This window comes from Lactuca sativa, chromosome 7 (genome assembly GCF_002870075.4).
Source record: "Lactuca sativa cultivar Salinas chromosome 7, Lsat_Salinas_v11, whole genome shotgun sequence".
In the NCBI taxonomy this organism is placed as follows: Eukaryota; Viridiplantae; Streptophyta; class Magnoliopsida; order Asterales; family Asteraceae; genus Lactuca; species Lactuca sativa.
This window is the reverse complement of record NC_056629.2, coordinates 59,364,025-59,436,113: the sequence shown is the minus strand read 5'-3', so window position 1 is coordinate 59,436,113 and position 72,089 is coordinate 59,364,025. Positions and strand designations below refer to the sequence as shown.

Below are 72,089 nucleotides of genomic sequence, written 5' to 3'. Positions count from 1 at the left end.
CTTGGATCTAAGTTTTCTCTAATTATACATGCAATTTCATATTATCCAAAGCATATACCCTAGCTAGCATGCAACTGGAGATATACAACATAAAAACTAGGTAGGTGGATACTTCTTTTATGTAGCTTGTAGAACTTGGTCTTTCAAGAGCTTAGTAGCTCAAGTGTGATGCCTCAATTTTTTCACAAAACACCAAGAACAAATGGAATGAGAAAGAGTTTAGAGGCACCAAAATTGGCTAGCTTCTTCTTGAAATACTAGTGTGTCGATTTTGGAGCTAAGGGGTTACAATTATAGTGTAGAATTCCAAGGGTTACTTGTAAACCCTAATTCATACACTTAGGCTTTTGACCCTATAACACTTCATGGACTCTCATATAAACTTTCCATTACTAATCAATTATGGATCATTAGCTCAAACTATATGTATCGTTGATTTACATAATCATCCCCTGTTAATTTAATCAGTCTCTTTTGGTCACTAAATTAATTCCAAATTAATTCTTGATCAATACCAATTAAATAATATGATTTCTCAATTAATATATGATTCTTATAATATATTAATAAATCACAAATAACCTCTTTCTCAAATATCCTTCCTATCAAATTGCTCCAGTGAATGCAACCTAAAATGGACCATGCTACTATCGGGTCGAGTACATACCAATTATAGGTATGAGCTTAGACACCTAATCCAATAGTCTCCCACTTGGATAAGTCTAATAACTATAACTGCAAGTACGACTTCAAAAAACCGACTAGCAATCGTAGCTCTCAAAAGCCGTTCTCAACTCTAATCAATAACGCGTCCTTTGGATAAGGGATCATATATTCCTGCATTCTACAAGATATCGTATGAACTGAGACATGAATTATAATCATTGTCTCTTTTCATGTGTTGTTTCCCGATTTCCAATTTATGATGACTAACTAATTGAACAAATAAAATCAGTCCAGGCTTGGCCAAGCGCTTTGGGTGTCATCACTAAGTCATCGAGGGGCCCACAGATATTGCTTTTATCCCTCTTAGGGTAAAAGTAACGGATAAACTTCGACTCATATGCTTTCTCAATTTACTCATCAAATCACACACAACAATACGTTTTATAACACCAAGTTACTGGTGCGTTTACGCATCATCAATGTGCAACCGACTCGTAAACTACAACTCATATGTCTCTACTTCAAGAATATAAGATATTATCGTCTCATAATCACTCGTGATAAAATCCATGAAGTGATTCATATGAGCATGGGTTTAATCCAATACTCAAATCTTATTACAGGAGTACTCATGAACACTGCAGCAAACTTGTGCTATGTCTAAGCACTTAGACAATCTACAGTCGGATTCATGACAATCTTACCTCACTACTTACTTCCAAAGTATGATTGACTGTGGATGTTTGAATAACCTGGTTATTCAGGAAGTAAAATATGTGAAGTGAAACACAAGAATAATCAAATCCAATATGGTCTCAAAACTTTTGAATATAAATAAAAACACTTATTATTTAATCACCATATTGATTACACATTATTCAATGTATAATGTTTCGACTAATCAACTTAATACTTGGATTAAAACAATAGTTAGCCAGATCCCTCTCCTTTCACTCAGAACCTCAACAAAAGAATTAAGGTGATAGAGTCTTACAGGAGACGCTAGGCTTCAGAATATCCCATGCTCCAAGCATGTACATTATGTTTACCTATGGTCCTTACTTTGTGAAATAGATCAATTGTAAACATTTCCAATGACATTCATTTCACAATTCCAAATCCTTATCGTAAGTGTAAGAATACAAAATTCTCGCCACTATTAGAATGTGTTAGATTCTAAACTATCATGCAATGATACTTTTGCAATGTTAATGCACCAAAGTAACAGAGACTTGGACAATGATATTACAAATTACTCCACTTGAGATTGTTATAGGACAATTCCACATATATGAAGTCTCATATTCAAAGTACATTCATTTAAACATCCTTCTTGTATGAAAGTCTCTAACTTACACATAGATTCTTAATATCCAACTCCCATTATGGAAACATTTACATATTTGCCATGTGACAATCCTATCTATTCATAATCATGTCAATATGGTCCATCCATTACTATACTTCAAACTGTCCATAAGTAACCAATCTTTGGCGAACCTTGGATTGTCCTTAACAGTTGTTTAACAACTTTGGTCATATACAGTTCTGGTCCATTTTCCTTCTTAATTCCTAAGACATTTGGAAAATTCAGAACACACAAATATTATAGCATATGCAATCGATCCTATACCTGAAGCATATGGGACACGATTCATAATGTCTTACATAAAGACATGATACTTTACTAGCTCTCACTATAACATTTCCATATATAGAATTTCCTTATGTTGAATCATTTCATCATAGCATTCATATATGTTCATGACTAAATTCTATTAAAATCTCAATCAAAGCTTTTAGATTTGAAATGAAGTATGAGTTCTTCTCCCTTAATTATAGCAAAACAACCTTTTCAAACTGTGCAACTTTGCAAACTTCTGTTTTCCATAATTAGCATTGCTAACTCGCAATACTTAACGTAATAATTGTGCTCCCACTAGCATAATAATTACATTCTTACAAGCATAACACTTATGCTCCCACTAGCTTTGACATGTACCCAGAAATCAGCTGGACTTCTAGAAATCAATACTTATTGACTTTCTTTCCAAAGTTTAAATTTATGATACTTGGTGCTTCGAAAAGTCTTTTATTTAGACTTCACAAGCTTGTACACCGTTCAATAGAAAGCTCACATGTGTGTCTAAACAATTTTAGAACTTACAACAGTAAGTCCCGAATGTTCAAACTTTTTGCCATTTCTCACAATTTGAAGTATGAAGAGGGATGTCATAATCATAATCGAATTTGAGAATGCAATTAACACAACTGTAATCTCTTTAAAATCTACTTAGTGAAATCATTTCCTTACAATCATTTTCATGAAGCGAAGAGAAACATTTACCACTTGGATTTAATGGTGTATGTGTTCCTATCCATGTGAATTTGTCAAAACCATAATCACAAGACAAGGTTTGTGACAAATCCAAACTCATATGGATTGAACTAGTTCAATCTTAATTTCATGACATCTAGTAGCACAAGGGTCCTACCATTGCTTCCATGTTGTTGAGCAGCTCACCTATACAAATCAATGTACTTTCCATTTATCAAGGTGCTTTGCCTTATGCATTCAAATGAGAACTCATAGAACTCACATGCATAGTCAAACTAACTAGAATAGACACAGAAACAAGAATATGTCAATACGATAGGTTATAAACCTTAAGTCGTGTGCTAGTGATAAACAATAGGTTTATTCTTGATTAGTTCTTGAACCTATTCAATACCATTAAGACTCCCACTAACCTCTTGACATATAAGATTCTTCGTCAAAGAACATTTCTCGACAATCAAATATTCAAGAGTTAGTGTAAGTTCCTATCAAGAAAAACACTTCACATAATTGGTCTTAGTTGTTCTTTGTCTTATCCAATACATCATAATTACCAATTTCAAATGTGCAAGAGTAAGACACCTTTCACATTTCATGATGTGTTATAAACCTACTTAAGATTATGTCACTAAAGGTACAATCTTGGAGTATGATTCTAAGACTCGATTTTGGAACGAAGTATGACTCACCTTTTTGATTTAACCATTTCAACAATTCTTGATTCCTCTTCTTAGTCATGCAATTACACTAAGGTGTCCTTAGAGGATCAATTGAGATATGGTCCCATAATCATTAGGATGATCATAAAACATGATACTAAAGTTCTTTCCTTTCCTTTCAGATTGGAAAAACTTTTATCTTTCTGCCTAATTGATTCTTCTTATCTGTTCTGCTATACATAGAAACTTTTCAAGGTATTAGAATTACACTTAAACTAGTAAGCATAACCATATCTACTGAACTTTCGATAAATCATGACGAATACACTTTATTGTCCTTTGGGGTGGAACTGACCAGTACACATCAATGTGTATTAGATCCTTTCATCTTTCACTTGACTTACATACATATGTAAAACAGGAATTAGTCTTAATTTCCCAAGTACCAAGATTTTCATACATCATATGATTCTAGGTTTCTATCAAATTGAAACTTGGGCGATGAGAATCTTTCCTTACTTAGAAAATTACAACATTACCATAATTGATATAACTAAGAATCAAACCATTTTCAATATTGCTATTAATAGAAACATATAAACAACAATTTTCATAAATGCCATTTCAAGAAAATATAAAATAAAATCAAATTTTTTTATTTATAAAAGTGCAGAAAAAATTTGTCCTTACAATGCAAATACAAATGAAAACTATATTGCTATCTATTCCTAAGCAATCTATCATAACTCCTAAGCAGCAGCTCAAAAAATCTGATCATTGAACCATGCGATCGAAATCCATCTCTTCGCGATCAGAATCAACTTACTCTCCTTTCAAGCTTCCTTTCTCTTCTTTAATCCTACAAAACATCAAAATGTAATCTTATCACATCATATATTAAGAATCTATAAATAGGAACTTAATAGAGTTAGATAGTGAACTTACCTGAAGTAGAACCATACAATTTGATTTTACCGTCTCTTAGATGTCTCAGGTAGTCAGGGCAGCTTCGCAACCAATGCCCCTTCTCTTGGCAAAAGAAACAAACAAACTCTCTCGGAATGGTACATGGGACAATCACAGACTTAGCCTTTCTCTTTACCATCTGGTCAAACGGTTTGACCTTGGCCAATCCCTTTCCATTGGGAAGAGAAAGCTTTGCTGGACTTCCAATGTTGCCATTGTCAATTCCCATGGAAGTTTGGGAAGTAGATCTTCCAATCAAGTTTGCTTTACCGGTGCGCCAAATCATTGTTGATTCAGCAACAATAAGCAAATAAGTAAGATCGATAAGGGTCACGTCGTGGTCTGTCACATAGTAGTCTTTAACAAACTCACTATATGACTTAGGAAGTAAATGAAGAACCAAGTCAATAGCCAGCTTCCTTGGTAACACGACACCCAACATTCACAGCATGTCAATATACAGCTTTATGTCCAAGACGTGAACACGTACAGACTTTCCATCTTCATGTTTGCTTGCCAATAGGACTTGAGTGATCTCAAACTTTTCAAGTCGACAAACATGTGGGTCAAGGGAGAATAATTGGAGGAGGTGGAGGAAGTGAAGAATGATTTCCATTTTCATGATCGAAGCATGGAACATCATCTTTATGAGGGAAGCTATTTTCAAAAGATTCGGGAAGACCATAGTTGTCAGAATTAGACATCTACAAGGGAGAAATTCAAGCTAATTGATTTAAGTCCTAAATATAACACCCAAATGAAATATTAAGGCTAGGACCCAACACAATATTTTACAATTCGGAAGAGGGACGCAGTACACCAATTGCAAAAATTTTGAAGGTAGGTAAATGACGATTTACCAATTTCCACCATGAAAAACAAAAGTGAACATTAGGTTTTAAATGAATTGAAATTCCTAGATTCTTTGAGATTCATTGAACTTTTCAATGACATGTTTAATCTCGGTTATGCCCTTCAAGTTTGTGATTGGGATACCGAGGATCACAAACAAGGTGTGAATAACCATGCAAATTAGTTTGGTACTCTCGAAGACATTTATCACCTAATCAATGTGTCGGGGTACACACACTCTATTGATCTATGATAATCTTCAAGCTACCCATTGTCATCCTATATTACTCTAAGATTAGTGTGTCGGTTAACCACACACGTTCCACTAACGACCAATAAGGTGCAATGTGCAATTTCATGGATTAACACCAAATTCACATTTTTCCTAAGTAACTAAAATTTGGGAATTTATAAAACATTTAGTTACTTATATTTCATTATACTTATTAATGAAAGTTTGTGTCCTATCTTACCCGTTTGACTAACAACCCTCCACTAGTCAAGGGTGCGGTGGGTAGAGTGGATACCCAATGACAGTCATTTTACAAGTCGCTTCCTTAAACACCCCTTATAGACCAGCTTCTTGAATAAGGTCTACTAACGGTAAGACTGACTTTTAACTTATACATATATAATATATTAGACTTTTAATTTTATATAGTACAAGGGTGTATTTTATACATTTAAAATACTAGGTGGTTTAATCTATTAATAAATTATACTTTTAATTTAATTAAAATTTAAACCATTACATTATGGATTTATTAATTCTAATTTTTAATTAAACACTTAATTAATTTAATAAAACCATAAAGATGTAATTTGAACTATTCAAAATATCAAGATTCTAAATTTAAGATAATTTATGAGTTTATGTGTCATGGTAATTGTTTTGCTAATTTAACTCTTTGTTAGTTAGTCTTATTTTTAATAAAATTCAACTGCTCAAAAAAAACATTCAAATTCTATGAATGGCTAAAATAAAGAAATTAAAATAACTATGCAATTTATCTTTATAATAATTATATAATTTCGTTATAAAATAATTTATAAGTTTTGAAGACATCTTGAAGATGTATTTTATTCAAATATAGAAACGTAAAAGAAATTATTAATTATTATTTGACTTAGATAGTATTTGCTGTTGAACATTTTTATATTCATTACACCTTTCCAATTATATTTATTCTAGGGGGTAATGACTTATGAGATTTTAAACTCAATTAGTGATGGAAAAGTGGAGAGGCTTATGATTGACATTTGACTTCTATAATTCTATATATATAAGTATGTTTGTGTTTGTCTATGTATGCACGAAAAATATATTCCGTATGGATTATTTAATTATAACGTTTCTGATAAATTATTACATTTCGAGATATCAAATATTAGCTCCAATATTTAATTTTTGCATGAAACATACACAAAAGCAATCTAAATTAAAATAATACATTATTCAATTAATAATAAACATTCTTGGTCAAGCTCTTAATCTTCCTTTTTTTTTTTTTCATTAAAATAGAACGTATTCTTTATAAAACTATTTTTTTCCCACTTGGAGGCTGGAGCACCATAATGCATTTTCTTGGTTTTCCGATTGATTCAATTATTTTCACTAATTTAAATTCAATTAGTATTATTCATATCACCGATACACCAGCAATTTCATCATCAATTTGTAATTTTTTTATTACATTTCTATATTTGAATTCAGTTAGTTTTAATGGATTTAAAGTTCAGTTAGTTTTAATGGATTTAAAGTTCAATAGCATTGTAATCAAATAATCGACCTACATATTTTCTGTAACATAAAAACATTGACAAGCATTCGGCAATCTGTTTATTTTCAGTTGTAAAATTTAAAGGCTAAAAAACATAGGGTTTCGTAATATGAATATAAAAATATTTTTTTTAAAGAGAAATTTACAATGACATTACAAAAATAGCCAAAAAAAATCGAAATTACAAAAATAGCCAACGATTTCGCAGATGGAGATGCCCCATCTGCGAAATGAGCTTCTCATCTGCGAAAGTACAAGCACCTAAAGCACAACTGTGCTTTAGGTGCTTGTACTTTCGCAGATGAGAAGCTCCATCTACGAAATGAAGCCTCATCTGCGAAATACCCTCGTTTTTTACTATATAAACGTTTTTTTTCTCCATTTTCACCCTTCTCTACACAAAAACTCTCTCTATTTTTGGGCTTCTCTCGGAATTTTGGCTTAGTTTTTGAAGAAAATGGAGGATTATATCAACAATCCCGTAAATATGGTTAGATTTTAACTTTTTTAATGTTTAAAGTTATTTTTTATTTTATCATTTGTTGTATTATTTAGTGTTAAAAAAGGGTAATTTTGTTGTGTTTGATAGTTTTAATATTTCTTTAGTATACTTGAAGTTTAAATGCTATTTTGTTAGTGTTTGTTTGAATGTACAAGTAGAGACTGCGTAGATAATGTTTACAATTTGTTATTTTAGTTGTTTGTTTAGTTGTTGTATAACCTGAAAACTTGTATATTCTTATCGTATAATTGTTTATATAAAGTGAAAAATAGTTAAATTATAGTATGTGCAAAATAGTCGTTTGTATATATATTTGTTGTATAAGTATAACATTTGTATAAGTTGAAAATTTGTCGTATATATATTGTTAGAAATTGTTTGTGTTTGTCGTATAAGTTGAAAATTTGTATAAAGTTGTTGTCGTATAACTTGCGAAATTGTTAATTTGGTTGTCGTTTTATTTGAAAATTTGTTTGTTTATATGATTATAAAATGTTAGTTTTAATTAGAAAGATAAAAATTGTTTATATATTTGTCGTTTAAGTTGAAAATTTGTTTAATAAAATGTTTTTATAATTATGTATGATATTGTTTTTTATCGTAAATATATTTGTTGTATAACTTGGAAAATTGTTTATATATGTGTATGTTATTGTTTTTTATCGGAAATATATATATTAGTAATTAAGAAATTGTATTTGCATTACTAATTGTTTATGTACTTATTGCAGTTCGTAATCATATATTTTAAAAAGAAAATATTTTTTAGTTCTCTAATTTGTTTTTGTGTTTTTTTTTGCAACATTATTTAAGTTTTATCAATACAAAAACCTTTGCGAACTTAAAAGGCTCGGGTGGTAACATATGGGAAGTATTTGAAGTTTTAGATGATGTCAGACGTGCCATTTTCAGAGATACTGTCTTTGGTTATTTTATTGTTGTCCCTCGTTTACAAGGGGACGCATTATTGTTTCATAAAATGTTCCTTCATCAGATCCGGCCGGACCCTGTTTTATCTCCAGATGGAATAAAACGATTATATTTTCGAGTAGGCAATACGAAAATGGTTTATAGGCCGGAAGAGTTTTGTTTGATTACCGGCTTCAATTTTGGGGAGTATCCAAAAAACATTGGGAGAAAAGGGTCGGAAAAATTATTAAGCAGTAAAAAAAGGTGTTTATTGCGTGAACGACTATTTCCGGACCATACTAATAGTTCGGTGAAAATCGGCGACCTAAAACGTTTAATTTTAAATCGAATATTCCTAGCACTTGACGACGTTGATGCAGTTAGAGTATGTTTGATATACATTTTGTGTGAAGGTTTTTTGGGTAAAGAAGTTAATGATCGGGTGCCACAAGATTGGTTTTTTTTTGCTGAGAAATTGGATCTCTGGAACAGGTATATTTTGTTTACGTTAAAAGTTCTATTTTATTAAAGTTATAATTTATATAATAATCATTTTTGTTTTTTTGTTTTGTTAGCTTCGCTTGGGGTAGCTATCTCTGGGATTTTACTTATGTTGACCTTGAGGATACATGGAACAAAATACATAATTATTTATCACTTTCTGAGCGTGGTCAAACTTTAAAGTACTTCGTCTCAGGATTTACGGCTCCAATAAGGGTATAAAAATTTTCTTATATTTAAATTGTTTTATTGTTATGTTTTTTATTTTAATTTTAACTTTTATTACTGTAATTGTAAAAAATTATAGATATGGATATATGAGATGATTCCGGCTGTTCGTGCATATGGATTTGCATCGAGAAAAAATAAAGACTTGCCTCGGATGAAACGATGGAGTGGAACAAAAAAATTGAAATGGGTTGACGTGAACAAGATTTGGTCAAAGATGCAGGTTTAAAAATATTTCGTTTATTATTAATAAACTTGATTATTATACTTTTATATGCATTTTTAATATGTTTAATTTTTTAGGAGGGGCAACCACCAAGACAAAACATGTTACCGGGTGATGGTGAGATGACATCTTGTTATTATATGTCATTTCAAGAGTATGTATATGGTGAAGGGAAAGCAGTTCCATCCCCAGTACGGGACCATTTTAGGAGACAAGACGAATCTTCGTCTAGTATGTCGTCCAGTGGTCGCTCTCATGGTAGAGGTCGGGGCAGTGGGAAACACAACCTAGACGAGGTGTTGAAACGGCTACATGCACTGGAGCAGCATGTGTTTATGAACCGACAACCTACAGAGGTTTTTGTTGAAGAAGTGAATACTGAACAATTTTGGAACGACATTAGTTTTGATGATCCGATAGTGTCACAAAGAAATTATGATGAACAGGTTAGTTACACGCTACATTATTTTTTAAATTTTATTAACATATATGAATACCCGTGTTCATATTTTATATTTGAAAATATAGGTTGTGCAAGATGAAATGATGAATAAAAACAATACAACTGAAAATGTTTTTGGTGATATTCAAGACGACAAGGTTGTTATAGATATTACCTTTACGATTTTAATAATTACTTTTTAATAAAGTGTCTTTCGTTATTAAGTAAAAAGTTATATTTTTAATGTAGGTGTTGGAGGAGAGGAATGAGTATGCGGGGAACAAATTTGATGATGATGTGTTTGATGTAAATGATTATAGTGAAGTTAAAGAGGTTCTTATAGTTACATTAATATAAATATTTTGTTTAATTAGATATTATTGCTTATTAAATTATGTGTATTTCGTTATTAAGTATAAAGTTTTATTTTTAATGTAGGAGTGGGAGGAGAGGAATGACAATGCGGGGAACAAATTTGATGATGATGTGCCGGACGAAGACGAACTAATAATAACGGGAATTATAGATTATTTTGATGATGATGATGGCAAAGAAGTTACACCCGATAAACCGAGGACTCGAAAACCATCACAATATTTGTGCCCTCCTTACACCGAGGTATTCGTTTTATTTATAAACTGATGATTTTATGTTTATGTGAATTATCTGAAAGATATAGATTTAAACATTTGAATATTGTTTTTAGTTGCACACGACACCGAAGCAAAAAAGAAGAACAAAAAATAAGGTTGATATCAAATCAACAAGCCCCGTTCCTCCTCCAGTTTTTGGTGTTGCTCATGACTTCTCCATGTTGCGCCTGCAACCTTACGTAGCAGGCGGTGAGGTTGTCATCCAAAATTATATATTTCATTCATATGATGTCCAGCATCGTTTGTTTAATTTCGTGTTAGATAGAGATTTTTAGAGCTCATTGTTTGGGCATACACATGACGGATGGTTGGAGTCAGCGGTAAATTAATTGTTAATTAATTATTTTAAAAGTTAATTGTTTTTTAGTCAATAACAAAACTATCATGTGTGCAGCATATAACCATTTGGTACCGACTATTGATGGAGAGACGGTTTGAGAGCGACCGACATACAATAATGCCTCCAAATTTTTTTGTTTCTCATGCTTTGGAAGAAGGACAGGACTGGAGGGCGTTCATGGTTGGTATTGCTACGTACCCCAACTTCATGGTTGCTTGGTGGAATGTTGATACGGTAAACTTAATTGTTTATATTGAAAATAATATCGTTTTTTGTTATGTTTTTGTATTGTGATGTAAATAAACATAATTTTATTTTCTGATCCTTATACAAGTCTTATTGCCGATTCATTCATCCCCTAATCATTGGCTATTTGGGGAACTACGATTAGCGTCAATGGAAGTGCATATTTATGACAGTCTTGGTAGAGGGGCTTATGAAAAATTTAAATCTGAAGGAATCTTTTCCAAATTTGAACGTCGGGTGGCAAATTATTTGGACAAGATTAAGTATTGGGCCCGAAGGAACATCCCAAGGATTCCATTGAATATGCAATTCATTTATGAAGAAAATGTTCCCCAACAAAGTAGTCATTTGGGAGATTGCGGTGTTTTTGTTTGTATGTTTATGGAGCAATTGGTTTCAGGTCAACCAATACGTGTTCTTATTGACCCAAAGAACGCAGCTTTAGAGTTCCGTCTACGGATGGCAAAAATTATTTGGGGGTCTAGTCTTGGTCCTATGTAGTTGGATTATATAATTGTATATATAAATTAATGTTGGATTTGATTATTAGTTTATTTTTACAGTTTACTCAACGAATGACAAAAAATATAACGTTACGACAATTACAACAAATTAATGACCTACTAATTACTTATCAATACATACAACATAAGAACGACTACAACATTTGTTTTAACGTTACAAATACAACAATTTATTGACCTAACAACTTCAAAACCATAAAAACAATATTGAAAAGCTTACAACTTGTAAACAAGAACTGCCAAGAACAACACCCAACTACAAACCAACGCTATCTTTAACTTCTTATTTTCTGATTGAAAGAGCTTATTAGAGTTAGCTACTTTAGCTATTACAATAGATGATTGGTCCTTCTCTTCATCAACCCAATTGATAAACCCGCATTTTGGTCCCTGTTAAATTTAATATTGACAGTAAGAAAATAAATTTTTGTGATGTAAACACGAGGGTTTAAATTTGAATGACGTTAACAACATGATACCAAATATGGGCAAGCGTAAAACAATCTTCCTGGGTTTTTAGCTGTACCCGAAATCCTAACGATACGTTCTCCTCCGCAATTGCAGTATGCCATTAGCCTTCTTTTTCTTTTAAATCGGAGTTACTTTCTCAGTTAAATTTTTCATACTGAGTGACACCCATTTATAGAAGAAATCATATTACAGACAATTCTTTTTGACTATGAAATGAACTGGTTTGACTATTAATTCAAAAAGTTGAACTACGAAATGCAAACAAGTACATTCTGTAGTATTGTCATGTCGGTCAGTGAAATTTGACTATGAAATGAACTGGTTTGACTATGAATTCAAAAAGTTGAACTATGAAATGCAGACAAGTACATTCTGTAGTATTGTCATGTCGGTCAGTGAAATTTGACTATGAAATGAACTGGTTTGACTATGAATTCAAAAAGTTGAACTACGAAATGCAGACAAGTACATTCTGTAGTATTGTCATGTCGGTCAATAAAATTTGACTATGAAATGAACTGGTTTGACTATGAATTCAAAACGTTGAACTACGAAATGTAGACAAGTACATTCTGTAGTATTGTCATGTCGGTCAGTGAAATTTGACTATGGAATGAACTGGTTTGACTATGAATTTAAAAGGTTAAACTATGAATTTTGATCAGTAGAGATACAATATTTTCTATTTATAATTGCATTTGTTTCATATTGCATTTGTGTGATGATTGTAGAGCACTATCATCGATATTGAAAATGAGTAGTTACAGCGAAAGAACCTTTTCTCAACTACCAGTTTTCTTGCATAACCTTCAAAGAACAAATCCTAATACCTTCACAGCCATTAAGAAAACCGATACCAACCACTTTCAATTCTGTTTTGTGGCTTTAGGTTGCGTGGTATAACATACTTCTTTTATTGAGTTATATAATATTTCATGGTAATGTATCTCGATTAGTTTTTACTTATCACTAATATGTGTTCGTTTTTATGTAGATTCGTACCTTCCTTAGATGCATGATACCGCTGATATATGTGGGTTATTTACCCCTTCTTGGGAGCTTTCTAACAACAATGTACTTCGCAGTGGCTTTAGATGGAAATCATGAACCACTACTCTTAGCAATTGGTTTGGGAACCTTACAGTGTGAAGAATCATGGAGATGGTTCATGATGAGGTTAAGAGATTGTTTAGGTGAGGACATAGAGGTTGGTTTCATAAGCAACCTGTGTGATAACATAGACTTTGGTGTTCAGAGTGCCTACCCGGATTCCTATCATGGATATTGTCCTAAAGATATAGCTCGAAAGATACGTGAGTCTGTCGGACATAACAATACGGAAGTCGAATCGTTGTTTTGGAAGTCATGCAATGCATATAGCGTTGATGATTTTTACTTGTGTTTGGAAAGGTTGCAAAGTACATGTAGGAAACCACCTTTCTGCACCTTGCTTATGAGTCCAATTTACTGGCTTGACGATATACCGATTTCAAAATGGACAAGAGCATTTTTCCCAAAAATACGTTACAATGTTAAATCGATTGACGTCCCTGAAATTTTGCAAATTATATCCTCACGTGAGTTTCCTATAACAACGATAATTGAGTTAACCACCACGTCGATACAATCAAAGTATGCTGAACGGGCTGAAGTGGCGGGTAAGGGAGATTGTTATATTTAGTTTTTTTTTATTGTGCTACTATTTTTATTAAAATATCAAATTTTACAGGGAGGTTGTCTGGTGGGTTGACCCCTTATGTTGAGAGTAAGGTTCAAAAATGTCTCAACAAGTCTTATAATTGTAATGCAAGACGTTTGTATGGGGATACATTTGAAGTCGATGACAATTTTGCAACCAGAAACGTACAACTTGAACGAAGGGTATGTAGTTGTGGTAAATGGCAAAAAAGCGGTATACCATGTGGCCACGCTATAGCATGTCTAAGAACCCGTACATCTGAGTCCATTCACAAAATGGTTGATTACAAGTTCACTAATTATGTGTATCGACTTGCATATGGATCTAAGTTGGTGAATACTATACCATCACATGTGCATTGGGAAATACCAAATAAAACGGTGGTCCTATTACCTCCCTCAATGCAGTAGTTATTCATGTAGCACCTTTATGTTTTATGTAGTATTATGTATTAGTTTTTTATGTACCCCGTTTTTATTTTAGTGTTGTGTTACGTATTAGTTATCCATGTACCCAGTTTATATTTTATGTCATATTATGTATTAGTTAATTATGTACCCCATTTATATTTTATGGCGTTCTATGCATTGGCTATTGAGGAAACAACATACATTAAAAGAAATGGACGTTTATTAAATAGTAACGACTACACACATACAACAACAAGCAACTTAAATAACGAAAAACAATTAACTTAACCAACATGCATATTAAAAATAAGGGACATTCTTCAAAAGATTCCATGCATCTGAGTGGGTAAACTCGCTACCATCATATTCAAAACGGTATAGTTCCAAAGCCACCTGCCGTAGAATGTCTTCATCCGTATTTGCATGTTCGTTATCTAACTCGTTATAAATACGTTGAAATTGTTTCACCTTTATTTTCATATCCAGAAACTTCGCTTTGACATCTCTTCTTCTTCGATATTGAGTACGGCTCATTAAATGGTGAAACAAATGACATACACGAGACCAAAATGATCCAGCACGAACTTGTGGAGGACCCGGTGGAAAATCCTCCTCTACAGTTATAATCCAAGCTTGAACCAAAGCGACCTCCTCTGCGTTCCTCCATATATGTGGTGAGTCTATAATTGCAAGGAGGGAAGTAATACAATACAATTACAACGGATATTGAAATCTATTTATAGCGACTCCTTACTTTCCTGGTGCAATGGCTTGTCAATTCAAGCAGCAATGTATTGTGTTATCATTCGACCGGGGATGAATTGTCAACTCGAACAGTGATCTGTTGTGTTATAAGTATAGTACACCGCATTTGTCAGTTAATTTTGACTATGAATTGCAGACATATTAGAAGATTGGACTGCGATTTTGTGTAGAAACTACTATAAATTGACCTTAAGTTACATGCAATACTTTATTAAATAAACCAATACAGCTGTTCAAATATTGTTTTTTATATTCTACTCTCTTTGTTTCAATCAAAATGAGTTCTATATCATGGAGCAATGAAGAGTTCTTGGTTCTTACACATGCTTATATTCATGTGTACGAGACAAGCAAGTTGAACGATCCAATGTTTTGGAGCCGTTTAACCAATATTTTCAATGCTGAAAACCGAATGGCTACAAGAAACGATCGTGACGAACTAGACATCTTAGCAAGATGGTATGAAATGAAAACCGAAGTTCTATTATTCAACGATCTTTATACCAAAATCGACGACACCCGTTTAAATGCTACTGAGGAGGTCATCTTGGAAGCTGCTATGGAGGAATACAAGTCATTAAGTAACGGGTTGGAATTCCAGTTTGAAGCCCCTTGGAATATTTTGAAATATATTCCGTTTGTTTAAAATCTATTTTAGTTTATTATGTGAGTACTAGGTTATTTTCATGTATTTCTTATGTATTTCGTATGTATTTCATTTGTTTAAAATATATTTTAGTTTATTATGTGAGCAACTCGTATGATTAACTTGAGTTAATAAATGGCCATTGCATTAGTTTTCACAATAAATTAGAATACATTAGTAACAAGGATTCCATGAATCATTAAAAACATTACAACAATTACATGAAAAACAACGACATAATACGAACAAAGCATTAACGTAAAACACAAGTCCATGGGTTATTCTTAACAGAAATTAAAGCGGTCTACATGAAATACTGTTTTTCTTTAACAACCTTCCAAACTTCCTCATATTCAAAGTCTCTGCCGTCATGCTCACAGATGTAAAACTCAGTAATAACTTCCAAGAACTCTTCTTCGTCACGATAACGAACATTGTTACGTTTCGCATAATTACATGCTCGATTGAACCATGTCACTTCTTCCTTTACATCCATCCACTTAGTAACAACATCTGATTTTTCTCTTTTTTGTCCTTCTCCCATCTCATGGTTAAACAAAGATGTTATGCGACTCCATTCATCACCAATTACGCAATGCGGGGGAGCAAGTAACGATACACCATCCTTAACACTTAGTCAGCATCGTGTTAGAACTAACACCTCGTTTGTCGTCCATGGCCTTTCAGAATTGGAACCAGGTACTTCATTCGAAGAACTTGCTGCATTCGACGACATTTCTAATAATGGGAGTTCGTTTCGTTTAGGTGATTTGGGTGTTTGGTTTTTAGATCTTAAACATCTATTTATATAAATAAATAGACTATGAATTAATACTTTGACTACGAAATGGTTATATTTGGACTACGATTTTCAGCTTTATGCAGTGTTTTGTCTTGTCAAACTGTCATTTATCTCTTGTCACTTAAGGGTCCCACTGCGATGTGCAGGTTACTACAGTGACTTGTCATTACTGTCTAGTCATTTCAAAGTTGGACTTCTCATTACTGTCTAGTATGTATAAATACCACTTATAGCTCCAGTTTAATACAATATCGACTTTATTATGAGTTCCTCACACAAATTTGAATTTTGCTCATGCAACGAAGTAGATTGTTACTACTGTGATTCGGTAGACCCTTTTTTTACACCCTCTTCAGCCGGGCCATATATGTCACATGAAAATTTTGAAGAATTAAAGAAGGCTGAAGCACAACAAGAAGAGGACAAAGAGTCATCCCGACTTCTCACTCAACTTGCTAATGATATTGAATCAGAATGCAAACAAGCTCAAGAATGGATTGACCTCAATAAAAACAAAATCAAAGAGCATAAAGATTGGATAAAAAAGAGTAAGAAGGCAATCAAAACAACTGAAAAACGGCTTGCTGAGAAGGATGAACAGTTGATACACATTATGGTAAAAAAGGATCGTTTCGAAGACAAAATGAGAATTAGGGATGACTATATAACAATGGAGAAAGAGAAGTACCCGTTGCAGTTCCCCGAGTTTAAAAATTAGTTACAAAGTTGTTGTAATATTATCATGAAACAGATTAGGTTGCCAAAGGATCGTTTGTTGTTTTTTTTTTAAATAACATGTTGTAACTGTTAAAAAAAATCTGCAAACTATACTTTATAATATAAAGGCTTCATTCATTGTTATAATCAACAAACTTAACTAAAATATGAAAGCATAGCAATGTCTTGTAAGAGTTAATAAAAATATTACAATACATAATAAGTTAACAACTCGTCGTTACTCTTAATTTCAAGGTTGTTTTATATCAAAATCAGCGTTATAGGTTTGTGAGCAACCCGCTAAACCACCAATATTATATGTCATTTCTGCAGTAGAAATTATGTGACCTGCTCTGCTACCGGACGCCCTTCTAGTACAATTATTTCTCGTGTTTCCTAATTGACCACATGTAGAACACTCTTTTATAATTGGACCCTCGCCTTGGGATGGAATGCGGTCTGTGTTTCTTGGCCTGCCTGGCTGACGTTTATCCATTATAGGTGGCTTAACAATCATCAAATCATCGGGGATCTCCCATTCGGATGGCTTCGGCAGAGGGTTTATCGATTCCTCATATGTTTTTCTCAGTGTTTCGGTAAGGTAAGCATTTAATGCAAACCTCGAGCAGTCTTGGTACTTGTTCACTGTTAAACATCTTATGACATGACCACAAGGTATCCCATCAAGTTGCCAATGCCTACATGTACATGTCATGTTGAAAATCAACAATCACATTTTGTGCCCCCTTTTTGACCTCGCATTTCGTATTTGAGATCATGCGAACATCCCATTTGGTAAAAGTTTTCGTGTTTTCTTTTACAACTTCATCCGCCCAAGGGGTAAGTGTTGTTGCTTCCGCTAAAAAAACAGCCAAAATGAAGAAGTTAAGATCAATAACATCAAAACTAATAAAACATTAATATTACAAATTTACTTAATACCTGCAAAGTTACGTCTTTGAAACCACCATTGTTGCATTGTAGCACGAAAAAAATCGATCAACATAAGTATTGGCACCTTACGTGCATGTCTAGGTAATGCATTTATAGACTCCGCACTGTTGGACGACATAAGATTGTATCGGTTCCCTTTAAAATGTGACCTTGACCAGGTTTCTGGATTTATACTTTTTAAGTACTCCCATACTGGTTCTTTTGTCTTTTTCATAACATCCATGGCAGCATCAAAAGCATCAACTATGTACGCCCTACACGCCTCCCAAAAAATTCCTTTAACCGTCTTACTCTTGCCGAATCTAGATACTATGTTGAAATACAAATGGACACCACATATTCCATGATGAGCGTGAGGAAAAATGTTGGCAACGAATGTTGCTATAGATGGAGACCTATCAGATATAATTGTAAGCTCCTACATATTTCCTATGCAATCATGTAGTTTTTGAAAAAACCATGTCCAAGAATCGGTACACTCATTTTTGCATATACCATATGCAACCGGTAATATTTGGTTTTGTCCGTCCTTAGTAACTGCAAGTAACATGATACCTTTGAACTCGCCCTTTAGGTGAGCTCCATCTACTACTAGGGTCGGCTTACAAAAATTGACAAAAGCGCATACCTACAATACATTGTATATCTATTCAAATACACCAAAATAAATATTAAAAAATTAAATTAGGATATGATAATACTAACCGAGCAACCGAGTGCGACGTACAAAAACTCAAAGCGATCATCAGCATCTGTTTTAATATGTGTGACAGTACCCGGATTATGTTTGGCCAAGTTGTGACAATACGCCGGAAGTTTGGTAAAAGAATCCTCTTTTGTACCCCTTAACGACAACAATGCATATTGCTTCGCACGCCATGCCTGATGGTATGAGATATTGATATTCAATTGAGCATTCATATCATTAACAATTTCTTTTCCCCGATAAACTCTACTATAGTCTTCAGCCAAAACATCAGCAACATATTCACCCAAAACATATTTGTTTGCTTGTCGATGATTAGGTTGCAACAATGTTGAAGAACATGTGTGTAGATCAACAAATTTATTCACTTGGAAAAGTCCATCAGAATTTTTAATTGCTTTTGCTCTTAGGAACCAAGAACAAATTTTCGAAACACACACAACTTCATACCTTGATTTGGTGGATCTACTTGTCCTCGTCTGGAAACCTTCTCGAAGACATTTTTTACCAATACACCGCTTTAAAAGTTCTTTGTTCTTAAATATACTCTCACATTGAATCTTTTGAAGATTCATGTCTACCATCTTGTTGGGATATCTTCATTAATATCAACTGGCCATGCTGGTACAGGGGGCATAGTGTGAAAAAGGTTATCGGGAAACTTAGCTTTAACTTCATCACCCAACTCATCTCTATCGGAATTGCTTTGTAGTTCGGTTATATCTAAACATACATCACCAACATCAACATAATGCCCGTAAACATGATTTTTTTCATTTTTTTGACTTGAATTTTTTTTCTTTTTAGTTTTATCTACCATACGCCTATTCATAAGTTGAACTTCTTGTTCGGCAACATCATCACAACGACCACCCACATGATTAAGATATGTACCAACATCATTATCACCAACAGACTTGTAATTCTCGGGATCCACATAGTGAATAGGTGAATAACTAACATTAACATTTTCAGCAACACTGTGAAACTGAGGTACACTAGGAGTATTGAAAGTACCTATCGGATCGTTGCTCCCTTTATAACTGCATAAATTACCAACAAGCTGGTTTCTAATTTCACCACCCCCATTAACCTCCTCAACTTCATCAACCACCACAAACACTTTCACAGCCCTTCCTCCACTACATTTGATTACGTTTATCAACATTCTAACATCCATGTCTTCAACTATAGCTATATAATAATTTAATTATGGATAGTGGAAACGAAGACTAATTCTATATTTGTCTAACAAACCAATTTTGCTTCTTACCAAAGATACAAAATCACTATAACTAATATACTCAGAAAATATCAAAGCAAGTTCAGAAATACCTCCCTGTGGACATATGTATTCCAGATTAGTTCCATTAACTTGCCATCTCCCACCGGTTACAAGACAAACCAAATATTCAATCATTTTTTGAGCAAATTGTAGAGAGAGTTCCTAAACAAATAACAACCAAAATGATATTGTTTCTACAAAACTTTTTATATAGCAACATGATTTCGTAGTCAAACCAATTCATTTCATAGTCAAACTTTAAAAAAAAATACAAAAAATACCACAATTTCGCAGATAGAGTGAGAGTAAATCGCAGATGGACCTATTCCATCTGCGAAATTACCCCTATATATATAGCAAAAATATTAAAAAAAAAATTAAAACCACCTGCGAAAGTACAAGCACCTAAAGCACAGCTGTGCTTTAGGTGCTTGTACTTTCGCAGATGAGAAGCTCATTTCGCAGATGGGGCATCTCCATCTGCGAAATCGTTGGCTAATTTTGTAATTTCGATTTTTTTGGCTATTTGTAATGCCATTAGTGTAAATGACTATTTTTGTTATTTTCTCTTTTTTAAATACCCCTAATAATTTCACAAGAAAAAGCAAGATCTTTTTGTCTTTAATTGTGTTTGTTATTATGGGTAAAGTTTCGCTTACGTGATGATTCGTTTATCTTGCAAACAAATCAAAGTTTCAATCCACATAAATAACTTATATTATTTTTTTGGGAAGTGATTGTACACATACATAACAATATGTGCATTAAAGTATTGTATTATACAACTTTACAAAATATGAATTGTTATGTATGGATACAAATTATTGTGTATAATCACTTCCCATTTTTTTGTTTCTTATTAATGTTATCATATTATCGATATATTTGACAATATTGGCCGGAAGATATAATTTTCATTTATATAGAAATATATAGAAAAATTAAAAGTAAGCTTTTAAAAAATATAAAATTACATAAAATCAAAACGCAAAAAACTAAGTAGCGTTTGTATTATAAACTTTTTGTTTAAAATAAAATTTAAAAACTATATTATCGAACAAAACTTTTTCTTTAGTTCAATTTTTTTTTTTAAAAAGCTAAAAGTTAAAAGATCTCAAAAGCTTGGTAAGAAACATAGTTGACATATCTCTAAGACCATGCATGTTATGTTGGACCGAACTTTCAAGATCTTTTAGGACCTTGTAGCTTTTAAGTTAAAAAAAGACAAAATTGCAAAAATGGTCCCTGTGGTTGGCAATTTTATGCACTTTTGGTCCAAAATTTGATTTTTTTTATTGTTTTTGGTCCCTCACACTAACTTCCATCCATATGTGCCATTAGTTGCAATAAAGACAAGGGTATTTTCGTCTTTCCACCTATAGGGACCATTTTTGCAACCTTATAAAAATCATGAACCAAACCAAAAATAACATATATAAAATTATGGGAATCGAGAAAGGCAGAAGGTGCAGTTTCAGGCTATTTTATGCATGAGAGTTTGACCGGTTTTTGGGCAGTTACAGTGACCTTCTTTGAGCCATCTTGAAATTGAAGCTCGATCGAAAGTCTGGCCGGTTGATATGATTACAGGATCCATCATCAAATCTAATGAAATTGGACAACAAAAATCTTTTGGGATTGTTATAAACGTATCAGCGATTTCTTTTGAGATTAATCCTCTTTTCTTCCCTCTTATGAATCTGTGAGAAATTTCAACTTCATCTTCTTCGAATCTGAATAACAAGAATCTACAATATCTAATCATGGGGATAACCCCATCGAGAATGGAAGTTGACAGCTCAAGATCGCTCCTGTGGTTCCCAATTTGTTCTTCGAGAAACTCAATTTCAACCTGGCAGGCCTTAACGTCAAGGATCGCTCCCGTAAGTTTATCTGTTCTTTAACGTTATCGCTAATCAAAGAGTTTAATTTATTCATCGGGTAAACATCTAAAAGTGTGGATATTTCTTGATTAAGATCATGAAAATGATCGGAAATTGAAGGGTTTTGAAGCAACAGCCATAACTTACTTGTCTGAGTGCAATAATCAAGGAGGATTTTTGGACCTATACAGCAGAAGGTACAAATCCTTAAAGCATAGAACCATCCTTAACGGCAGATTCGACCACCACACACCTAACTCACGAACGGAATCCAAAAACACGACAAACAATTCAATTTTCCGGATCAAAGATTTGGAATTCTTCTTTTAAAATGGTTGTGTCTTGTCAGAGAATGAAGAGATGAGGTCTGATGTGATGCTGGTTAGGGTTTTTAATAAACCTATGACGTCGTTCTCTAGATCCACCGGCGCCTAGAACGCGTCTAAAAATGGCGACCTGCTCCGCCGCAAGGATGAAAAAATAGCAGCCGACACCATTTTCTGTAAACTCTACTGCTACATAACTTGGTGGGTTTTGATTGATACCGATAAAGAGATGGTTTTTGTTGATGGGTTAGCGAGTACTAAGGCTCTCCGCAGTATCACAGCTCCCTCTCACTGACTATTGAGTACTACGGCTCCCCGCAGTATCACAACACCCTTTCTCTGACTAGTTAGTACTACGGCTCCCTGTAGTATCACAACACCCTTTCTCTAACTAGCGAATATTGCGGCTTCCCGCATTATCACTACACTCTCTCGCACTAGCTCATGGATGTTACAACTCCCTATAGTCTTACTGTGCTTTCTCTTACTACCCCACGATCTCATCCTCAAGTCGACGCCACCCTACGTTCACTCACTCATGCTCCGCGGCCCAACATAGATAGGTACACACACCCATCCAGGCTAAGCATCACTACTTCGGACGACCACCGCCATGACAAAACCTCTTTTTCTCGCTGCAATTCACATTCTTAGATAATCCTATTTGATGTCACTTAGCTTAAGGGCCCCCCACCAGAACCATAGACACTTGATACACCACTCGCCATCTCATAACTCAAGACTCAAAATAATTTGAAATTTAGGACATCATACCCGGATGCCTCGGCACACCATCACAGAATCTCATGATGTCTTGCCCCCACCACTGATCTTATACTCACGACATCATACTCAGATACCGCAATGCACTCTTCAGAATCTCACAACTGATCTTCCTCTCACACATCTTATAACTTCAAAAATCCCAACCCTCAACTTGAAACACAGAGAAATCGCCGATGACTTGGAACACATTGTCGACAATTCGAAACTCCCTCCTTTGTTGCTCAAACCTCTGCAAGAATATTCATACAGACTCTGAAGCTGGTTGCCCGCTCATTTCTTACCCCTTCCAAAGAGCATAAAATAATCCATTCATCGAACCAAAATTTCACAACTGCCGAAGTATCCCTACGAACCAACCACCTCAAAAAATTCTTATCTACCACAAGGCCTCTGACCAACGGTCACCTGCCGTGCAGACACTCATCCTTCCTTGAACGTGTACAACATGCATTAACTCCCTCTTCAACTCACCTCGATCACCAATAACCCTGGTCTCATGAATCCATAGTGCATGTCTCTATCTAGCTCCCTAACCGCTCTTGAACAGATCCTTAATCCTCTCGATAGATGTAACGCCCGTAGATCCAGGCTAGTCAATTTAGAGATAATAGGGGTCGAAAACGCCTTTTTGACAAAAGATTATTTAGAATAAATAATCTTAACTAAGTTGTAGAATATGTCTCGAGGGTTTCGTACATATAAAGAACGCCGAAATCCGAGTTATAACGAAGAAGTTATGGCTCGTCGAAGTTTTACAGCAAAACCGGAACAACATCGGGAGATGTAAATAGTGAATTGACGATAGAATACTTTTTAGTCTTAGTGATCTAAACAAAATTTGTAATATACATTAAACTGAGAACGTACAAAAAAAGAACGCCCAAATCTGACTTCGTATGAGGAAGTTATGAATTTTCTAAGATTTGGCATAGCAGTGCACGACCCGAAACTCGAATTGTAGTTCGAGTGGTTTTTGGCCTACGCGACCTAAATGAGAGTTGAATATCTCATTAATAGGAACTCAACGATAAAAAGACAGACGAAAACGGAGTCCGTATGTAGAAGTTATGAATTTTACGCGGACATTTAACAGTATAATCTCCTCCTACTGTTAAATTTAACATCAGTCAAGAATTAGCCGATGGAGTCTAAATTAAAGTTGTAGATCTTGTTTTTACCTACCCGTAAAAAAAAGAACGTCGAAAACGGAGGTCGTATGCGAAAGTTACGGGGTTCAGAAGTCGGCAGGGTGCTGCTGCAAAAGGGGTGACGTGACTGAATATGGGCCAAGGCTTTCTCCCCAAGAAAAGCCATCAGGTGATGACACGTGGCATCGACTCGGCGAGTCCATCAGGAATTCAGCCTATAAATAGAGGTGTCGGTAACCATTCATTCTCACACCTTTCCTCTTCCACTTTCTCTCTCTAACCTCCCTAACCCCCCTAAAGTCTGGGTAAACCCCCTAGCACTTGAAGGAAGTCCCGAGGCTCCCGAAGCCTCGATAAAAGAGCTTTTTGGCTTGGAAACGCTGCTCCAGCGAAGCCCGGTTTTCGCGAAAACCCCTGTAAGTGAGCTATGCCTACCCCTATCTTTAGTATAGCTTATGTTTCAATATAGTAATGTTATTAGGACCTTATAATGAATATGTGGGCTATTATTATGGGTTATATAAGTATTGTTTAATGCTTATATAATAGTAATAATAGCCATACTATTAATTAGTCTCGACGAATATTAGACTAAACTCTAGTGGTAATGGTACTAGGTTTTGTCCGAGGAAAATTGTGTTGAGAGTAACGAAGTGTTGTTCGAGTGCCGGGTCACCACCTTCCTAGGTGAGTGCATAGTTACTTTCATCTTACACATAGATATGAAGTATTTTATATAAATTACGTGTTATGTGTGTATATTGTCTGAATACTGATGGATAAAACATTTTATACATGTTTTAAATGATCTAAACTGTATATGTATTGTATATCTACAAAATGTGTTGGGGTAAAACATGGGTAGATTAGAGGTGAGATAAATGATGAGCGATGGAAGATGAGATAAATGATGAGTGATGAAAGACGAGATGAATGATGAGCGAGGATATATGAGTGATAAAATATGGTGCAAAGCGATGACCTGAGTAATGAGCCAAAGTGATGAGCCAAAACGATGAGCCAAAGCGATGAGCCAAAAACGATGACCCAAGTGATGGCCCCGTCATCTAGCAGAGTATGGATGAAAACCATGGACTATTCTAGACAGTCTAGTGGAACACTAGCAGGCTCGCAACTTGTAGGTGTTGTGAATGATGTGTTCACCCTATGTACTCTAAAAACCCATTGACAGGTATTGCGAGTGGACTCTCGAAAACGATATTGTCAATAAACGAGATAAACCCTGGCGACTATGCAGACTTAGTGCCAATTCCTTTGGATACTCCTTAGGAATGAACGAACGAGGAATAGCTGAATCTTAGGGTAGATCCTTAAGAGTAAAGAACATAATGGTGATGGGTAATTGGGTTGATTGCTTGATGTTTAACATAATAATTATATTATTGTGGGTTGAAAACTCTCTGTACTCACCAGGTTTCCCAACCTGACCCACTAAGTTTATTTATATCACAGGTGTTGATATGAAGTCACATTACACTGAGAGATTAAGGAGATATAAATCACTAGTGATAATGAATGTAAGTTCTGTTTATGCTTATGTTACTGTATTGACGATGACATCCCAAATGTTTTGAAATGAATAAAAATACTTTTATCTTCGGAAATGCTTTGATAACGTATTTATCATGTTTTACAAGGAACAAATTCCACAACATTTTTATTAAAAGAGGTACTCTGATTTTTATAAAGCATAAACAAAATCGATCTTTTCTGGCCATGAAAATGGGGATATCACAATAGAATACCCGGTTCTCCCCCACTCAGGGTTCGAACCATCACCAATTGGTGCACCAATAATCTATTCCACAGACTTTTACCACCAGGAGCATCACACTTACTCTTGGAAGGTACTACGCAATGCTCGGTGGTCTCCCCGATAGAGACCCTGAAACTCCAAATACCTCAAATCTCAGATGAAATCCTTAAAGACTTCTCATCATGATTGCCTCTAATCATACAAAAGCTCATACCATCCCATTACCGGACATGTCAACTGTCCAGGAGTAACTCTGACTCTTAATCTGAAAATAATGAGCTATCATACTCCTCATCCTCGACCCCTCAACCAACGTTCCATCGCGTGGGTTGTAATAAAAGTGGAGACCTCATTACCACACTCGATACTCATCATAGACAAAAAGAGCCACTGCCCTAATATCCTCTTCTTGATTGTCCAATGCTGCAGCTAATACATGCCCTACTATAATCAAATAGGGTGTACCCTTGTCCTTGACCATCTCTGTCACACCCCGAAACCCAAGGCGGAAACATTTCCAGGGTGGACTCCACGTTGAGTATCAAATCCGATGTACATAGTAAGCAAAGTAAACAACCATTACATTAAATATAAATATTTTACATTTGTTTTAAAGTAAAAAGTATTACAAGTGTGATACATATGTATATATATGGACAAAAGTAAGACGTGTCTTCTACGCAATCTAGCTTCGCCAAAAGGAATCACCGGGTACCTGTCTAATGCGGACCTGAGAATACAAGCAGTTTGAAAATCAGCATAAAGCTGGTGAGTTCATAAGCTGTTTTGTTTTCTGAAAATGTATTTGTTTCCTTTCTGTTTCTGAAAAGTTACGCACAAAGAAAATCCCATATTTTCTTAAAAGTTGGTTACTAATCCGAAATGTAATGTAAAAGATGAACACTGAAAACATGGTTACTCTTGTGAATTGTAAGGTTTAGTTATCTGTTTTGTTACACAAATCTGGTTATGTACAAATGCTGCCCCAGGAAAATCCCATATTTTCCTGAAAGTTGGTTACCAATCTGAAATGTGAAAGATGTATACTGAAAACCTGGTTATCTTTATGAAATGTATTAGTTTTAACACGTATATAAAACTAATATGTACAAAGTAAACAAGTTACTTAATTCATTATTACTATCAAGTAAATCTTTGTTATCCAAATTGCGAGTTCCATAACCATACGATAGACTAGATATGGCAATAAGTAGTCCACATCACCTTATGACTTTTGTCACCCTTGAACCTTTCGGTTCGGCAGTAGCTAGCAGCCAGGTGTGGGGTAGTCAGCCCCGTATAGATCTATACACTCAAGTCACGCTCCCTATCTAAGAGATTCTAGTTACGGGTGCGGTCCTCTACTCGCGTATATCTGTGGAGTGTTCTTCGAGGACGTGTCTCCAATTTATAGGAATAACAAATTTACTAGTAATAATACAGAAAGATACTGTTACAAATAATGATCCTCCACTCGCGTATCTCTGTGGAGTGCTACCGAGGACAAAACAGTGTACTAAGTTTCATGTTCAAAGTTCAAATGTTATGCTTTTAACTGATAACATTTTTCACAAATAATACGGTATTGTGTTCTGCAAGTTCAAACGGTTATCTGTTATGATTATCAGTGTTAAAATCATATGTAATATGGAACATAACACATGTAAAACAAGTTTTAAGTACAAGTATTCTTTGTACTTTGCTTGTATTCTCCCCCTGAAAACAGTGAAAAACATTGAAAAATGGTAGGGGTATGAACTCACCAGGCGAGAAAACGTGACAGTTTGATTGCTAAGCGTCAGTTCGGGGGTTGATAACGCGCGAGGTTCCTATGTAATATGGAATGATACACAAATGTATCTAATTAGACTTCAAACCACTAATTAGATAAGAGTAAACACTTCTAGACGTGAAAACACTTCAATCCAAGTGTTTGGAGTGACCCGGGTAGCATCTATGGACGAGTATGGTTTCGATATGGAGTTTACTCCCCAATAGTAAACTCCTTTGGGAGTTTACAGTCCAAATGACCCATTCCCCATGATTTTATGGTCGTAAACTCATGGTGGGGTGTTCTTGGTTGCTAAATGGCCTTATAACACTTGTGGGTTGATGTTAGGCTTGGTTTCAAGGCTTTTGAATGAGATTTGAACACTCTAAGGACCATTTGAGGAGTTTATGACTGTAAACTATGAGTTTACGGCCGTAAACTCTTGTGTGAAATTATTCAATGTGTTTTGGTGGTCTTGGGTCAATTACAATGCACAAAGGAAGGTTCTAGTGTTAATTATATGGCTTAGGAAGTGTTTGGGACTTGAATTGACCTTGGAAAAGTAGTTTACGGTCTATGAAGATGTTCTTGGGAGTTTAATACCTTAAACTCATGATTTTACAACCGTAAACTCATGTTTGCCCAAGATTCATGGGTTTTAGTGGTTGAAATTTAAGCATACAAGGTTCTAGGTTCAATTCCAAGCCATACAAGGTGTTAAAGGCACTTTAACACCCATTTGAAGAGTTTATGGTCTAAGGAGATGATTTTATGGTTAAGAAGATGATTTTACGGTCTAAGAATGTTCTTGGACCGTAAACTCTAGTTTGTTCCATTTGTGCATGTTTTGGTGCATTTCTTGAAGCGTTACAAGGTTCTATGCACTCATGGAAGTTCATTGGAGGTGTTTAGGGGAAAACTAACACCCAACAAGGTGTTTAAGGTCTAAGAATGAGGGTTTACGGTCCCACCATGTTCTTGGACCGTAAACTCATGTCCATGCCTCATATGGTGCGATTTTGGGGTCCTAAGCTCATGCATGCAAGTTTCTAATCCATATCTAAGCCCTAGAAGTGTTTTGGAGGGGTTTTGAGGCTTCAAAACCCTCATAAGAGGTGTTCACGGTTTTGGGAGGGTCCCCAAACCATAAACACAAGTTCATATATGTTTTGGGTGATTCCAACATGAATTTGCATACTATACAAGTTAAACAACAAGTTTAGGTTGGATTCCTTACCAAATGATGCTTGAAATGAGGTTTTTGGGCCAATTTCGAGTTCTACAGAGAGTGTAGTGAGAGAAAGTTTTTAGAGAGAGAGTAAAAGCCTCAAAATGATGTCACTCAATCCCTTATATAGGGGTTGAGTTTGTGACCCGGAGGAGTTCTACCCGATACTGACATTAGACGCGGCTTTTGGTCGTACCCGATAAATTTTGCCGTAACTCAACTTGGATGAAACTAATAATTTTCCAAATAAATATGGGAAATATTTTAATGTTTATAACACATCCCGAAACTTATGGAACCGAATTAAAAGTCGCGATTAACTTAATTTAACTCAAAAGTTAACGGAACAGATTTGAATTCAACGGTTTTATTTAATGGGAACGGTTTTAGTGACGAAATAAATTACAGGTTGTCACAATCTCAGTCCCCACTGACAACCTACTCATGCCATATCAGTACCTCGCGGCAGAGTTACCGTCCAAATACTCTGGTGGAAGATCGCCATCAATGCTACCCCACAAGGTTTACCCCCAAGCTCAGAAATCAAAAGTCTCAATATCTCTTCTGCTTCTCATGGGATACGAAAATAGCACAACTCTGGTCACAGAAAGTGACATCTCCTCTATCGGCCGATTGCTCAACTCAGACTGTACTCCTCTATAGATCACCATCTTCTACTCATCCCTGAGTCTTGTGACTCCAAATGCCATCTCACCAAAAATCCCACGGAAACTAACTCGATTTCTCTCTCCAGGTATGCTCCATCGAAACTTATTCAACATGGTCGTCTGGCCCCATACTCTTTCGCATCTGATCTTAGTCTGACCTACCACACCGGAATAACTGATAAACTAGAAGCACTAACCATCACGAGTCTTGGTACTAAAACCATGTCATCACCTCTTGATCATGGTACTTGAACCATGACATTACCTCTCGATCTGCTACAAATCATGGTACCCGAACCATGACATCACCTCTCAAACTGCTACAAAGCATGGTGCCCGAACCATGTCATCACCTCTCAAACTGCTACTTAGATCCTCCGGAATACTCCCTGCATCGAGTATGGGTCCTCTGCTTTCAGTAGTACGGGCCCATACTACCTGCCACATCTACCCATACTTTCTACACGGACCATCCTAGAGTTCCTAAGTAGCTGCTCAACCTTCTCAATCACTAATCCCGTCGCGTGTGTTCGCTCCCCAATGAAATGCTCTACTCTGCCAGCACACTCATCTGACCATGGTCACTCCCTAGGATCTTCCTAGGATTTCACTCTTTTCCGCCATCAGCTAATGAAGACTCACCTTGGGTAAACTCGGATGATCTCAAAACCGTTGCCGTCCTGCGAAACCTGAAACACATAACACATAACACGGTAAGCACAAAGCTTAGTGAGTTCCCCAAAATACCACATACAACCATTCGCCACTCGAGGCTATACTCTGTACGACCCTCTGGTCACTGTGTCTCATCGGGACTCTTAAGTCTCGTAGCTCGTTGGGCCCTCTGGTCTGGTCTAGCTCGTTGGACACTCTGGTCCGGTCTGATTGAGCCTTTCGGCCTCATATATCTTTGGACCTTCCGGTCTGGTCTAAATAACTCATAGCATGATATCACATAGAAAAGATGCATAACTCAAGTAAGCACATAAGACCTTCCGGTCACACATAAATACCACTCTAGGTAACATCTAGTGAGAAGACTCACCTTGGGTAAACTCGGATGATCTCAAACTCGAAACAATGATCTAGCCTCCGCCTATCACATACAAAAATTACCTCTAATTAACAATGGCTCCCTAAGGCTAGACTATTCCCTTCCTATGCTCTCTCAGATGGGTAAAAGACCATTCTACCCTTCCTGACCTCTTGCACTCATCTTGACCAAACCCTAAGGTCAACAAAAGTCAACTCCAGCTTTGACCAGACTCGTCGAGTGCACTCGGGAGACTCTTCGAGTCCATTCAATTCATGGCAACCCCACCAAGCTCCAACTCAACGAGCTAACCCCTAACTCATTGGGTCACCACCTGACTCAGTTCATCGGGACAAAACCCTGGCTACTCGCCTAGTCAGCGGCTCAACTCGGCGAGTCTATTCAGACTCTTTTGCATTCAGACCATTTTAGTGCAAGATACTTTCCCAAACTTCAGATCTATGCTCACAAGGCTCATTAATCACGTAAAGGTTCGATCTTTATGTCCATGCCTCACACATCTAGCTCTATTTGATAAAATGACCTAAATAATGGTGTCTTAGGCTCAATAATATTATGTGGCTGCATAAAGTTGGGTTCTTGGGACTCTCTGGACCTCTCAAGGTCCAGATTTGATGTCTAAGCCTCAAAGGGACTTTACTTATTCCATAACTCAACTTAAAAGAGGGTAAAGAAACCCTAAATTCATGAGATCTACTATTCATACGAAAACATGTATGGATTCATACCTTAAACAGCAGCCTTAAATGAAATAGTAGAACATCTGAGCCCCTCAAGTCAACTTAGCTTGAACCCTCTCCTTCGTCCTTGCAAGAATGCACCAAAATGAAGAAAATTAGCTCCCTCTTTCTCTCTATGCTCTCTGGATCGATTAGGGTCTCACAAGGGAAAGTGTAGCCGCAAATGAAGGCTATAAGGGTCTTTAAATAGGTCACGGACTCGGACAATTAGGGTTTCTCTGCCCAACACCTACTCGGCGAGTCCCTCCTCTAACTCGTCGAGTCCACTTATTAACTCCACGCGAGCAACTCGACTCGACTCGGCGAGTTGGTCCCTCAACTCGTCGAGTCTCTCCTTCAATCTCAAGATTAACATCGAGTTAGTCCCTCAACTCGTCGAGTCTCTCCTTCAATCTCAAGATTAACATACACAATAATGTTCCTAAAAATCCGGATGTTACATTGAAGATGGGATTTATTTGGTAGTGAGAATCCGCATGAAGACTGAGAAAGAATGAGATAAATTTTGACAATAAGGTTGCAAAAACAGTACCTGTAGGTGGAAAGACGAAAATACCCTCATCTTAATTGCAACTAACGACACATATGGATGGAAGTTAGTGTGAGGGACCAAAAACAATAAAAGAATCCAATTTTGGACCAGTGGTGCACCAAGGTTTCGTTTTGGACCAAAAGTGCATAAATTTGCCAACCATAGGGACCATTTTTACAATTTGTCTTAAAAAGATCAAATTAAAGAAAAAGCTTTGTTCCTATGTTTAAAAAGCTTTTTAATTTAAACAAAAAACTCTAAATCCAAAAGCTATTTGAACTAATTTTGGAGAGCTTTTAGAAGATTTTAGCTTTTATATTTGTAACATCCCAATCTGCAGGTACAAACTTTATTGTTTATATATTCAGTTTTAGCTGGGTGACTCGACGAGTTGGAGGTCCCGACTCGTCGAGTAGAGGATGAGTTGGTCACATGAGTTTTATGACCAACTCGACGAGTTGAGAGGCCAACTCGGCGAGTTTGGGATGCTTGAGGAAACCCTAATTATATGGTTCATGCACCCTATTTAAAGGACTCTAAGCCTCTACCCCACCTCCCTCATCACTCCCCATGTCCAGAGAACAAGCCCTAATGAGCTAAACCTTATTTTGAGTGTGTGTGAGGCTTAAGGTGCTTATTTTGGTGGGATTCTTGAAGAGGCTTGAGGATTCAGAAGCTTGGATCAAGGAGGAGGCTGAGGATCTGCTATCTACTCCATTTTGGCATTCTATTTCAGGTAACAAGTCGTTACCTTGATAACTCTAGCATTAGATCCCCTTATTTAGGAGTTTATGGATTTTCTAGCTTCTTCTTGAGTCATTTATGATTGTGGGCATGATATGGAGATGAGACTTCGGATCTGGACAGTATGAGGTCCCTTGGACCAAAAGGCACAAGCTTTATCAAGCTTAGGATAACCTTCATGAGCCAATGTCCTTATTAAGCCTTGTTTGGATGAGTTTAGCCATTCTAGATTTGCATGGACATAAAGCTTGTAGCTTTACATGGTATCTCATCCACGGGAGGCTAGATCTAGAGTTTGGGGTTGTAAATCTGCCTTAAAACGTCTGAATGAGAAAAGAGTTTGAAAGGACTCGGTGAGTCGATGAGCTGACTCGACGAGCCGGTTAGGGTTTACCCGATGGTTTGGACACGTGACAGACTCGACGAGCTGATGAGACAACTCGACAAGTAAGTAGGGTTTTTCTAATATTTTGGACGCTGCATGGACTCGATGAGTTGGCTAGCAACTCGGCGAGTAGATCCGGGTTTTCGCGATTACTGAGTTCTAAGGGACTCGATGAGTTTATGAGATGTACTCGGCAAGTTGAGTCAACATGAACTGTTGACTTGGGTGTGGACTTCTGTTGAATTTTAGAGTTGGATCAGTTTTGATTGTTGACTCCTGTTGACTTTAGGGTTTTGGTCAACTGTGGATGTTGGAGGCCATGGAGGGGAGGAGATTTGACTAGCAGCTCGAGTGCGGGATATTTTGCTTTACTTTTTGAGGTAAGTCTTCTCAATATACTTACCACGAGTGGTATCTTTGTGCGACTGGAGGGTCCTATGTGCTTACTTGAGTTCTATGATATTATGCATTTTGTATGTGTGATATATATGTTATATTCTGTGTTTACTAAGATAGGACCGAAGGGTCCAAACCGAGTTGTGGGACCGGAGGGTCTCACTAGGATACTGGACTGGAGGGCCCAAACCAAGTTGTGAGACCAGATGGTCCTCACTGAGACACATGATCGGAGGATCCACACCGAGACACATGAGACCGGAGGGTCCATGCCGAGTTATAGGCATGAAAGGCATATTATTTGTGTATGTGGTATTTTGGGGAGCTCACTAAGCTTCGTGCTTACCGTGTTGTGTGATATGTGTTTCAGGTACTTTTCAGGATCGTGGACAGGCACTGGTTTGATTGTATACACGAGATAAAGAGTTATGTTTTGAGGATCCTGGATTTTAATCAAACAATTGTGGAGTTTGTAATTTTTATAATTTGATACTTGGTGTAACACCAGTCAAAATAGGTCAATAACAATCACATGTGATTATGCCAATCATGTAATGTGATTTTGTTAGTAATGTGATAAACTTACTATGTAATTCATGTTAAAGTATGAACTTTCATACATACTTTATGATACAACTCAAAGTATAGGTCCATACGATTCCAAAGTTATAAAGAACGTCTAAATCTGACTTCGCGTGAAGAAGTTATGATAAACCCTAACACTATAAATCTATATAATTAGAAAAATTTAAAATAGACTTAGAATTAGCTATTGGAGTCTAAAATAGAGTTGTAGTACTCGTAAATACCTACGTGTGGATATAAAGAACGTCCAAAACGGAGGTCGTATGCAAAAGTTACGACCTTCCGAAGTTACAGTTGTCTGAGAGCATGACATGTGTCAGAAACCCTAATCTGACTGGACTGACAATGTGATCATAACAACTCACGACATGAGGAGTCAAACCGTTACATTTTGAAGCTATAAGTCTACGGAACGATAACCCAAAAGCTCACGACGTGAGCAAGGTTTTCTCAGGACATGAGGACGCTGCAGGACACTATTGGAGGCTAGAAAACACGCGTTAAAGCTACGAGATGACTCTTGCCATAGCTCACGGCGTGAATCTATCATTCTCACGTCGTGAGGGCCAAAAATCAGCCTATAAATAGAGGCTTCAACCTCAGCCATTCCTCACACCTAATCTCTCTCTTCTCTCTCTCTCTCTCTCTCTCTCTCTCGTTTGCTGAAGCTGTTTCGCTTCCCGAGCCCGATGATCGCGAATCGCTGACTGTTTTCAGTTAGATTTTATCGAAGCACGATATTAAGGTGAGTTTCACGGCCCCACTTTCTAATATTTTCAGGGGAAAACGCATGCTAAATATTGTATATACGTTACTATTATGTCTATATGATAGTATATTAATATCAACTTAGATAGTTATATTAACCGGTATATAGTTGTTCTATATATAATATTTTGAATATATAAAACTATTATCAACTTGTTAGCATGTTCTTGTACTAATTTAGATCTTGAGTTATACATAAGATTCTATATATATGTTGTGTGCGATATAGTTCCGAAGTTATATTCGGGAGTTCTATATGTTAAAAAGTATGTTGCTATTATTGGTTTTATGTCAAGATAAAACCTGATATGTTATATGTTATTATTGTTGGTTTTATGTCAAGATAAAACTTGATATGTTATATATTATTGTTGGTTTTATGTCAAGATAAAACCTGGTTTTACTTCAAGTTATAGATGTTATACTACCTAAATGTTATGAAATTAGGAGTAATGTTTAAAAGCATAGTCTAGTAACTTAGGGTTTTAGACACGAAAATGATTTTGTTATTAGAACTATAGAACGCCGTCAAAGTTTACATGAGCTATTGTATTCATCAACTAAGATTGGAAATCTTAGTGGAAATCCTCTGACTTGTAACCGTTAAATCCCATGTGAGTGAGGAAGTTTTATATGGATCTATACGGGTTGACAACCCCACCCGTGGTTGCTAGCTCCAACCCAACGGTATTCGAGTGACAAACTTGCCTAATTTACTACCTTCCGACGTCGATGAAGCATGCGGAAACTACCACAGGGTGTGATCCTTGTACTACCGCAATGTGTGATCCTTGTATTACCGCAAGGTGTGATCCTTGTACTAACGCAAGGTGTGATCCTTGTACTACCGCAAGGTGTGATCCTTGTAACTACCACAATGTATGATCCTTGTAACTACCACAAGGTGTGATCCTTGTAATAATAATAAGAGGTATAAAACTAAGTCATATAGTCGCAGCTACAGACTCATGGTAGCACAACTTTAGAAGCATTATACTTTGTCGATATACAAGTATTAATGTTAAATATAAGTTTCTCAATGACTTATACTCTAAGTATAAGAATCTAGCAGGTATATTACTTGTATATTAAGTAGACCACTATACCTATCCTACTTACTCGTATAGAATTGAAATAGATTTATACGTAGCGGTTTTACCCGTATAGAATTGAAATAAGATTTATACGTAGCAACTTAGTTTGCATGGAATTACAAACATTTATATTTATAATATATGAGACTTATAGGTTATAGCTATATACTTATTTGGTAAGTAAACCATTATACCTAGGATATATATACTAAACGTTGGAGAGTCAAAATGATACTTTCAAAACTATACTTTTGAACTTGAAAAATGTATTATTTTTATATGGAGTCAAAACTTGTGGACTCATCAACTTTATGTTGACGTATTTTAAAATGCATGTGTTTTCAGGAAGTTGATAACTATGATACAAGAAATGACGTTACACTGTCCGGTGTTTCCGCCGACGGCCGGGGTGTGACACTTGGGATTTTGTGAAATGTGCTATGAGAATTATGGGATTTTAAAAATGAAAATTTTGTTTTGAAAATTTATGTTGTTATAATATTTTATTTTATTTTAAACATTTCAAGTTTACAACTATTTTTGTCAACACTTCTACACAAATAAAAAGGGAAATCTCCGAAAAAATCCTAATATTTCAGCCTAATTTACGAAAAAGTCTCAAACTAAAATTTGTTTATGAAAAAAATCCTAATTACCGGAAAAAAAAAATGATGATTTGACCCTTTTTTCCAAATTATCGGTTTCAATACTTACCTGATTTCATTAAAGTCCCACTATTTTACCATAATTTCATTAAAGTCTCATTATTTTACCTTAATTTCATTAAAGTCCTATTATTTTACCATAATTTGGGACTTATTTGTAAATTACGGTAAAATAATGAGACTTTATTAAAACTAGGTAAGTAATGAAATCGGTAAACCGGAAAAAATTGATCAAATTGTCATTTTTACCAGTAATTGAGACTTTTTCGTAAACAAATTTTAGTTTGGGACGACTTTTTCATAAATTAAGATAAAATATTTAGATTTTTCTAGAGATTTCCCCAAATAAAAATAAGAGCTTCCAACTTATAGTTAGTTTGCATAACATACCCTATAATTAAATTTGGTTGGAAGCTTGGCTTAAACACTTAATCTAAGCAAATTATATATGGTTAAGACACTAACCCTAAAAAGGTTAAGCCAAAAGTCCGACTTCATACATTAAACATTAAGATAACCCTTTGCATATTTATCATTTTTTTTTATCATCATAACTCCTCAAATGTTAAAATGGTGAATATTGTTAATAATTTATTAATATCGTGAAATTTGTTGTTTAAATAGGTCAAAGTAAATAAAATCCCCCATACTTTTCTTCTCTATAGTTTAACCATTAATATTTTATACTTTCTATTAAAATCATCTTATTTAGGAAAAAAAATCGAGACCATCATATCATGACTCCCTATTGCCCGATTCACTAGATTACCACGATAAGTGACATTTTTTACACCAAGTCAACCAATTTGAACATATTTTTCTAATTTTATCACAATAACAATTTTTTTTTTCATTTTTGTTAAAAGTCGACATTTTTTGTTAATGGTATTTTGTTGCGTTATTTTTCTTTATTTTTTTATTAAAATTAGAAAAACAAGAAAACACAATGTGAAGTTTTTTTTTTATCTTCTTGAAAACTGAAATTTTTTATGTAATTGACATTTGATCACTTTTTCAAATGTTTATAACTGCGCACATCAAAAACCCAATGACCTGGGCCTTCGCATCGTTCAATGAATTCTTCTGGTAGTTGTTAGCACCAAAATCTAAATTTAATTACCAAGTAAAACTAGAAAAATGTATAATTGTTAATGTGAGTACTTTATCTTTAAACCCACTTGTTTATAAGATTATAAAGTTGTTGGATTTTCAACCTACAATTCATCTTCAACAAGATATAAAAAAGAAAATAGTCAAAAGAAGAATGTGGCAATGTCTGTTTTGCAATGGATCTCATAATAAAAAAAATATGACAATGTCAAATTTTCTAAAAGTGAATATTTTATCTTAAACTCTAGAAAAATGTGATGTTAGCTGAAAACCCTTGAAACATTTAGTATCTAATAAAATGTCAAATTATTTTTATACAAAAAGTTATTATTGTAAAAAAAATCACTATTAAAAAAGAAAAATGATACAAAAGTAATAAAATATAAAAAAATAATTAAAAAATCCAACAAAATACCTGTTTTAACAATCTTTTCTAACAAAAAAAGACCGTCTTTTACAAGAAGGAAACAAAATATATAAAAAATCAAAAAAGTTATTATGATCAAATCAGAAAAAATGTGTTAAAGTAGACGACTTTATTGGGAAGAAATTTGTTGCCTTATCATTCTAGCCTAATGCACCGGTGGTCACAATGGACGTGGAATTTTTTTTCATATAAGCTGGCTTTAATGGAGAAAAATAAATAAATGTTTAAATCATTTAAAAAAAATGAAGAAGAAGAAGAAGAATTTGGTAGCTTTTAAAATGAAACAATTTTTTTATATAAAACACTATATCTACATCATTCCCATTCAGGTAAAAAAAAACTCTTCGTTGAATATAGCTTTTGGGAATATTTCAAGCTGTTACACCACTTGTTTCCCAAAATAGCAGTTTCATGGGGATGGTTTTCCCAACAGAAACAACAGCACCTGGTTTGATGAGAAGCATAACAACCACCACATTATATGGGTATATGCACATGTCTCATGTCTTTAGTCAATCAAATTAATAAACACCATTTTAATATTTTATTCCAATAAAAATTCTTCAACTATATATATATATATATATATATATATATATATATATATATATATATATATATATATATATATATATATATATATAACGTAGAGAAATAAATTCAGGAAATAAGCAAAGTATAATAATACAAATTAAATAATAAATGCAAATAACCAAGAAGACAAGTTTCTATAGAACCTTGTATCGTATCTTATTTGTTTATTATAGCATCCTACTTTCATTTCTCCATTAGAGCATTATCTTAGAAACATAAAAGATGTGAGATGAGTGGGGATCTAATGCACTGATACCGTTTAATCGTTTATACGAACATATGAGATATTGTGGCAACTATTGAGGTATTAAGCTACTTTGCCATACCATGAAACTTTGGTGAGTGTGTCGAACTATGTTGCGTTGAGAAACCACGACTTTAGAAAATCAACTAGGATTTTACAGGCAGCGCGTTGCGGCGGCAGTAATATATTTAAAAAGTAGTAGAAAGTAAGTTACTACATGTGGAATATGAATTTAGAAAGACTTAATCCGATAACCACAATAGTCTGAGGCCAAAACCATGCCAAACAGAGATAATAAAACCATATTATATATGACATTTATAAGTAAGTAATATTTTTTTAAGTTAACGAATGAAAATTCAAATAATTAAAAAAACGTATCATATGTGATCCGACTTACATGTATAAAAATAAGCATGGAAATAAAAAAAATACATTTAAATGTAGACGGACTCGAATTTATATCCCGACAGGTACATTAATTTTTTTTAATAAACGAACTAAAGTTCTAAATTTATGCTGAAATATTGACCACCTCTAATTTATACCGACACATATGAAAGGTTAGAAAAATCAGAGGGGTGATAACCGTAGGAAAATCAAATTATACATATTATGGAAATAAAACAAAAGTTTAGAAAATAAAAGGGGTGAAACTGACATTTTCTAAAGTTCAAATACAGGGGTGAATATGATATTTTAAAAGGTGAAGGGTTGAAATGTTATTTGCTAAAGTATGAAGATAATAACAATAAAAACTTAGTAGGAGGACTTAAATTGCCAAAAGCTAAAAATGATTTAGAGTGAAAATGAAAAATAAGAAAAGTTGAAAAGTGGAGCAACAAAAGAAACTTAGTAGGGGACCTTGCCAAAAATTAAAAATGATTGAAGAGTTAAAATGAAAATAGGCAAAAGTAGAAGGGAGTAAAAGCAAAAGAAGTGGCCACGACTTTGGTATTTAGAATAGATATAATTTGACTTCATGCAAGGGAAGTTGATCCACTTTAACAAACATCTTATGGAAAAGTATATAGAAAGAAATAAGGATCTCCATATGGTGTCATCGACCTGGAGAAGGTATATGATTGTGTAGCAGACGAGACCATTCGGAAAACACTTGAAGCTAGAAATGTACAAGGGCGATAGGACAAGGTTATTCGTGATATGTAATGCACATCTACAACTTGTGTCTGAATACATGTTGGCAAAACGAAGTCTTTCTCATCATAAAGTGGGTTACATCATAGATTGGCTCTTAGCCCATACATCTTTGCTCTCATTATGGACCAAGTTTCTTGTGAGATTTGAAGGGGTGTCATGTTGTATTTTTTTTCCAATGACATTTGTTGGCGATAAAGACTAGGATATCCGTGGTGTGGAGATGGAATATCCATGGTGTAATTTCAGCGAAAACTTTAGAAAGTAGAAGTATGTTGTTTATACCTGATCAGCTGATTAGGGAGCAAGTACTACACTACTTGGGTCTTTGATCCATAAGGAGGTGGATGTTGGGGACAAAGTTACCAAACAACATAAAAGCAGAACATTTAAAATGGAGGGAGGCCATAGGAGTTTTGGTGACAAGAAGGTTTCGTTAAACAAGGTTCCATTAAACTCAAGGGGAAATTTGGCAGGGCGACAGCCTAAGTCAGCAAATTAAGAAGCATGAGATGAAAATGGAAGTTGCGCAAAGGAGTATACTACAATAGACCCTAATACAAAACTAAAAGTACTTTGGGAGTGATGACGATCACCAAAATTTTGAAGGAAGATCGTGGGACCACATGAGGCGCCCTATAACTACGGTTAGGAATGTGGAGTTGCTCACGATTGATGGTGCAAAGAGAGAATGTTCAAGAAGGAAATGGGAAGATTGTGTGATGTCTGACATAAAGAAGTTGTCTCTTTCCGAGGACATCACTTCAGATAAGGATTGTATGGGGACATAAAATCAGGGTAGTGAAGTGGTATATGTCCAAATTTCTCTCTTATATGATTGTGCCTCCATATGACATTTAATTTAGCTTGCTTTTTCCCTTACTTGTTCCTCAACTCTATTTTTTCCTTTTCTCTTCAAGCCATATAGTTAGTTCCTCCTTTATAGTATGTATACATGTATAGTTAGTTCCTTTTCTCTTCAAGCTATATGCCTCCTCCTCCTCCTCCTCCTCCTCCCTATTTGTACCATTCTGGTCTAATATTATATATGTTGGAGGTCATCCATGGAAGCAAGCTCTCTCTAGCCCTTACTGAAGGTACCTGTGCATACATCTAACCAAACCCTTACCCTATTCATCAAGGATTCAGGATATTGTTGTTGTTCAAGTATAATGTCTTATAAATTGAAAGTATAATGTTGTAACAATATAAGCATCCCCAATAGGAGAGTTTTTTCATGAAAAAACTCATTATATCATTACAATAGGAGAGCTTTTTCAATTTGTTTATTAAAGTGAACCATTATTTTTTTTTCATTTTACAGCTTATATATAAACTGTCTATTTATAATTGGTTGAAAACATATGGAACCCACCACAATCATACAATCGTTGGAACAACACATGACAAGAGCTTACAAGCTCTTTGAAAAAACTCCTACTGTGGATGCTCTAAAGAGATGCAAGTAAATGCTCTAAAGAGATGCAAGTAAGATGTTATAATGCCGAAATGCCTCAGGTTGTAAGAAGCTTTTTTTTTTCTTTTCTTTTTCCTCTGAACCGCTATGGCTGTTTTGCTTTTTTTTTTTCTATTCTGAATTCAGATGACCATGTGTTGTTTTCTGATGTGGTAATGCTTGAATCAAATGTACACAAAATAATCTGATAATGTTTGAAATTTGATTTTATAATACTTGAAATCTGAGCTGATAATGTTGAGTTTTCTTGATGCAGAAGTTGCTGAAATGTTTATCGACTTGATGCTGAAATTGCTGAAATCTGTATTTGTTTTTTCTGGTATTTAAATCTGATGTGACGTTCTAATTTGCTTAAATTGCTGAAATGTTTATTGAATTGATGAATAGGGTAAGCGTGTGAGGGAATTTTTATCATTTTTATTATTCAGCACTACAATTTAGAGATTCCAACCAAACAACATTTAAAAATTCAGATCTTAAAAATTCAAACCCTCTTAAAAATTTAGATGCTGCCAAACAGTTATTAGCCTTAAATGATACATTAGAAAAAATAAATAAATAAATAAAACATTGTTCGCAATTAATTCCATAAATTATTGTCATCAATACACAAGAAATGCAACTACAATACCAATCGTTACATACAACTTCCTATTTAATTACCAATATATAATATAATCTACACATATATATGACATAGAGTTATAACAAAATATTTATCACAAAGTGACAAAATCATAAGCAGTCATTTTTTGCATCAAATGCCACTATTATTAAAGCTAAACTGCCAAATAAAAAGAGTGATATTACCAGTGTCAATTCTGAGCAGATGCAGCAGGATTGGGAAATGACTGTAAACCACCACCACCACCGCCACCTCCTCCTCCACCACCGCCGCCGCCGCCATTGGGTTGTTGGTCGGTTGCATGCTGGACGAATTCATCGGGTGACATGTGGGACCCGTGACAAGCACAAACAATACGGATTTGGGTCCCGGTGTATCTGTATGTAACACCTGATATTGTCTTCCCATTAGGTCCAGGGGCAGTTGTGGAAACCCATGGTAAATTTGGAGATGACCCACTTCCTCCAAATTTTAATTCTGCAGATATACCAGGTCGAATGGCGGGAAATTCGGGTGGAATTCCCTCTGCTACCCTTCCCTGGTCAATTCCATTTATACCCTTCATGTCACCTTCTGTATGCATGGATAACCCTTCTTCCTTCCCATGTTTATTGTCACCCTTTCCCCTCTCAAATTGCTTTGCTGCATTTACTGACGTGGCACCTACAAAAAAAATAATTCAAAATTAACCCTAATTGTTTCAGCTCAAAAGTAAAAACTAAAGAGTTTAAAAATAATTCAAAACCTTGTGTAATCTTCAATCCATCATTCTGCTTATTTGTGTTTGGTGGGCCCCTGCCAAAATACGAAACAAGGCCTTCAGATTTACCTGCCTCTACTGTAGGCACAGGGACAGAAGAGTAATTAAACATCAATGGCAAGTTTGCAGGAATCACAGGCTGCTGTGTTGAACTCATGACTGGATTTTGAATGGTGTTTGACTCTTTGACTGACAACTGATAAGGCATATTCAAGATATTTGCTGATTGCCCTGAAAATGAAACACCATGTGACACGTGTCCAACTTTGTTATAATCTTTCTCTGATGAAATTGTAAATCTCCTTTGACTTTGTAAGTCAACATTAGAATCAGATGCCCCACGAACTTCTTTACTCCCCCCCTCAGATTGTCTTTTTGAGGTTGAACCATCAGCTTCAGAGTCTGCTACATCTTCATTTTCAGCCATGGAACCTTCATCTGTAGTTATGGAGACATGTGGTTGTGTTCTTGCTTTATGTAAATTAGAAAGATAAGCTTCTCTTTCATGTCGTTTTTGATGGTTTATTTCATCAAACATGTTTTTTCGTTTGTTGTTGTTGTTGTTATTTGCATCTTGTCTCCTTTCTTCTACAGTTTCAGAAGATCTATTATCAGTTTTACCCCAGAAAGTTCCACTGTTTGAGGTATCCACATTAGGGGTATTCTTGGAAAGGTCATAAAAGAGATTTTCATCTGGTTTTGACTGATTAGTTCTCTGAGAGGCCATGGTTGACTCTTCTCTATGATTAGAACCATCTAGAAAGTTCTTGAAATCATCAATCAATTTGTTGCTGTTATCAGCTTCCTCCCCTCTTACTTCAGAAACACTGGTGGTTTTACCCTTTGCACCTGTAGATGGGCCACCACAAGGTAGGGATAAGGTGAGGTCAAGCCCATTGTCATCCTCCATTTTTAGTCAACCAAACTTCAAAGAACTCAACAGACTCTTTAAACCACCATCTTCTTACACTTGACCTAGATTATAACAAGTATTTTCATCAGAAAATATGAATTTCATTCAAATACTGCTAATTTGAAAATTGAAACCCTTTGTTCTGGATAATACAAGAAAAACATAGCAATATTGCAAATAAAGAAAGTCGCTGTAAATAAGATCTTAGAAGAAACTCAAGTATTTACTATAAATCATCTAATCATAACTGATGGAATACACACTTACAGACTACTATTTAGAGATACAATTTAATTTTTAGAACAGTTCAAAGCTACTATAATCAATCAATTTTTTCCTTATCTGTTCATTCTTTTTACATCCAATTTAAGCAAATTATCCAGTTACACACGAATATAAACCGCAATTCTAACTCGATGATATTAATTACAGAGTTTCTTAAATCGAAAACACCAGTACTTTACTATTTAGTCGATTGAAAACCTAAAAACAATTCAAAAAACGATTGAAACTACTTATGACTAAGGAAACTGATAATTCTTTCAGGAAACAGAAAGCTATAAGCTGTAACAGATCAAACGACCATCTTACTTGGAGTAATTAGTAACAAAAGAACTCACTCGATATGCGATCAAAATCAGTCAAACTTGCATCAAACTGAACAATTGATGAATCTGATTGAGTCTATAATATCAACGCTGAACTTTTCGTAACAGATTCACAAAAGCAGAATTAAAATTACCGAAATTGCTAAGAGAGAGGACATGGATCAAACCCTAGCTGAAGCTGGGTGCCAAGGGGAGAATAGTTGGTGAAGATGGCTTTCTTCCAAGTCGGCAACTTCTTTGTTCTTTAGGCACGTGTTTCTTGCACTATTGATTTATTTTTTTATTTTTTATTATGTAAAATATAATATTTTTATAATTTTTTTAAATGTATATTACCACCACCAAAAATAAACAATAAATAATAATAACGTGGACATATTACGCCCCCTGTATTATTTTGATGAGCTCGTATAAATGTCCACAAAAAGTTTTAATATATTTTCGTATTTTGGTTAATAAACCAAATTTGCTATAAAATATTATCTACATGCATTCTTTTCGATTGACTAAATCTTATTTAATACAAAAATATTTAATTAATGAATCAACATGCATGATCCATGAAGGCCTAAAACACACTCATTGTTATCAATGCTTTGTGGACAATATATTTGTATTATATAGTTTCGAATGAGGTTGGTGAAATGATAAAAGTTTTTGTATTGATTGCTTATTATAAAAATTTGTTAAAGTGTTACTATTTAAAACGAAATCGAAAATTTTTATTATTTTTTAACATATTTCTAAACTACTCTTTAAATTCACTTATGTCTATAAGACTTGAACTATCAACCTCAAATAGAGAAGCCGCTAGGTTAGAAACATTTTGATCGAAGACTAAGGTCAGTTATTTTAAATGAAGGACGAATACTTTTATACAAATGAGATTTTCAAACCATGGTCGGCATGTCCTACAACAAATTCTGAAATAATTATAAAAAATTATTACTTTTTCCTTTTTAAAAATAAATAGATAGTTTCCTCAAAAGAAGTTTTAGGAAAAAATAACAAAGAGGAAATAAGCTAGGTTACCTTTGAAAATTGTTTTCGGTTTTTAGGAAAAGTTATAAAAAAAAAAAGATTTCATTAGAAAATTTAGAAAAATATTTGATTCAAACTTTTGAATTTTCATTTTTTGTTTTAGAAATTTTAAACAAAAACGTTTTTAGTTGTGTATTTTCTATCAGTTTTTATTTTCAGCTTTTGTTATTTTAAATAAGGTTTAAAATAGAAACCACTTTTAGATGTAGTCAAACTAATAGCAAATACTGAATTATTGTTGGTTTTTATGTTTGTACTAGTTTCATGGATGTCATGATAAGAGTTTGCTTTACAAATAAAGAACACCATTTTTATAAACCAAAATCGAACCACTATCAAAACCAATGTCGAACACAAAAAGTATATGTTTCTTATAATAACAAGTGAATAACAACAATTAAACAAAACCATATAAAATACTAGAGATAAAAAAATTCATAGTTCTCAAAACCTATCGACAACATTAGTAGTTTCCTTGTTGCTTAGGATTGGGTCCAATTATACTTTCCTTATTGCTTAGGACTAGGTCCAATTATATGTGTCTCATGTCAAACTTCCCTTTAGTTCTTGCATATCGATGGGTTTTATAGGAAACAAAATTGTGTAATGCGGAAAACAATTAACAATTAATAAAGTACATGCATCCTATAAAAGATCTATGTCATACACCTTGATAGCAACATACAATGAACAACTAAACCTAGCATAACCCTAGTGTAATTAAAAATTATTAAGTATAGAGTTACATACCTTTTTATTTGTTGTAGTAAACAAATCACTTCAATCCACTTGTAGTTTAGGACTTGGAAAGCTTAACACCAAAAGGATGGTGTCTCTAATGGCTCACACCCAAACCCTAGAACTAGAAGATAAGGGGAGAGAGAGGAGAGGATATTTTCGGCCAGAGTATTCTCTAGCAAATCTTATAAACGAAAATCATAGGCCTTGGGTCCTATTCATATTTTAGGTAGCTAAGGGACAAAACAAGATTTGAATGATTAAATAATAGATTTAATCAAAATTCAAATATTTTCCTTATTTACTACTAGGAGGCTTCTGAAAACCCTATCACTAGTTTCTAATTAAATCAAATTCTTATGATGAGTTAATAAACTAGTCTCTCCTATAAGTGTTCTTGTTATTTAGAGCTTGAATTGTACTTTGTATGTTACATAATAGGTCGATGCATCATTACCAATGTTAATAACTTGTTGGATTAGTCCATATATTTCCAAAAAATGCTCTGACATGATTTGTCTTAAAACAATACCATAATGATCGAAACACTTAAAATGATAAAATTTTCACACAAAAAATCAAAAACCCTAATCATAAACACCAAACTACTATTATACGTCTAAACACCAAACTACTATTATATCCATGAAGGGGATTTTACATATTGCATTCACCAGGAAGCTTCTCGATTAGCTTATTTAGTTGGATCTACATTTTAATGAATTTATTTTTGTATAAAATGCTAGATAGTCTTCATCATACCACTTAAAATACTCACATTTTGATTTCTTATCTGAAAAATATAGAAACCGGGGTAACACCTAAATTGGTCTTTTTCATTACAAGAAATTAAAACTTAGCTTGAATATAACACTTACATCTACAAAAGGGTTGATTGATTTTCATGAGAACGTCACTTTAGAGCTTGAGCCACTTAAACGAGAGTCCATAACCATCATTGCTCTAAATAAGTTGTGGTGATTTATTGTATCAAGTCAATTTACGAAAAAACTTGTTTGGAATGTGTATTTCGAAACTCCGAATGTGCATTTGATTAACATATTATCGGTCTGAAATGTCTGAAATATATACATACTTGGGTTATATAAGGGAACGTTAGTTAAATATTGAAGTGGATATGACTTTAATTAACAACTAACTATAAAATAACTACATTTCGCACATGTTCGAAAATTATAACATATATATTGTTTTGTCATGATTAATAAAACATTATATAATTCTAATAACATCTTCAAGACGGCTTCATTTGTTATTTAGTCATTATTTCATCAATCTCCTTATTCTACCAACATCCACTTTAGTAACTTATTTCATCGTTTCTTTCAACTATACTAAGGGAGCCTATAATCATGTATTAATATCACCCACATCAAAGGAATATCACTCTTCTTTCAAATATATCACATCTTTCAAATATGTACATCAGCTTTTCTAAGTATATCTATGTTGATGTAATATCAACTCTCTTTCAAGCGTGACCCTCAACCACATTAACAGTTAAGAGTCATGTGGAGATACGTTTCGATTAATTATTCTGAAAAGTACAGATAATATAAAATGTTATATTCTAGAAGGTCTAAAACAAACATTTATTTCAAATTATATGACCATTTTTGCAAAATGTTAAAAACTAGGTATCCCTTGATTCCTAGTGATCATTTTTTGTCAATGTCTCTTTAAATTTTGTGATAACAAACATGGTTTGTAGAAATAATTAGTCTTGGGTTACTCACCATGTATTGAGTATGAAAAGGAAAAGTGTACCAAAGGTGAATGGAATGAAAAGTGTACCAAATAATCTTGGATGAAGTGTAGAGAGCCCACATGATAATCCATCTATTGTAGACGCATCCCAAATCGATAATTATTCTTTTATGGATGTTAGTCCACATGATCAACAATCAAGAGAACCAAAATCCAAACACCAAAACACCACAATATTTGTACGTATGCATTTCCTTATGTTCTCCGATAAGAGAGAAAACAAAAAGGTGAGTGAGTTGTGTGCAGGAGAGAGAGACATACGTCAAGAATGCCTAGGATAAGAGATATAAAGTATATTCTTATCCTTATCACTTAGTCACTTAATTTGAATTATTTGAATTAGTATATAAGTGTCAATCTTATCTAATTCAAATAATTACGAGTTAACCCCTCCATATCACTAGTTTCTAATTAAGTCAAATTCTTATGATGAGTTAATAAACTAGTCTCTCATAAAAGTGTTCTTGTTATTTAGAGCTTTAATTGTACTTTGTATGTAACATAATAGGCCAATGGATCATTAGCAGTGTTAATAACTCGTTTGATCAATCCACATATTTCCAATAAAAATGCTCTGACATGATTTGTCTTAACACAATACAATAATAATCAAAACACTTAAAATGATAAATTTTTCACACAAAATATCAAAAACCCTAACCATAAACACCAAACTATTATTATATGTATAAACACCAAACTACTATTATAACCATCAAGGGGATTTTACATATTGCATTCACCAGGATGCTTCCCGATTAGCTTATTCAGTTGGATCTACATTTTAGTGAATTTATTTTTGTATAAAATGCTAGATAGTCTTCATCATACCACTTAAAATACTCACATTTTGATTTCTTATCTGAAAAATATAGGAAACAACACCTAAATTGGTCTTTTTCGTTACAAGAAATTCAAACTTAGCTTGAATATAACACTTGCATCTACAAAAGGGTGGATTGATTTTCATGTGAACATCACTTTAGAGCTTGAGAAACTTGAACAAGAGTCCATAACCATCATTTCTCTAAATAAGTTGTGGTGATTGATTGTCTCAAGTCGATTTATGAAAAAAAAAACTCATCTGAAATGTGTATTTCGAAACTCCGAATGTGAATTTGATTGACATATTATCGGTTTGAAATGTCTGAAATATATAAATATTTGGGTTATATAAGGGAACATTAGTTAAATATTGAAGTGAATATTACCTTAATTAACAACTAACTATAAAATAACTACATTTCACACATGTTCGAAAATTATAACATATATATTGTTTTGTTATAATCAATCAAAACATTATATAATTCTAATAATGTAACACCCAGAATCAGAAAGACCAATAAAGGAAAGAAAACCCTAAGTCAAAGGGGTCAACTCGTCGAGTCCAAGGAGGAACTCGACGAGTCGGTGTGGGATCCGGGTATGGGGTAAGTGACCAACTCGGCAAGTCAGCCTCATGGACTCGACGAGTCCGGTCTGAAGAGGGAAACCCTAAATCCGGGACTTTGGGCACTATTTAAGCATCTTATTCTCTCCATTAGGGTTCCATATAGCCTCTCTCATCCAGAAACCGAAACCTTAAGCCCCCATTATTGCTCATTCAAGTTTCTTGCCATTTTTGGGTGATTTGAAGGAAGAAGGAAGGAAGGAACCATTAGGGATTCAGGGGTTTGCAGTAGATCCATAGTTTGAGGGCCTTTCCAGAGCAATTCAAGGTAAGGAGTCGTTACCATCCCTCTTTTGCATGTAAATCAATCTTGATTGTGAGATTTGGGACTTTTATGCCATGTTCTTAAACCATTTCGAGTTAGAGCCCAGATCTGAAGTTGCTACTTCAGATCTAACTGTATTCTGGCCTAGTGAGTCATAAAGTATCAGTCTTGGGGGTGTAGGTGAAGCATGGTTGTCTTAAAACCTAGCCTAGAGTGTTTTGAGCCTATATCTCCTTGGTTATACGTAAAGTTTGCAACTTTACGTGGGGAATGGACTTTGGAAGTATGGATCGATGATTTGGAGCCCCTGCATGGCTCGAAAAGCCACTGAATGGATTAAGAACTGAAGCAACCCGGCGAGTCACACGGTTGGACTCGGCGAGTTGGTTGAAGATGGGCAGGAACTCGACGAGTTGGAAGAACAACTCGGCGAGTCTGTTGAAGATTGCCTTGGACTCGGCGAGTCTGTTCCTGGATTCGAAGAGTCAAGTCGCGAAACCCCAAACCCTTCCAGTTAAGACTCGGATCAGTGAGTGGAGTGGAGACTCAGTTAGTTGGACAGGACAGAACTCGGAAATCGGTAGACTCGGCGAGTCGAGTCGCAATTGAAAGGGGGTTTCTGAGCTTATGAACTCGGCGAGTTAGTAGGCTGACTCGGCGAGTAGGGTCAACCTGGAAGGTTGACTTTGACCAAGAGTTGACCAGTTGACTTCCAGGGGTATTTTGGGTAGCTATTGGTATTTATTGAGTTCAGTTGTTTGGTGTTGACCAGTGGAAGAGTTCGTGTCGGAGGTTGGAGCAGCGTGATATTATTTCTTCAGCCGACAGTTGCAGGTGAGTCTTCTCACCATACCAATGGGTCTAAGGCACCAAGGCCGACCCATCTTATGTTGTGAGATATGATAGCTAGCTTTATGCTAGGTGGTATGCTGGTAATTATGTGATATGCTAGTTGTCTTTGTGATACTTGCATGGAAGACCATGTGGGGTAGCCCATGGCGTAATGGTATAAGAACCTGGGGGTAGCCCACGACATCCTTACAGGTTTATGTACGTGTCATGTGTAGATATTTATGTGATGCATGATATGCTATTTGGTTATATATGGTATTTGCAGGGAAGACCTCGGGGGAAGCCCGTGGCATTGGATGTAAGACCATGTGGGGTAGCCCATGGCAGTCCTAGGTAAAGACCATGTGGGGTAGCCCATGGCATTGGATGTAAGACCATGTGGGGGAGCCCATGGCAGTCCTAGGTAAAGACCATGTGGGGTAGCCCATGGCACTATTACAGATTTTATGTATGCAGGGCTTATGTGATATATGGTAGCTTTTATAGCTAACAGTATATATGATATGTGTGTAGCTTTTATAGCCAACATGATATGTGATATGTGGTTTGTGTTAATGGTATGCTCTGGGAAACTCACTAAGGTTCGTGCTTACAGGTTTGTTTATGGTTTCAGGTATCATCGTTTTGGAAGGGGGGAGCTCGGGTTAATCGCAGTGCACACACCTATGATTTCCGCAATGAATGATTTTGGGATAAACTCTGATAAACAATTTGATTGGCTATGATTTGATTGTTTGAATTAAATGGTATCAATGTTTTAGTTATATTAAAAATGAAATTTTTACCCCTGATTTTTGGGACGTTACAAGTTGGTATCAGAGCCTTGGTTTGAGGGATTCGGACATACTTTCAGGTGTGTCTGAACTCAGACTGAGGATCTGGAAGGTTTTTTTAAGGAAAATGTTTTCAAGGAAAAGTTTTCTAAGAAAAGAAAGGGTGTGGTGCATGAAATTGGCCGAGCTCAAGTAAGTTTCCCCAGAATACCCACATATGTTATCTGTTATGATTTGGTTATGAATCTAAATAACGTATGCTAGTTTGGGCTAGGAGGGATGCCTTTGTATGCTATATGAGCTCTTAGACTTGCATGCTAGTGCTGAGTAGACAATGATAGATTGGCCTGATATGTGATGTTTGTAGCCTTGGGATGCTGGATGCCATGTTAGAATGAGAATGATTATTGATATTGGTAACTGATACGTGTATGTTTTAAAATTGTATACGGTTAGGATCTCATGGCCATAGAATAATTGGTGCGGCTCGTTTCCTGTTCTGTGTACAATTTGCATGCACAAGGGAGCCGTCAGCGAGGGTGGATGTGGACAACTTGGGTTGTGGTACGTGGGCCGAATATTCTATGACCGTTTGTGGGTCGAAGATTACCCTAGGATGACCCTAGGATGAGATTCGTGTAAGGAGTGCGTCTGCACGAATGTTGCTTGCTTTGTGCTTTGTAGAACTCTTTAGTGATGGGAGTCAGCTACTAAGTGGATGTGACGATATATAGGAGGTAGATGACTGGCATCGTGAGGAGTTCCTCAGCAGCTGATGGCAGGGCGAGGTCGGGAACCTAGGAAAGCCTAGGATATGCTCCAGTGAGTATTGAGGCGGTTCGGTGTGATTGGGAGCCTAGGGGGAGACCTAGGAGGTGCTTAGGTGGTTATTGTGCTGTTGTCTAGCACATATTTAGTACATCAGGGAAGTAGGTGACTTAGAGGATTTGGGATGATTCCGTAGGAAAGTATGGATAGGTGTGGAAGGTAGTATTGGGCTCGTACTACTGAAAGCACAGGATCCATACTCGAATCGGGGAAAGTATCGAAGAATCCAAGAAACCTGGGAAAGGAATTCGTGGTTACGAGTGGACTGTGGGGATAGCTGCAGTGCAGAATGCGGATGAACACACAAGGGGAAGGACCAGGGTTTGGTCCTGGCTCTAGTAGAGAGGCAGTTACCAGAAGGACTTCCAGGATTGGGAGTTCGTATTGGATCTCTTGCATCAGGCGGCAAGGATTGATGGTGCGATCTATTTCACTTTCGGAGTTAAAGACTTTGTCTTGGGGATAGTTTGTAACTGGTTGGGAGCATAGGTTGCTCCATCTATTGCAGATCGGCTGTGGACGATTGAGCAAGTGAGTGTGTCAGGGTGCGAGACCCTGAATGTTATGATTTCTAGAGTTCGAAAGTAGGGATTGGTTAGGGTCACATTTGGAAAAAGGGGACCAGCCTGGGTGCCCATAATGGAGGATCTCGGGAGGGGTATCCAGGAGTTTGGATCAGCTTTTGAGAGCCCAACAGGGTCGGATTCGGTGCAACACTTGCGAAAACTACACGATGGATCTCGTTATAAGGGATTGGATTGCCATTGGGATCGGGATGAAGTGTTGCATCATGTTTTCCGGATGGTCGAGGTAACTTAGGAGGAGATGGTCATGAGTCCTCCAGATGTTTGCGGATATACTATCTTCGGTCATCTCCGGTGGTACCGGTAATTTATATTACTTGGGGAGTGTGATAGTTAGACCTCGGGTCGGATTTCTGGTATTGTTTGAGTTAGCAAGAGTATCAGGTGCCAGCCAGCGCACCGAGGAATCTTTAAGGAGCTTTCATATGGACGTATCTTGCGGAGTGGATTCCGCACATACCGGGATCGCTCCGAGTCATTGTCGGAGGCTATCTGGTGATCTGGGTAGCTGCAGGTGTAGCAGGTGAGGCCACGTCAGCAGGGAATGCCCATAGGGGCAAGTCCGCCATATTGTCGTTGAAGGCAGATGGGGGACAAGGAAGTCAACCACTTGATGATCAGGGAGGAGCAATGAGGGCACCGACTCCAGTTATCTAAGAATTTTCAGTACGCGCGTGTCAGTTTGGGTATGGCCTGGACTGGTTCCAGGGCTTATATGAAGGAAATTATGACTAGGTTCCAGTAACCTTAGCTATCATGTTTGGAAAGGCTCCCGAGGTTGTCAAGGGAAGAGAGAATTGTTGCTGAAGATTTGGTTAGACCATCTGACCTTCGGTCAGCAAGAACCGAGTATAACAGTATTTAAAGCATCTAAATCCATTGATATGGTTGGGATTCAGAGATGCTAGCGGGTCGTCGGAAGTTGTGTTGTTTTGGGAAGGGTTATTCTTGGTGTTCTAGCTTTGTTAGGCGCCACTCGTCAGCAAATTAACCATTGGAACGAGAGAGAGGATGTGGGAATCCTTCAATTTTCATGTGCCAAGCGGACTTAATCTAATCTAAGTGGGGGAGAATTATTCAGATATCCCGGAGAAAAGCGAGTGTCAGACGTGGATGCATCTCACATTTTCTTTTTGGGGAGGAAAGGCGGCCTTAGGGGCCGACTGAGTATCAGATATCGTGGGATAGGAGTTCGGGAAACTTCCCGGCATTTGGATCGCGTCCTTCTGACATCATATTGCAGGCTTCGGGGAAGGGAACCAGGTAGTGTTTCGGTCGGTAATTGAGTTCAGTTTGGGAGGATAGACTACGTGGGTGCTAAACAGTGAGAGGCGTTCGGATTAATAGGTGAGCAGTAGGGCCATGGGCAACGATCTTGTGGTATGAGAGTGTTGTAAGACTACGGGGGAGCCGTAGCATTGACTGTGAAGGTGTTGTAAGACTACGAGGGAGCCGTAGCATTCACTAATGGACAGTCAAGGTGGGAGTGTTGTCAGACTACAGAGGGCTGTAGCATTCACTAATAATCAGATGGCATGGGAAGTGTTGTAAGACTACGGGGTAGTCTTAGCATTCATGAGTTCTTCGAGCGATTGGGACTATGGTAGATCAGTTTGCAAAGTCATGGGAAAGCCACAACTTAGGTAGAATCAGGATCGAAGGGGATGTCGAAAGTTAAGGTGTATTATGAACCTCGAGGTAGTAGTGAGATGTCGACTTGTTTCGGAAAGGATTCCGAATCAGGGTACGTGCATGTTCAGTACAGGATTTGGTTTCAGTAAGAGGAGATTGGGAGCATAAGATGCCAAGGGCATCAAATGCAAGATACCAGGGTAATGAATGGATGTGGTTGATGGTAGCTCAAGCCATCACAGTGTGACTCGAATTGGTTCTATCAGTAATGGGACCATGACATGGCTAACCAGGAAAGGACAGATCGAGGGAGGTCGGGTATGATGTAAGACCACAATTGTTCTTGTGGCATTCATTTTTGCGTCGGATTCAGTGGCAACGGGTTGTCAGCCTGTCATGATCGGATGGATCAAGGGAGTGAAGTGGTCGAGAGAAAAGATAATGCCAGGGCGGTTATTGTCAGACGAGGTGTCCTTCGGAGGTCATGTGGGAATGTGGAGCATCTGTCTCTGGCTCAGCAATCGGGAAGGTGTCTGGTGCTTCGGATAGTGACAATCAAGTCGGGGCCAGGGAGGTCCCGGTCGTTCTTCAGAAAAGCAGTTTCGTAGTAGCGAAAGGTTGTTAGGGCCACAGTGACAGGATAACTAGTGGAAACTAGTTCCAGAGAAAGATTTCGTTCAGAAGTCATGGGAGAGACTGAGTGAGGAGTCCTTGGACTCCACAGTGGAGTTGGAACTTGGTGTTGCAGATAACCGACGGATGAATGGAGACCAGGAAGGTTTCGAGATATTTTGGGGAGCAACCATATAGCAGTTCAGTGTTTCAGTCAGTCCAGTGTTTCAGGCAGTTCGGTACTACCGACAATAGTGACCGGCACCAATAGTGCCTGGAGTGATGGTCATCGTGAAGGGTACGTTCCTCTCAGTGACAAAGGAAATGGATAGCTATAGAGGGCAGCCTTGGGGAGGCCAGAAACGCACAAGGAAAAGGAAGTAAACCCCAAGAATGTTTAGCCTAGGTACTCGGGGAGTACCGGAAGGATTGCCAGTCAAGCAGGGGGTGTTCTCAGGAAGGTTAAGAATCAGATTGCACTCGGGGATTTGACCTATAGGGATTATGCCATCCAGAATGATCGGGCAAAAGGCTAATAGGGTTAGAGTCGCCAGGCAAGGTGTCGGAGGCGGATTGCAGGTCAGTAGCCATAGGGAACTTCGAGGACGAAGTTTAGTTTAAGTGGGGGAGAGTTGTAACACCCAGAATCAGAAAGACCAAGAAAGGAAAGAAAACCCTAAGTCAAAGGGGTCAACTCGTCGAGTCCAAGGAGGAACTCGACGAGTCGGAGTGGGATCCGGGTATGGGGTAAGTGACCAACTCGGCAAGTCAGCCTCATGGACTCGACGAGTCCGGTCTGAAGAGGGAAACCCTAAATCTGGTACTTTGGGCACTATTTAAGCTTCTTATTCTCTCCATTAGGGTTCCATATAGCCTCTCTCATCCAGAAACCGAAACCCTAAGCCTCCATTATTGCTCATTCAAGTTTCTTGCCGTTTTTGGGTGATTTGAAGGAAGAAGGAAGGAAGGAACCATTAGGGATTCAGGGGTTTGCAGTAGATCCATAGTTTGAGGGCCTTTCCAGAGCAATTCAAGGTAAGGAGTCGTTACCATCCCTCTTTTGCATGTAAATCAATCTTGATTGTGAGATTTGGGACTCTTATGCCATGTTCTTAAACCATTTCGAGTTAGAGCCCAGATCTGAAGTTGCTACTTCAGATCTAACTGTATTCTGGCCTAGTGAGTCATAAAGTATCAGTCTTGGGGGTGTAGGTGAAGCATGGTTGTCTTAAAACCTAGCCTAGAGTGTTTTGAGCCTAGATCTCCTTGGTTATACGTAAAGTTTGCAACTTTACGTGGGGAATGGACTTTGGAAGTATGGATCTATGATTTGGAGCCCCTGCATGGCTCGAAAAGCCACTGAATGGATTAAGAACTGAAGCAACTCGGCGAGTCACACGGTTGGACTCGACGAGTTGGTTGAAGATGGGCAGGAACTCGACGAGTTGGAAGAACAACTCGGCGAGTCTGTTGAAGATTGCCTTGGACTCGGCGAGTCATGTCGCGAAACCCCAAACCCTTCCAGTTAAGACTCGGATCAGTGAGTGGAGTGGAGACTCAGTTAGTTGGACAGGACAGAACTCGGAAATCGGTAGACTCGGCGAGTCATGGTCTGACTCGGCGAGTCGAGTCGCAATTGAAAGGGGTTTCTGAGCTTATGAACTCGGCGAGTCAGTAGGCTGACTCGGCGAGTAGGGTCAACCTGGAAGGTTGAATTTGACCAAGAGTTGACCAGTTGACTTCTAGGGGTATTTTGGGTAGCTATTGGTATTTATTGAGTTCAGTTGTTTGGTGTTGACCAGTGGAAGAGTTCGTGTCGGATTTTGGAGCAGCGTGATCTTATTTCTTCAGCCGATAGTTGCAGGTGAGTCTTCTCACCATACCAATGGGTCTAAGGCACCAAGGTTGGCCCATCTTATGTTGTGTGATATGATAGGTAGCTTTATGTTAGGTGGTATGCTGGTAATTATGTGATATGCTAGTTGTCTTTGTGATACTTGCATGGAAGACCATGTGGGGTAGCCCATGGCGTAATGGTATAAGACCATGGGGGTAGCCCACGACATCCTTACAGGTTTATGTACGTGTCATGTGTAGATATTTATGTGATGGATGATATATGCTATTTGGTTATATATGGTATTTGCAGGGAAGACCTCGGGGAAGCCCGTGGCATTGGATGTAAGACCATGTGGGGTAGCCCATGGCAGTCCTAGGTAAAGACCATGTGGGGTAGCCCATGACATTGGATGTAAGACCATGTGGGGGAGCCCATGGCAGTCCTAGGTAAAGACCATGTGGGTTAGCCCATGGCACTATTACAGATTTTATGTATGCAAGGCTTATGTGATATATGGTAGCTTTTATAGCTAACAGTATATATGATATGTGTGTAGCTTTTATAGCCAACAAGATATGTGATATGTGGTTTGTGTTAATGGTATGCTCTGGGAAACTCACTAAGCTTCGTGCTTACAAGTTTGTTTATGGTTTCAGGTATCATCGTTTTGGAAGGGAGGAGCTCGGGTTGATCGTAGTGCACACACCTATGATTTCCGCAATGAATGATTTTGGGATAAACTCTGATAAACGATTTGATTAGCTATGATTTGATTGTTTGGATTAAATGTTATCAATGTTTTAGTTATATTAAAAATGAAATTTTTACCCCTGATTTTTGGGACGTTACAAATAACATCTTGAAGACAGCTTCGTTTTCTATTTAGTCATTAGTTCATCAATCTCCTTATTCCACCAACATCCACTTTTGTACCACTTTTATAATTTTCTTAATATTAATAACTTATTTCATCTTTTCTTTCTACTGTACTTAGGGAGTCTATAATCATGTATTAATATCATCCACATCAATGGAATATCACTCTTTCAAATGTATCACATCTTTCAAATATGTTATGTTGGCTTTTGTAAGGACATCTATTTTGATGCAATATCAACTCTCTTTCAAAGGTGACCCTCAACCACATCAACAACTAAGAGTCATGTGGAGATACGTTTCGATATATTATTCTAATAAGTATAAATAATATAAAATGCTATATTCGGAAGGTCTAAAACAAAACACTTATTTCAGACTATATGACCATTTAGGTATCACTTGATTTATAGTGATCATTGTTTTGTCAATGTCTCTTTAAATTCTATGATAACAAACATGGTTTGTAGAAATAAGTAGTCTTGGGATACCCGCCATGTATCGAGTATGAAAAGGGTCCGTGAATATTGTTCATTGACCACACCGTGAAGACTTTAATTTCATGTTTATAGAGATATCATTATGTGTAGCATTAGTGGCGGCCCTCGGGTGGTGCCGGCGGTGCGGTCGCACCAGGTCTCCGGTTTTAGGGGGCCTCCGATTTTTAGGATAATTTATAGTTATGGTATTGGTATTTTTGAAAAATCTATTTTTATGTTTTATCAATAAATAAAATTAACCCGAATTTTAGATGCGTTTTAATTATGAAAAAAAATCAACAAAAATCAAAATCTAATTATAAATTTAAAATTTATCAACAATTTAAAGAAAATATCTATATCCAAAAAAAATGAAAAATTGTTTTCTTTATAAATTTTAGACAATTTTTTATATTTTACAAACACACCAAAAAATAAGAAAAACTCAAACCCTACCAAACCTAAAAATTATGTTGCTCCTCTCTTGTCTTTTGGCTTTTGCTGTTTTGAATATTTCGTTGACTGCTTGCTGCAAATTAAGGTTAGTATTTCATCTCTTTTAATTTTCCAACCATGTTTGTCGCTTGACTGCAATGCTTTGCTTTCTGTCTTTCTCTCCATGTTTAATGCTCCATAAAGTTAATGAATAATGAAACTGTTGGTTTACTTTTTTTATGTATTGGCTTGATAGGTTTTTTATGGGGAAGATACCGGTAATAGCCAAAAAATAGGGGGTAATTTCAAAATTTAGACATGAAAATGAAAATTTCCGGGTATAGACATGCATTCCGCGGAATCTACTGTAGCTCTCTGTGAAATGGCAAAATCGAAATTAAATCAACATTAAAAAAAAAACTCAAGATCCATTCCGCGGAGCTACAGTAGATTCCGCGGAGCTCCACGGAGGTAGCTACGAGGAATGGATCTTGAGTTTTTTTTTTTTTTTTTTTTTTTTTTTTTTTTTTTTTTTTTGCATCGATTCTTCGGAGTTTATATTCATTACCCAACTAATTATTTTCAAAAAAAGATTATCATACTATCATAATCTTTTCTTGAAAATAATTAATTGGTGAATAAATATAAACCCCGAAGAATCAATCCCGAAAAAAAAAAAAAAAAAAAACTCAAGATCCATTCCTCGGAGCTACCTCCGCGGAATCTACTGTAGCTCCGTGAAATGGATCTTGAGTTTTTTTTTATGTTGATTTAATTATGATTTTGCCATTCCGCGGAGCTACAGTAGATTCTGCGGAGGTAGTTCCGCGGAATGCATGTCTATATCCGGAAATGTCTATTTTCATATCTAAATTTTGGAATTACCCCCTAATTTTTGGCTATTGCTGGTATTTTCCCTTTTTTATGTCCATTATCTATCTATATTTTATTATATATTGTTTTAGGTTTTGCTTTTTAGCTTTTTCAATATTTACGGTTATAGCTCATATTCGTCAAAAGTAGGGCAATAGGTGAAGTACGAATTTAGAATATATATATATATATATATATATATATATATATATATATATATATATATATATATATATATATATATATATATATATATATATATATATATATATATATATATATATATTGTATTATAATAGATTGAAAACCAAAATTTTAAGTATTTTTTTAATTTGACAGTTATTTGATTTTACTTTTAGCATATTTCATTTGAGCTTTACAGTTTTTGAATTTGTATATTTGAATTGAATTCTTTGAATATCATATTAGTGGTTTGGGTATTTAAATCATACTAGTGGATTACTTTTAAATCATATTAGTGGATTACTTTTAACAGTTAACACATATGTTAAGTTAAGTTGTTCAAATATCCTAATTGTTTTAAACATTAAATTTTTAATAAATATTTACAAACATATATTTTAAAGTTATTAATATAGATTTTTTTTTATTTAAGAAAAGCATGGTTCAAACTAGAAAATTTGAATCGGGCTCTTCTAAACGTAAAAGAAAACAGAAAGAAGCACAATTTATTGAGAGTCAAAGAGGATCTATGGATTCGTTTATTATCAAAAAAGTTTCGGAATATCATCGCAATGAAGAATTGGTTGGGGAAGAACATAAAGAAAAAGAAGAAGCCGAATTGCATGTGCCAGAAAATATGGATGAGATACATGAAACTGGAGAAGAACCTAGAGAAGAACTTCACAATGTTGTGGAAGAACTTAGAGAAGAAGAAGTTGAACTGCAAGTGCCAGAAAATATGCCTTGTGTAGATGAAGACATGGACAACTTGAACGACAATAATGATGACAAAGAAGATATTCCGGTGAACATTTATGATCCTAGAAACTGGGACACCCTTGATACTAAATTGAGAGATTTACTAGTGAAAAATGGTCCCATAAGAGATATATTAACAAGAAAACGTCGTAAAGATCGAAGAAATAGACGCTTCCATGCGGATTTTTACAATAAGTACTTACCAAATGTGACATCCCCAAAATCACGGCCAGAAAAAATCGGTTTCATCTATGCTTTTAAAATAATTTCAGAGTAAATTCTTTTGATTTAAAAGAGTTGCGAAATTTGTTCCCAAAAACAAAGTATGATAAAATAATATTTACCAAAGCATTTCATAAAGAAATGTATTTTCATTATATGATCAAAACTTGAGATGTCATGTTCCGATACAGACACAAAAGCATAAACAACAAAAGATAAACCATACAACAGTTACATATATCAACTGGTATAATAAACAAAATAACTTGATGATTCATCCATCTTATGCCCTCGCGCCACTACCTGTAATACAAATAAACTGAGTGGGTCAGGCTTGGGAGCCTGGTGAGCATATAGGGTTTTCAACCCACAATAAATAATTATATTTACTTTTACCAACCAACAATAATCTGATTACCCATTCCCGTTATCCTCACTTTACGTCCCTAAAACAACATCTATCTCAAGGGACCTAATCTAGAATTTTCATCAGGACGGACATTACTGCAAAGGGGTTTCCTCAACAGTAGATATCCTAAAGGCAACCATGAGGGGGATAGAGTACACCGGTGAACACATCGTTCACAACACCTACAGGTTATGAGCCTGCTAGCGTTCCACGGGACTGTCTAGAAAGAGTCTGTGGTCGTTATCCATACTCTGCTGAATAACTAGATCAACAACAACAACATCGAGGCCTCTCATCTGTTTATCACATATCAACTATCTATCCATGTTCTACCCAACATATTAGTAGATAAAAATATATGTTTTTTAATACATAGTTTAAAACCAGTATAACATTCTCATTCAATACATATTCCAAACAACAGATGAGACACATACCCATAGCACGTATTTCATAGAGAATAAATCATATCTATGAGATAGAAGAGAATGAATATACATTCACACATATAACAACTAAATATACACATAACACGTATTTCGTATAAAATACTTCGTAATTATGCGTTAGAAGAAAGTAACTACACACTCACTTGATCAGAAGATGATCGGACAGCACTACGACTTGTAGAAGTAGTATTCTTCGGTAGATCTGGAAGATCTTCACAAAAACCGGGCTCCTCGCGGGCAGAGCTTCGGCTCGGGAATTTCACTTCTCGAGATCTTCGGGGCTTCAGGACTTGCTTCGGGGCTCGGGAATAATATCGGGGCTTCTGAATATAAGTTGCACACAAAATGATGCAAAACGGGAGAGAGAGAGAGAGAGAGAGGAGAGAATTTGGGCAAAAGAATCGGCTGCCCTTGCATGCCTTTTATAGAGGCTGAAGCCTCGGATTACGCTGGGCGTAATGCTCCGGTACGCGGGGCGTACTCCGGATTCGTCACTGCATGCATCATCGGAGCACTCGAGTGCAAGGCGAGTCACACTTCGGTGTATGCTAGGCGTAGTTCGGATAGGATCAGTGACTCCTTCGGATAAGCTTTGGTATGCGTGCCACGATCTTCAAAAATTCATAACTTTCGCATACGAGCTCCGTTTTTGACGTTCTTTATATCCATGTGTAGGTGAGACTACGCTCTACAACTATCGTTTAGACTCCGTCGGCTAATTTTGAATTTATTTTTATTATTTATTTTTAGTAGGCCGGGACAGGAAAACTCCGTTATAAAATCATAACTTCTTCATCTGACGTCTGTTTTCGTCTGTCTTTTCACCAATGCACTACTATCAACGAGATCCTTGATTCTCGTTTAGATTGTTTCGACCAACAATCACTCGATCTCGAATTCGAGTTTCGGGCTCCATACTACTAAGCTGAAACTTAGAAAAATCATAACTTCCTCATACGAATTCATATTTGGGCATTCTTTTTATGCACGCTCTCGGTTTAACGAATTCTACGACTTTCATTTAGATCGCTAAGGCTAAATATCGCTCTGACGTAAATTTCACTTTTTACGTCATTCAGCGTTGCCGGTTCTGTACCGAAACTTCGACAGGTCATAACTTCTTCGTTATAACTCGGATTTCAACATTCTTTATATATTCGGAAACCTAGTTTCAACTACTACAACATTATCCATAGATATTGGCTTTATCTAATATTTCATTTTGACGCTTATTTTTATTCTTAATTAAATTAAGACACACAATTAAGCACAAAACACATAACACTCAAATAATACACTTTTATTATTTGAAAACGGGTTACAAAGGTTAACCTAGACTATTATATCAACATTAATGACAAGCCCAGAAACACAGGCGTTACAATTCTCTCCACCTTAGAATGATTTCTTCCCCGGAATCACACATCAACAAACAAATGCGGGTAGCGACTCATCATGTCACTCTCCGTCTCCCAGGTGAGATTTGGCCCATTCGTGTGTTTCCATCGGACAAGCACTAACTCGACCATCTTGCGTCGCAACTTCTTAGTCTTTCGGTCAACGATTGACTCTGGTTCTTCAATCAACCTTTTGTTCTCATCGAATCTCAACTCCAAAAGTGGAATCATGTCGGGAACTTCTCCCGTGAACTTCCTCAAATAACACACATGGAAAGTGTTATGAATTCTATTCAGTTTTTCTGGTAGTTCGAGTTTGTAAGCTTGGTTCCCAATTCTCTGAAGAACTTTAAACGGTCCAATAAACCTTGGACTTAACTTTCCCCTTTTTCCAAATCTTATAAGTCCCTTCCACGGCGAGACTTTAAGCAAAACCGAATCTCCAACTTCAAAAGTCATCGGTCTTCGGTTGTTGTCAGCATAGCTCTTTTGACGATCCTGAGCTGCTAACATTCTCTCCCTAATTATTTTCAACTTTTCAGCAGTTTGATGGACTATCTCTGGTCCCATAAACTGCTTTTCCACAACCTCAAGCCAACAAGACGGCGTACGACACTTTTGTTGGATTAGTGTCTAAGTCCATAACTTTTTTAGTATGTACTTGACCCGATGGTGCATGGTCCTTTTGGGTTGCCTTCACCAAAGCAACTTGATAGGATGAATTATGGAGAGAAAGGATTAAATATGATTTATTAATATATTATGAGAATAATATATTAAAGGAGAAATCATATTGTTTAATTAATATTAGTCAAGAATTAATAAGAATTAAGTTTGTGGCTAAAAGAGATTAATTAAACTTAAGGGACTTGAACTGTTAATTGTATAATAGTTGAATATTTAGGTAATGGAATCCATATTAAAGGGGGTGGACGAATTCTATGGGGAAACCCATTAGAAATCGTCCTAGGGCCCTTAAGGAAGGAGTCCATGGGTTACTTAGGGCCTAAGTATCCAAATTAGGGTTTCCTTGTTAGATAACCCTAATAGCCTCACTATTTAAGGAACCCTTAAGCCCCAAAAACGTGGTGAACATGTTCTCTAGGGTTTCCACACGTTTTGAGCAACCTCCTTCTCTTCTCCTCTTCATCCTCTTGCTCTTGGTGTTTGTGAGCCATTATAGGAGTGACATTTGTGACTCTAAGCTTTCTAAAGTCAATACAAGAAGGAATTGAGATTGTTATTGCTATATAACAATCAAGGTATGATCTAAACCCTAATTCATATGTTATATTGATTAGATTTTGGGTTTTAAGTCTTGGATTAAAAGCATGTACAATAGAGAAACCTAGATCCAAGCATTAGGGTTTGTATGAGCACATAGGATGTTCTTATAGCTAAAACCCATCAGTGGTATCAGAGCCTAGATTGGTTTCTATTGTATTGATGCATATTTGATCGAAATCAGCACTGAAAATCGAAATTTTTTGGGTTCTGAGTGTTTGACTCGCCGAGTCACTTGGTGCACTCGCCGAGTCAGGTGTACTCGACGAGTCCAAGTCCAGACTTGACGAGTCGAAACGTCTAACAGCTAATTTTTGCGATTTTCTTCCTGTTTTGGGTTTGGATAATTACCATAAACATGTTTTTGTTATAAAATCCAAATTTTATCAATATTTGGTGATTATCCTTACCTAAATAGAAGATAATTGTCAAAATTTAGATAATCATTTGTTTTATTAGATAAAATTTGATTATTTGTAATTTAGAATTGAATTATCTTGTATGAAAAGTTTCAATTTTCCCCCTTTAGGTTTTATAGTTTAAATTTGAACTTAAAAGTTTTGTTTTGAAATTTAAATAGTTGAAACCCTAATGTTTTGAAAAAGGTTTCAAAACTTGCCCTCAAGTTTTGGAATTTAAATTTTAATTAAAAGTTTAATTTTGATGTATGTTTAAATTCTAAACCCTAATGTTTTGAAATGTTTCAAAACTTGCCCTCAAGTTTTGGAATTTAAAAGTTGATTAAAAGTTTAATTTAGGAATGTTAAATTCTAAAACCCTAGTGATGTTTTGAAAAGTTCATATCACACCCTTATGGTTTTATTAATTAATTAAAGTGTATAATTAAAAGAGGTTTAATAAATCCATAAAAGTTTTGGTTTACAGTTGAATTAAAAGTATAATTGTTAAATTTGACCACCTAGTATTTTAAAAGTGTAAAATACACCTTATACTATATATAACATTAAAAGTCTAACATTATATATATGTATGAGTAAAAGTCAGTCTTACCGTTAGTAGGCCTCATTCACGAAGCTGGTCTATAAGGGGTGTTTAAGGAAATTGCCTATAAAATGGCGATTGAATGGGTATCCACTCTTATCCACTGCACTCTTGACTAGTGGAGGGTCGTTAGCCGAACGGGTAGGATAGGACAAAACCTTCCATTATAAGTATAATGAAGTACATAGTTAACTAAATGCTTTACAAAATTCCCAATCTTAGTTACTTTAGGCAAAAAGTGAATTGATGCAATTCCATGAAATTACACTTTGTGCCCTTGCGGAGACGTTAGTGGAGCGTGTGTGGTTTACCGACACTAAATGGTTCTAAGAAAAGGTAGCAAAGGGTGACTCAATGTTTGTCATAGTTCGGTGGAGCGTGTGTGGTTTACCGGCACATCGAATAGGTGACTGTAACATGTGAGGGCACCATGTAAGTTTGCATGGTTATTCACACCCGCTTTGTGATCCTCGGCATCCCAGTCACAAACTAGAGGGGCATATCGAGATTTAAACATGACATTGAAATGTTCAATGAATCTCAAAGGATCTAGGAGTTTTCATAGATTTAAAACTTAAATTAGTTTTTCGTTTTCATGGTGGAAAATTAGTGAATCGTCATTCACTTACCTTCAAATGTTCTACAATTTGGGTTACGGCATTCCTCTCCCGGGTTGTGGAATATTGTGTTGGGTCCTAGCCTTAATATATCATTTGGGTGATTTATTAAGGACTCAATCAATCAACTAACTTGAATTTATTTTTCTCCCGTTTTGTAGATGTCAAAGTTCGACAATTATGGTCTTCCCAAATCCCGTGGAACAAGCATTCCACACGAAGATGATATTCCACGATTCGATCGAGGAACAAGAGATCATGCTTCACTTCCTCCTCCTCCTCCAATTATTCTCCCTAACCCACAAGATCAAAGAATTGAAAGGTTCAATGTCACTAAAGCCCTATTGGAAATGAAACATGAAGATGGTAAACCTATGTGTGCCTACGTTCTAGGAATGAAATCACTCATCGATAGGTTGATAATGTTGGGTGCATCATTCCCTGATGAGTTGGCTATAGGCTGGGTTCTACAGTCACTCCCTGAATCATATAATGAGTTCAAAAGAAAGTATTATAAGATGGATCATGACGCAAACCTCATTGACCTAACTTACATGCTCATTACTGCTGAATCAGAAATGATTTGGCAAAGCAATGGAGAACCGACCTACGTTTGCTGCCAAGAGAAAGGGCGTTGGATACAAGTCTGCCCTAAGAGCCTGAAGAGTCCAAAAAATGGGAGAGTCAAAGAGTATGGTTGTGCTTCAGGTAAAATCCACTATCTAACTCCATTAAGTTCCTATTTGTTGATTCTTAATACATGATGTGATAAGATTGCATTTGAATGTTTTGCAGGATCAGTGAAAAGAGAGGAAGCTTGATGAGAGAGCAAGATGAATCTAATCACGAAGAAGTGGATCTCGATCGCATGGATTTGAAGATTAGATTTTGAGCTTAGAAAGTTATCATAGAGTTGTTAGGAATTTTTCTTTTGACTACATAGTTTTTCAGTTGATTTTGCATTGTAAGGACAAATGTTTTCCGTTGTTTTTATGAATAAAATAATTTTTTTATATGACTTATTTATTTATTTATTTATTTCCTTGCAATGAAATCATTATGAAAATTGATGTTTGCATATTTCTACAACGAATGGATAAGATTCTTAATTATGTTAATAGTGGAAATGTCAAGAATTTACCAAATAGGGAGAGTTTCTCATCGCCCAAGTCTCAATTGGATAGAAACTTGGAATCATGCAACTTGGTTGCACGATGAATGAGAAATTTCATATTTGGAAATTAGACTAATTCGTTGACAAAGTGTCAAGTGAAGGACTAGGAGATCGAGTACACAAAGTTGTGTGTTGATCAAGTCCACCACAAGGGTAACAAATATATTCGTCATGATTTACTAAAGGATTAGTAAATATGATTATGCTTATAAGATTAAGTGTAATTCTGAATTGATTGAAAAAGGTTTAAATCAATATCAGAACGAATAAGAAGAATCAAGTAGGCAGAAAGATAAAAGTTTCTCTATTCTAAGAAGAAGGGAGAGTACCTTTTATGCTTTATGATATGACTTCATGATTAAGAACCATATCTCAATTGATACTCTAAAAAAATCTTAGTACAAGTGTATGTATAAGAAGAGGAATCAAGAATTGAAGAAATGGTTAAATCAAGAAGTCAATCATACTTCATTCCAAAACAAGTCTTAGAGTTAAGATTGTGACATTAAGTGACAAGTCTTAGAAAGGTTTATAACATTCATCAAATGTAGAATTTGGAAAAAGGATTTCCTATTCTCACACATTTGAAATTGGAAAGTTGTGATGTCTTGGATAAGACAAAGACCAACTAGGACCAATTTTATGAAATGTTTTGTCTTGATAAAGGCTACACTAACTCTTGAATATTTGTTTGTCAAGAAATGTTTATTGACAAGAGAATCTTATATGTCAAGGAGTCAGTGGGAGTCTTAATGGTCTTGAAAGGTTTCAAGAACAAATCAAGAATAAACATTATCGATCATCACTAGCACACGAGTAGAGGTTTACAACCTATCGTGTTGACATTACCTTGTTTCTGTGCCGTTCCAATTGAGTTAATTATGCATGTGAGCCCTATGAGTTCTCATTTGAATGCATAAAAGGCAAGGACCTTGGTCAATTGAAAGTACATTGATAGGAAATGGTGAGCTGCTTAACTACTTGGAAGACATGGTGGGCAGCTGTGTTACCATAAGGCAAGAAATCAAGATTAAGAAAGTTCGGTCCATATGAGTTTGAATTTGTCGTAAACTTTGGTTTTGACAAATTCACATGGATAGGAACACATACACCATTAAAATCTAAGTGTCATAAGATTCCCTCCTTCATGAAAATGACTGTGAGGAAATGCTTTCACTAAGAAATATTTTAAGAAGATAGTAATTGTAAAAAAATTGTATTCTCGAATTCGATTATGGTTACGATATCCCTTTCCATGATTCGAATTATGAGATTTGGCAATTAGTCTGAATTGTTTAAGACACACATATGAGCTATCTAAGGCAAAGGTGTATAAGTTTAAGAAGCATTGATAAAAGATTATCAAAGCATTGGGTATTAGAAATATGAACTTAAAGAAATTCAATAGGCATTGTTTTTCTGAAAGTTAAGTTGTTTCTGAATACATGTCAAAGCTAGTAGGAGCATAAGTGTTATGTTTATAATAATCATAGTGATAGTAGGAGCATAAATGTTATGATTGCATGATTATTAAGGCAAGTATTGCAAGTTAGCAATATTAATTATAGAAAACAAGAGTTATACTTTGCAAAGTCGCAATGGTTATAAAGTTGTTTTGCTATAACTAATCTAAAGGCTTAGGTTATGGAATGTTAATAAATTTAGTCAATGAAACATAGTGCGTTCTTAAAATTTCGATTATGATTACGTCATTCCTCTTCATAATTCGAATTGTGAGAAAGTAGCACATAAAATATTATGGCAGAAGATTGATAAAGTATCATATCTTTATGTAAGACATTATGCATCGTGTCCAATACGCTTTGGGTTTAGGATCGATGGAAAATGCTATAATATTTGACCATTCTAAAATTTTCCAAATGTCTAGCGCATTTAGAGGGAAAAGGACAAGAATCGGTTTTGACTAAGATAATTAGACAACTATCAAAGGACAATCCAAAGTTCGCCAAGGATTGGTCGCTTGTGAATAGTTGGAAGTATGATATTGGAAGGACCATATCGACATCATTAATAATAGAAAGGATTCTATTAAGAATGAGTTGTCATATGAAAAATATGGAAACGTTTCCATATTGGGAATTGGATATTGAGAATCAATGTCTAGATTAGAAACTTTTATGCAAAAGGATGTTCAAAGGAATGTACTTTGAGTGAGAGACATCACATCTAAGGAATTGTATTGTAACAATTCTGATAGAGGACTTTGTAATTTCATTGGCAATAGTCATGGTGACTTTAGTGCAATGACATTACGTAAGGATCATTGCATAAAATGTTAGAATCTAGCATATTCTATAAGTGGAAAGAATTTGACATTCTTTCACTTGTGAAAAGGATTAGAAGTTGTGAAATGAGTATGATTGGAAATGTGTTCATTTGATCTATTTCACAAAGTAAGAACCATAGGTAAACATTGTGTGCATGCTAAGAGCATGGGACAAGTGTGGTAATAATTCAAGTAAGAAGTTGATTACCCGAAACGACAAATAATGAGTAATCGATATGGTGATAAATAAAAGGTGTTTTATTTAAACTCAAAGGTTTGAGGCCATATGGGATTAGTATTATTCATGTGTTTCACTTTGCATGTTTTGACTTCCTGAATAATTTAATTGGTTGAGAACAATCAAATTATTCAAATGGGCCACAGTCGTTCATATGATGGAAGTAGATATGAATGAAGACTGTCATGAATTGGTGTGTGGATTGTCTAAAGAGCATTAGACATAAGCAAATGTTTGCTGCAACGTTCATGAGTGCTTATGAATATGATTTGAGCATTGGATTAAACCCACGCTCACTTGGATCACTTCATGGATAGTATCACGAGTGATTAGTGAGACGATAACATCTTATATTCTTGAAACCGAGATGTGTGAGTTGTATCTTGCGAATCGGTTGCACATTGATAATATGTAAACGCACCAGTAACTTGGTGTTATAAAACATATTGTTGTGTGTGATTCGGTGAGTGAGTGCAAGCGAGCATTGAGTCAAAGTTTATCCATTCCTTTTATCCAAAGTAGGATAAAAGCGATATATGTGGGCCCCTCGATGATTTAGTGACGGTACCTAAGTGCTTGGCCAAGCCGAGACTAATTTGATGTGTTCAAATTGTAGTCTGTTGTTAGTCATCATAAATCTAAATTCAGGAAACAGCACATAGACAAAGAGAATGATTTAAATCCATGTCTCAGTCTATACGATATTTAGAATGGAGGAATATATGATCCCTTATCTGAAGGACACGCGTATCTGATAAGATCAGAGTTGACAGCGGCTTTGGAAAGCTACGATTGCAGATCAGGATCTGAAGTCATACGCAGAATAGTTATTAGACTGATCCAAGTGGGAGACTGTTGGATTAGTGTCTAAGTCCATAACTTTTTTGGTATGTACTTGACCCGATGGTGCATGGTCCTTTTGGGTTGCCTTCACCAAAACAACTTGATAGGATGAATTATGGAGAGAAAGGATTTAATATGATTTATTAATATATTATGAGAAGAATATATTAAAGGAGAAATCATATTGTTTAATTAATATTATTCAAGAATTAATAAGAATTAAGTTTGTGGCTAAAAGAGATTAATTAAACTTAAGGGACTTGAACTGTTAATTGTATAATAGTTGAATATTTAGGTAATGGAATCCATATTAAAGGGGGTGGACGAATTCTATGGGGAAACCCATTAGAAATCGTCCTAGGGCCCTTAAGGAAGGAGTCCATGGGTTACTTAGGGCCTAAGTATCCAAATTAGGGTTTCCTTGTTAGATAACCCTAATAGCCTCACTATTTAAGGAACCCTTAAGCCCCAAAAACGTGGTGAACTTGTTCTCTAGGGTTTCCACACGTTTTGGGCAGCCTCCTTCTCTTCTCCTCTTCATCCTCTTGCTCTTGGTGTTTGTGAGCCATTAGAGGAGTGACATTTGTGACTCTAAGCTTTCTAAAGTCAATACAAGAAGGAATTGAGATTGTTATTGCTATATAACAATCAAGGTATGATCTAAACCCTAATTCATATGTTATATTGATTAGATCTAGGGTTTTAAGTCTTGGATTAAAAGCATGTACAATAGAGAAACCTAGATTCAAGCATTAGGGTTTGTATGAGCACGTAGGGTGTATCTCACAGTTTGCACTTTGTTCCATAGAGGTAATGCCTCCATATTTTTAGAGCGGAAACTACCGCTTCCAACTCCAGATCGTGAGTCATGTAGTTCTTTTCATGCTCTTTTAGCTGTCGAGATGCATACACGATCACCTTATCTCTTTGAGTCAAAACACAACCCAATCCAACCCTAGACACATCGCTATAAACAACGAAGTCTTCAACTCCATCGGTTAGAGATAGAATCGGTGCCTCACATTGCTTCTTCTTTAGCAACTCGAAAGCTTCTCTGTGCTTATCATTCCAAGCATAAACGGCTCCTTTGTGGGTCAAAGCTGTTAATGGACTAGCGATCAAAGAAAAGCCCTGGATAAACCTTCGGTAATATCCGGCTAATCCCAAAAAGCTTCGGATCTCCGTGGGACTTTTTGGTTGCTCCCACTTCATCACAGCTTCGATCTTTGTTGGATCAACCATTATCCCTTCTTGGTTGACCACATGACCCAAGAATTGGACTTCTCGAATCCAAATATCACATTTGGAGAACTTAGCATACAACTTCTCCTTCTTCAAGACTTCCAACACTTCTCGTAAGTGTCTACCATGATCCTTTTGGCTTTTTGAGTAAATCAGAATG

The 72,089-nt window shown here is 35.9% G+C and overlaps 2 protein-coding genes and 1 long non-coding RNA gene across 6 annotated transcripts; 2 read left to right on the top strand and 1 right to left on the bottom strand.

The window, feature by feature from the left end:
* Window positions 1-10,161: 10,161 nt before the first annotated feature.
* On the top strand, window positions 10,162-11,021 carry LOC128127110 (uncharacterized). The gene is made up of 4 exons (XM_052765471.1): window positions 10,162-10,228; window positions 10,320-10,403; window positions 10,509-10,688; window positions 10,777-11,021. Exons 1-4 carry the CDS (start codon window positions 10,172-10,174, stop codon window positions 10,996-10,998), a joined length of 543 nt encoding a protein of 180 aa, XP_052621431.1. The 5' UTR covers window positions 10,162-10,171; the 3' UTR covers window positions 10,999-11,021.
* Window positions 11,022-41,086: 30,065 nt separating this feature from the next.
* On the top strand, window positions 41,087-42,271 carry LOC122194917 (uncharacterized). The gene is made up of 2 exons (XR_006184731.2): window positions 41,087-41,468; window positions 41,696-42,271. It is a non-coding gene; the product is annotated as an uncharacterized LOC122194917 (long non-coding RNA).
* A 136-nt stretch (window positions 42,272-42,407) lies between these two features.
* LOC111883795 (ninja-family protein mc410) lies at window positions 42,408-45,043 on the bottom strand. 4 transcript variants are annotated; one of them, XM_023880113.2, is made up of 3 exons: window positions 44,889-45,043; window positions 43,219-44,208; window positions 42,408-43,136 (listed from the first exon to the last, which is right to left on the bottom strand). In XM_023880113.2, the coding sequence occupies exons 2-3, from the start codon at window positions 44,141-44,143 to the stop codon at window positions 42,664-42,666; spliced, it is 1,398 nt and encodes a 465-aa protein (XP_023735881.1). In that variant the 5' UTR covers window positions 44,144-44,208; window positions 44,889-45,043; the 3' UTR covers window positions 42,408-42,663. The 4 variants fall into 4 exon arrangements, with proteins under 4 accessions (XP_023735881.1, XP_023735883.1, XP_023735882.1 ...); XM_023880115.3 differs by having other exon boundaries at window positions 44,922-45,013; XM_023880114.3 differs by having other exon boundaries at window positions 44,738-44,976.
* Window positions 45,044-72,089: the final 27,046 nt, after the last annotated feature.

Excerpts from the sequence above, each read along its gene's own strand:
- LOC111883795 (XM_023880113.2), bottom strand. The coding sequence starts at position 44,143 with ATGGAGGATGACAATGGGCTTGACCTCACCTTATCCCTACCTTGTGGT. Across the intron at positions 43,137-43,218 it reads TGGATTGAAGATTACACAAG|GTGCCACGTCAGTAAATGCA; the intron begins GTTTTGAATTAT and ends TTTTTTTTGTAG.
- LOC128127110 (XM_052765471.1), top strand. The coding sequence starts at position 10,172 with ATGATGAATAAAAACAATACAACTGAAAATGTTTTTGGTGATATTCAA. Across the intron at positions 10,229-10,319 it reads GTGATATTCAAGACGACAAG|GTGTTGGAGGAGAGGAATGA; the intron begins GTTGTTATAGAT and ends TTTTTAATGTAG. Across the intron at positions 10,689-10,776 it reads TGTGCCCTCCTTACACCGAG|TTGCACACGACACCGAAGCA; the intron begins GTATTCGTTTTA and ends TATTGTTTTTAG.